Consider the following 60948-nt stretch of genomic DNA (forward strand, 5'->3'; position numbering starts at 1 on the left):
TTACAAACAAAAAAACACTTTCGTACCCTACAAAAATAAATGTAACTGTATTTTAAGACAATTAAATACTCTACTAACAAAAAAGCTGTTAGAATTGTAAGTGTATGCATGTCCCTTAAGGTCTTTGTGTAATGTGATATTGTACCCCCTAGGTCAATTGTCCATTAATCTATATATACCTGTGTTCGCTCATGTACTCTCTGTATTGATTTGTTGTTAATAATTTAAAAAAATAAATACAAAAAAAAGGAGATGGAAAGTAAATTTGTGAAGTGTCAACCAACCAACCAATATTTATTGGTGGCTATATTATCGTAAAAAAAATCATGAAAACTAACATTTGCTGTTTTGGTCTTAATATAAGGTTTAGGTTAGGCATAAGATTAGCAGTTTGTTAAGGTTAGTTTTAAAATCACATAAAAAACAACAACATTGAAATAGGTGGGGTTTATGTCTGTGGTTACTAGTACTAACTGTATTTATTCAAAATAACCATAGTTATTCCCAGTTTAGTTTGATAAAATGTTTGTCACCATATTCGTTTGTTACTTTAGATCCACCTCATTTTAACAGACCGTGGACTGGACAGAGATGTGTTAGTGGATGATAAATTCCCAACAAAAATGTATAATTTATAGAGGTGTTTTTAATTGCTTATTATACATTCACATAATAATAACAGACTTAAAAACCAACGCAAACTCAAGCTTTCCTCCAGACCATACTCCATCTGTGCACCATTTCCCCTGTCAGGTTGACAGATTATTTGGTTGGCAATTTCAAATCATATCAAACTGTCACATGCGCCGAATATAACGTGTAGACCTTACTTTAAATGCTTTCTTACAAGCTCTGAACCAACAGTGCAGTTCAAGAAAGAACTACATTCAATGCATTAAAGAAAATCATTTCATACTTAATTCAATGCATTTTATTTATTTACATTATACAGTGTGCACATTTGTGTTGTATATAGATGGAGTTGTGCTTTTTTTAAAGGCTCAGTGCAGTCCAAATGTATATATTGAACAACAGCTGATGAACCAAACACTGTAAAGGAGTGAAACAATTTATCAGTGTTATTTCCTGATAGCTGCTGGTTGAAAATACAATCTACACAGGACCTTCTAAACAGCAGGTTTGCATGTGTGGGAGTTTCGGATTTCCATGGTGACATCACCATGCGGTAAATGAATAGACCAATAAAGAGCTTCAAACCTCTCTGACAATGACAGCTAGTTCTCCATTCTCGCCTTTGCAAAATCCTTACTTGATGTCGTTTTTTGCTAAAAAGCTATTTTGCCCATTTGAATGGAAATCTTTTACAGTAAGGTACTTAATTGTTACCCAGAAATGAGGTGATAATCATATACAAACGGCTGCATTGGGCCTGTAATAACCAATACTTACTGAGTTATACGGTGTGACAATACTAGAAACTGTAATAAATGAATCGTCAGACAAGCTGAAATCCTTCACCTTAGAAGCCTTTCAAAGCAAGCAGCAGGACAAAGACAGTACATCTTACCCACTGAAACACATAGCCAGAATGACTTAACAGCTGACAATCTCTGAGAATTGCTATGAAGTTCAATGAGAAATCTCTCCAAATAACCCTGCAGTTCTTCTTTTACCACTGCTGTGCTTTAGACAGGACTCTACGATGCTCATTAATCCACTATAGGATGGAGTCAGGAGTGGGTGCTGGAGGGGAGAGGGTAAGAAGAATGTCTGTAGAGTCAGTCGATTCCATTGGACTCAGCCTTGGACAACTTCCTCTTGCTCATCCTTCACCTGGGAAAGAACATGAAATGTTAGGTTAGTCTTGTGAAAATAACATGAAATGTTAGGTTAGTCTTGTGGAAAGAACATGAAATGTTAGGTTAGTCTTGTGAAAAGAACATGAAATGTTAGGTTAGTCTTGTGAAAAGAACATGGAATGTTAGGTTAGTCTTGTGAAAAGAACATGGAATGTTAGGTTAGTCTTGTGAAAAGAACATGGAATGTTAGGTTAGTCTTGTGAAAAGAACATGGAATGTTAGGTTAGTCTTGTGAAAAGAACATGGAATGTTAGGTTAGTCTTGTGAAAAGAACATGAAATGTTAGGTTAGTCTTGTGAAAAGAACATGAAATGTTAGGTTAGTCTTGTGAAAAGAACATGAAATGTTAGGTTAGTCTTGTGAAAAGAACATGGAATGTTAGGTTAGTCTTGTGAAAAGAACATGGAATGTTAGGTTAGTCTTGTGAAAAGAACATGAAATGTTAGGTTAGTCTTGTGAAAAGAACATGAAATGTTAGGTTAGTCTTGTGAAAAGAACATGGAATGTTAGGTTAGTCTTGTGAAAAGAACATGGAATGTTAGGTTAGTCTTGTGAAAAGAACATGAAATGTTAGGTTAGTCTTGTGAAAAGAACATGAAATGTTAGGTTAGTCTTGTGGAAAGAACATGAAATGTTAGGTTAGTCTTGTGAAAAGAACATGAAATGTTAGGTTAGTCTTGTGAAAAGAACATGAAATGTTAGGTTAGTCTTGTGAAAAGAACATGGAATGTTAGGTTAGACTTGTGAAATCGAGAACTGGACCGACAGGCAAGTTATTTTGTACAGGCTACAAACCTGCTCTACCCCTTCCACTTCAGGGACATAGAACTGCAACATATTCTGGATGCCACTCTTCAGTGTAACCATGGAGCTGGGGCAACTGGTGCAGGAGCCCTGCAGCTTCAGCTTCACAATGCCATCCTCAAAGCCGCAATACAGGACATCTCCACCATCCTCCTGCACTGTGGGCCTGGGGGAAGCCACATGAGTTAAGACTGATACATACCGATACTGCAATGAGCAAAGAGACACTTCTGAGAACAAGGAGATGTCAGAAAAAGGCAAAATAGAACAACTAATAATACCTGATTCGGGTATCCAGAAGCTCTTTGATCATAGTAATCACCTCATGATCATCATCTGAGGGTGCTGTGAAGACAAAGGGAACAGTTCATGCAAACATATACTTACAGAACAGACAGTGCCTTCGGAAAGTATTCTGCCCACTTCAAATTCTCCACGTTTTGTTACAGCCTTATTCTAAAATGAATTTGTTTTTTTGACCTCATCTATCTACACACAATACCCGATAATGACAAACTAAAAACAGGTTAAGAAATGTTATCGAATTTATAAAATATACATCACATTTACATTAGTAATCAGACCCTTTACTCAGTTTTTTGTTGAAGCACCTTAGGCAGTGATTACAGCCTAGAGTCTTCTTGGGTATGACACTACAAGCTTGGCACACCTGTATTTGGGGACTTCCTCACATTCTTCTCTGCAGATCTTCTCAAGCTCTGTCAGGTTGGATGGGAAGCGTCACTGTGCAGCCATTTTCAGGTATCTCCAGAGATGTTCGATCAGGTTCAAATCCAGGCTCTGGCTGGGCCACTCAAGGACATTCAGAGACTGGTCCCGAAGCCACTCCCGCATTGTATTTGCTGTATCCTTAGGGTTGTTGTCCTGTTGGAAGATGAACCATCGCCCCAGGCTTAGGTCCTGAGTGCCCTGGAGCAAGGTTTCATCAAGGATCTCTGTACTTTGCTCCACTGATCTTTGCCTCAATCCTGACTAGTCTCCCAGTCCCTGCCACTGAAAAAACATACCTACAGCATGATTCTGCCACCTCCATGTTTCACCGTAGGGATGGTGCCAGGATTCCTCCAGACGTGAGGCTTCGCATTCAGGCCAAAGAGTTGAATCATGGTTTCATCAGACCAGAGAATCCTGTTTCTCATGGTCTGAGTGTTTGGGTGCCTTTAGGCAAACTGCAAGCAGGCAGTCATGTGCCTTTACTGAGGAGTGGCTTCCATCTAGCCACACCCATAAAGGCCTGATTGGTGGAGTGCTGCAGAGAAGGTTGTCCTTCAGGAAGGTTCCTTGGTTTTTGCTCTGACATGCACCAACTGTGGGACCATCTATAGACAGGTGTGCACCTTTCCAAATCAATGGAAACAGGATGTACTTGGGCTCAATTTGGAGTCTCATAGCAAAGGGTCTGAATACTTACAGTACAAGTCAGAAGTTGACACACTTTTTTCTTTATTATTACTATTTTCTACATTGTAGAATAATAGTGAAGATATCAAAACAATGAAATAACACCTATGGAATCATGTAGTAACCAACATTTTATGAGATTCTTCAAAGGAGCCACCCTTTGCCTTGACAGATTTGCACTCTTGGCATTCTCTCAACCAGCTTCACCTGGAATGCTTTTCAAACAGTCTTGAAGGAGTCACATACAGTATGCCAAGCACTTGTTGACTGCTTTTCCTTCACTCTGCGGTCCAACTCATTCCACACCATCTCAATTGGGTTGTTGTCGGGTGATTGTGGAGGCCAGGTCATCCGATGCAGCACGGCCTCCCCTTGTCAAATAGCCCTTACACAGCCTGGAGGTGTGTTGGGTCATTGTCCTGTTGAAAAACAAATGATAGTCCCACTAAGCCCAAAGCAGATGGGATGGCATACTGCTGCAGAATGCTGTGGTTGCCATGCTCGTTAAGTGTGTCATTGAATTCTAAATAAATCACAATGTCACCAGCAAAGCACCTCCACACCATCACATCTCCTCCATGCTTCACGGTGGGAACCACACATACATTTACCCACTCTGCGTCTCAAAGACACAGAACCAAAAATATAAAATTTGGACACATCAGACCAAAACACAGATTTCCACCCGTCTATTGTCCATTGCTCGTGTTTCTTGTCCCAAGCAAGTCTCTTCTTCTTATTGGTGTCCTTTAGTAGTGGTTTGTTTGCAGCAATTTGACCACAAAGGCCTAATTCACACAGTCTCCTCTGAACAGTTGATGTTGAGATGTGTCTGTTACTTGAACTCTGTGAAGCATTTATTTGGGCTGCAATTTCTGAGCTTGGTAACTCTAATAAACGTATCCCCTGCAGCAGAGGTAACTCTGGGTCTTCCTTTCCGCTTGCAGTCTTCATGGGAGCTAGTTTCGTCATAGCGCTTGATGGTTTTTGCGACTGATTACATCAGTGCCTCGATCGGGTCGCTTTTCCGCCGACAACCCTAAGCCTTTTCACAAAATCAGTGAAGGTATTTACTGTCACCAAAAGGGTCAAATGATTGCGGACTGCCCGGTTTTGAAAAATACACCAAAACAGTACCTGTCACCATCCCCTAAATTGAAAAGCGTGGGTTTAGTCCAGTCTTTGGCTCGTCCGTTAGACCGAGTTATTGATTCAGCATTTAGGAAACCGGATCCCATCTATGCTCCGTTTATCTCTGCCGATTGTGTTTCCTTAACTGGAGAACAAGCAGATCAAAAGCACATACAAATCTTACGAGACACCGGGCAGTGCAGTCAGTAATCGTTACTGATGCTTTACCCTGGTCTCCTGAAACGTATTGTGGCTCGCATGTCATATTATAGGGTATAGAGACAAAAACCGTACTTGTACCATTACACTGGGTCCACAGTGTCAGACTTGGTATCAGGACATTTCCATGTTGGTGTAGTGTCTACACTGCCAGTAAAAGGAGTCACATTGCTACTAGTAAACGATATCGCTGGTGGTAACATCACTCCTGTGTTAGAGGTAGTAGACAACCCAGAAATCACAACTACAGATGATAAATTGGTTCAAGCATTTACCCATGTTTTTCCTGCTTGTGTTTTTACAAGGGCACAATCTCGCAAGCTAGGAGATGTGGTGGTTGTTCCTACACCATTCTGACAGCAGGTGCTGTCACTCGCCCATGAGCAGGCGTGGTCCGAACATTTGGGGATCACAAAGACTTATAACCGAGTCCTTTGACATTTTTTCAGGCTGGGTTTCAAGTCTGACGTTGTCCACTTTTGCAAAACATGTCATGTATGTCAACTCACTGGGAAAGCAAATCAAACAGTTCCTCATGCGCCGCTCTGCCCGATTCCTGTGGTGGGGGAACCGTTTGAACGAGTGATAATCGATTTTGTAGGTCTGTTGCCGAAAACCAGGTCAGGTAACCAGTTCTTACTAACAATGTTCAGTGCTACTCGATACCCAGAGGCTATGACTCTCCGTACTATAACGGCTAAGCCTATGGTGAAGGCAATAGTGAAGTTCTTCTCTACATTTGGACCCCCTAAATTAATCCAAATTGATCAGGGAACCAACTTTGTCAAAACTGTTCTCAAATGTGTTAAAGACACTGTATTTCCCATCAGGTCTCCAGTCCGTATCATCTAGTCAACGGGCCCTCGAACGCTGGCATCAGACGCTAAAGGTGATGCTACGCAAGTATTGCATGGATACCAGTACCGATTGGGATAAGGGGGTGCCCTTTGTCCTATTTGCTATCAGGGAAACAATACAGGAGTCCTTAGGGTTCAGCCCTGCTGACCTTGTGTTTGGACACACCCCACAGGGTCCGCTAAGAGTTTTGAAGGAGCATATACTATCTCCTACACCCAGTAGCACCCCTAAAAATGTGTTGGATTATGTCAGTAAGATGCGAGAGACTGCACACCGCATGTGCGTAAGCCCAAACGTCTCTCCTCGTCTCAAAAACGCATGAAGTTACATTATGACAAAGATGCTGTTGGCCGTTCTTTTGCACCAGGGGATCAAGTTGTAGTTTTGTTGCCAATCCCTGGCTCATCTCTGTCGGCACGTTTTTCTGGGCCATATCTTGTGGAAAAGAAACTCAGTGACACCAATTATGTGATAAAGACCCCAGATCGTAGGCGTTCTTCCCGTGTGTGTCATGTTAACATGCTGAAAGCATATTATATACGTGACTCTCCAGACAGCTCCTCAGGTAAGCAGGTCCAGCCCTCCGTCTCCAGTGTGGCTGCGGTAGTGCTGAATCCTGGCTGGGACCTAGAAGAGGATAAGGAGGACGGGTTGGAGTTTCGCCATACATTACAGCAGTGTAATGCTTATATAATTTGGCGATGCTGAAAAAGTTAACCTCTCAAATTCAACATTTGGGTAACAATCAAACTAATGATCTTATCCTATTGATAAATAGTTCTCAATGTGTTTCAGGGCGTTCCAAGTCGCACGTCCATCTTGGAACATGACGTGGATGTGGGGAATGCTGCTCCTATATGTCAGCATCCGTACCGGATTAATGCTAAGAAGAGGGAGGTAATGAAAAGTGAGCTTATTTATTACAGAATGACATGGCAAAACCAGTAACAGCTCCTGGAGTTCCCTGTGTATTCTCGTTCCTAAGGCTGACGGTATGTCCCACTTATGTATGGACTATCGCCACATAAATGCCGTTACGAAGTCTGATTATTTTCCTCTACCACGCTTAGATGACTGCATTGATAGAATTGGCTCTGCTGCATAAGTTAGATTTGCTAAAAGGTTACTGGCAGGTGCCTCTTCTGACATCTCGGCTTTCGTTACACCTGATAACGTCGTACAATACAATGTGATGCCATTTGGAATGTGTAATGCACCTGCTACTTTTCAGTGCCCAGTTAACATTGTGTTCGCAGATGTTCCATATTGTACTGCTTACCTTGACGATGTGGTGATTCATTCGTCTGCTTGGTCTGATCATCACACCACCTTGAAAAGTGTGTTTCAGTGGTTGGAGAATGCTTTTTTAACCCTCAATTTGGCCAAGTGTGAGTTTGGGAAGGCTACTGTGAGACTTAGGGAAGCAGGTGGGACGTGGTCAAGTGCGCCCAGTAACTGGCAAAGTGGAAGCAATTGTTGCTTTTCCTGCTCCCACGACTCGCCGCCAGTTGCGCAGATTCCTGGGGATGGTAGGGTACTAGATACATTCTTTAAGAATTCTTCGACGGTAGTAGCTCCCCTTACATCCATGCTTAGTCCCAAAGTACCATTTACAGTGCCTTGCGAAAGTATTCGGCCCCCTTGAACTTTGCGACCTTTTGCCACATTTCAGGCTTCAAACAAAGATATAAAACTGTATTTTTTTGTGAAGAATCAACAACAAGTGGGACACAATCATGAAGTGGAACGACATTTATTGGATATTTCAAACTTTTTTAACAAATCAAAAACTGAAAAATTGGGCGTGCAAAATTATTCAGCCCCCTTAAGTTAATACTTTGTAGCGCCACCTTTTGCTGCGACTACAGCTGTAAGTCGCTTGGGGTATGTCTCTATCAGTTTTGCACATCGAGAGACTGACATTTTTCCCCATTCTTCCTTGCAAAACAGCTCGAGCTCAGTGAGGTTGGATGGAGAGCATTTGTGAACAGCAGTTTTCAGTTCTTTCCACAGATTCTCGATTGGATTCAGGTCTGGACTTTGACTTGGCCATTCTAACACCTGGATATGTTTATTATTGAACCATTCCATTGTAGATTTTGCTTTAAGTTTTGGATCATTGTCTTGTTGGAAGACAAATCTCCATCCCAGTCTCAGGTCTTTTGCAGACTCCATCAGGTTTTCTTCCAGAATGGTCCTGTATTTGGCTCCATCCATCTTCCCATCAATTTTAACCATCTTCCCTGTCCCTGCTGAAGAAAAGCAGGCCCAAACCATGATGCTGCCACCACCATGTTTGACAGTGGGGATGGTGTGTTCAGTGTGATGAGCTGTGTTGCTTTTACGCCAAACATAACGTTTTGCATTGTTGCCAAAAAGTTCAATTTTGGTTTCATCTGACCAGAACACCTTCTTCCACATGTTTGGTGTGTCTCCCAGGTGGCTTGTGGCAAACTTTAAACAACACTTTTTATGGATATCTTTAAGAAATGGCTTTCTTCTTGCCACTCTTCCATAAAGGCCAGATTTGTGCAATATACGACTGATTGTTGTCCTATGGACAGAGTCTCCCACCTCAGCTGTAGATCTCTGCAGTTCATCCAGAGTGATCATGGGCCTCTTGGCTGCATCTCTGATCAGTCTTCTCCTTGTATGAGCTGAAAGTTTAGAGGGATGGCCAGGTCTTGGTAGATTTGCAGTGGTCTGATACTCCTTCCATTTCAATATTATCGCTTGCACAGTGCTCCTTGGGATGTTTAAAGCTTGGGAAATCTTTTTGTATCCAAATCCGGCTTTAAACATCTTCACAACAGTATCTCGGACCTGCCTGGTGTGTTCCTTGTTCTTCATGATGCTCTCTGCGCTTTTGACGGACCTCTGAGACTATCACAGTGCAGGTGCATTTATACGGAGACTTGATTACACACAGGTGGATTGTATTTATCATCATTAGTCATTTAGGTCAACATTGGATCACTCAGAGATCCTCACTGAACTTCTGGAGAGAGTTTGCTGCACTGAAAGTAAAGGGGCTGAATAATTTTGCACGCCCAATTTTTCAGTTTTTGATTTGTTAAAAAAGTTTGAAATATTCAATAAATGTCATTCCACTTCATGATTGTGTCCCACTTGTTGATTCTTCACAAAAAAATACAGTTTTATATCTTTATGTTTGAAGCCTGAAATGTGGCAAAAGGTCGCAAAGTTCAAGGGGGCTGAATACTTTCGCAAGGCACTGTAAGTGGTACCAGGACTGTAACTATGCTTTTGAGTTTGCCAAAGTGCTACTTTGTAGTGTCCCAGTGCTTGCCGCCCCAACTTTGATAAGCCTTTTAAGTTGGAGGTAGACGCTAGTATAGTGGGGGTGGGTGCAGTTCTTTTGCAGGAAGATGAAGAGGGAGTGGATCGGTCCGTCAGTTTCTTCTCCCGTAAGTTCAACTCGTGTCAGTCAAGGTACTCCACCATTGAACAAGAGAAACTGGCTTCATTGCTTATCCTTACAGTTTTTTGAAGTATATGTGGGCTCCAGTGCCTTGCCTATACTGGTCTTCCTTTAGCGTTTTTGAAGCAAACGTACAAATCAGAACCACCTCCTTATGCGGTGGGTTATGAAACTGATAAGAGCTCCTATAGCTAGCTAACGTTAGCTAGCGGCTTACTTACTAATTAGTTGAGGAACACGAAGTGATAGAAATAACGCGAAAACATGCATTCCTACAGCTTAATAGATATCTTCAGTACTCAACGAATCCACAGAGAGGAAAACTTAGACTTGAAATTCTTAGAGAAATACCCAACAACCTCCTGACCTGCCTGTAAGTCACCATGTTTGTGATGTTTCTAAACAGTGACTCAATTTCCGTAAACTCCGATGAGGGCGGAAACCGTCCTTGTATTTTTATGTAAGCAAATTGTGTATTGCCTTCCTATGATGATACACAACCACAAGGTAGATGAAAGGTGCATCTTATAACATTCATTACATATGGGTGTGTCTCATGATGATAAACAAATGCAACATAAATTAAAACTATTAAAATGACTTGCTTTGCATTCATTTATTTATCTTTACATAAGGACATACAACAAATTCGTGTTCATCAAATGCAAGCTTTGCATGACAAGTATTTTGATATGGGTAATTTTAGGTTTCAGCAGGTGAGGCTTCCTGTATAAATCAGCCACTGTTCTTTCCTATACAAGTCAGTCATGAATCAAAGAGAGTCAAAGACTTGATATTATGTTCAGGAATTGACATACAAAAGAACGATTTTAACAACTAAACTTCACACAATAGCAATTAGCTGGCAAACAAATGTTAGTTAGCCGGAAGACAGAAGTGAAATAAAATTCAATTTCAACTTACTCTGTCGATTGTCTGTAGGCATAGTCTTTATGCAGGGGGAATTATAGAACATGAATTTAACGTATAATTAAAAAGCATTTCCAAACGTGGGTCTTTGTAGACCCGTGCAGTTCCTTGGAGGTCAGTTCCTCTCTGCTTACCTCATGTCAAAATAAAAAGTTGCCCACAAGTTTATGCTATTTTTGTGTGAAAGTGTGGTGGTGCACTTGCAGGAATTATATTTTGACACGAGGTAAGCGGGTCTACTACAACATACCCACGTTTGGAAAGTCTTTAAATGTATGTTCTATTAGATGTATGTTCTATTTGTTTTTTGTTGTTGCACAATGACCAACCCTATGGACAATTGGCAGAGTAAATTACAATATCTAACTTCTGGCACACTATTCATTTTTTTGCAAGCTAATTCCTATCAACGCTACTGTGTAAATACTATAGTTGCTAAAACAAACTATTGTCGAGTAAATTATTACTGCTGATGCAGTGTGCATTCTTCATTTGCACTGCAGATTAACAAACATACAAAGTACACAGTAATAAAACAAATAATTAATAACTCATTTTAAGACAGCGGTTCTTACTTTGGATCAAGTAGTTTAAAACCTCTCTTGGTCCCCACCATGACCAGGTAATATGCAGAGTCGTGGATAGCAAACATTGAAAAGTGCTTCAAGATTATTGAATAGTCAGCAGAAGACCATATCAGCATTTCATATGGCTATGGAGAAAACAAAAACAGAAGGAATGCAAAATCTGGTGTAGAAGAGCAAAAAGGTAACCCTTACGGGTTTATGATGAAACCATGTGTTGACCATTTACTTGGAAGTGTATTTTGAGCATGTGTAGGTAGGTGTCTGACGCCACAAGTGAAAGTTACGGTTCAACTGTGTTTCACTTGAGGTGCTTGACAAGGGTTGTAGTTATTCTGGTATGTTCTGCTAGGGGGTGCTGATTCTAAAAGGTAGAAATAGTGTGACGTGCCATTGGTCTAAACTAAAGCCTTGTTCACACTGGTAGTTTGAAATGACTCAAATCCTATTTTTCGGCATATCCAATTCTAATCTTTTATTTTTCCTGCAGTCTGAACAGCCAAAAAGCACATGGAATCATATTTCAAGCCACATTTGAAAACACCTTCGTAGGTGGTTTGAAATCAGATACAAATCTGATTCCTGTCCATGCGAATTAAGTCTGAACGGTCAAATCTAAATTTGCCATCAAGTGGTTTTTACTGTTATATCTTGTTACTTGCTAGCTACTCTTGACATGACAAGAATGTGGTAGCTAACTAGCTTGTTGTTTACAAACAAATGAGTGAACGTACTAGAACGCTAAACAGCTACCTAGCTGACTGCTGTGGCTAGCCAAAAAGGACTTTTTTGAAAGTTGGTTCATCTTATATCCTTTGCAGCTCTAAAAGTATTCCTACATTATGATTAACAGTCAAAGCAACGGGAACTGTTAATGGCAGGTTTACATGCAGTAAATGAGGTGATTCTACTTGTGTGTAACTGACATGTGTGTAACTGATACACTACATGTTAATGTTTTTAAATGTATGTACATTAATGGCTTTTTCGTTGTGTGTCGGACCCCAGTAAGACTAGGTGTTGCCATTTGCGTCGGCTAAGGGGGATCCAAATAAATCAAATAAAGTGTGGGATCTTTCCCCCACGGCATCCCCCCTACGCGTTTTCCATTGTTTTAGTTGAATTCTATTGATCTCTTTACTGCATCTATTGTTGTCACCTTAGCTTGCTACATAACTTCTGAGTGATAGGAAGCACGAGCACCACCAATCACCCTATAACACTGTGCACACACACACACTTGCATAGCCATGTCAGGAAATGACTTATCTGAACACATGGTCACTTGTAACTTGCTGTTTGGACAGTCCGTATTCCAAAACAGATTTGAAAAACGAAAACGATTTGAGCATTAAGTCCTGCAGTGTGAACAAGGCTTAACTACATCACATTTACAAATCTTGAATCGGTGACTAAAGTGCAGGGATAATGTAGAAGTGCGGATTGAGAACATGATTGTGAATGTATAGAGTTCCAGTGAACATAGCATTAGATGCTGATTGGGAGTGAAGCAGAGGTGCTGATTGGGAGTGATTTTGCCGATAGTGCTGATTGTGAGAGTGGAGGACTTAAGGCTTCACTTCTACAGCATTAGCAACCTGCTCAGTCCAAAATTAAAGTAAACCAACAAACAAATACAGCAGAGGCACCCACTTGAAAGGACAAGCGTAAGGAGAAACTCTGACCTTTCACCTAAGGTATGTTCTGTACTGTATGCCCTGCATGTAGATACATTAGGCTGACTTTTGTAGCACTGACAGTCACGTGACCATGTAAAACAACTAATAGTGATTAAGATAGCAATCAGTGAAGGATCAAAAAAAGGCTAAAACTCAAACAATCCAGCATCTGATTAACATTATAATACATGATGAAATATGACCGCACTGCTAGAGGTACATTTAACCTACCTAGTAAAAAAAGTGTACACCACTCAATGGGCTAAAATGAGAATATATCAGAAGTATCAGAAGTATAAGACACAGAGGAACCACTAAAGGAGGTCTTCCTCTCATCACCCTGAGACCAGAGCTGTCATGGGAATTCTTACTGGCATCTCAGAGCAATGGGGAATGGACTAAGTATAAGAGCAGAGGGTCAAATTTGAGTGGTTGAGCCCAGAACGGGATATGCAGTGTACAGTTGAAGTCGGAAGTTTACACACACTTAGGTAGGAGTCATTAAAACTTGTTTTTCAACCACTCCACACATTTCTTATAGTTTTGGCAAATCGGTTAGGACATCTACTTTGTACATGACACAAGGAATTTTTCCAACAATTGTCTACAGACAGATTATTTCACTATCACAATTCCAGTGGGTTAGAAATGTACATACACCAAGTTGACTGCGCCTTTAAACAGCTTTGAAAATGACAGAAAATTATGTCATGGCTTTAGAAGCTTCTGACATCATTTGAGTCAATTGGAGGTGTACCTGTGGCTGTATTTCAAGGCCTACCTTCAAAAGCAGTGCCTCTTTGCACTGAGACATCAGAAAGACAGAAAAAAAAGACTTCCACAAGTCTGATTCATCCTTGGGTGCATTTTCCGAATGCCTGAAGGTACCACGTTCATCTGTACAAACAATAGTACACAAGTATAAACACAATGGGACCACGCATCGGTCATACCGCTCACGAAAGAGACATGGTCTGTCTCCTAGAGATGGACGTACATTGATGCGAAAAGTGCAAATCAATCCCAGAACAGCAGCAAAGGACCTTGTGAAGATGCTGGTGAAAACGGGTACAAAAAAGTATCTATATCCACAGTAAAACAAGTTCTATATCGACATAACCTGAAAGGCCGCTCAGCTTGGAAGCAGCCACTGCTCCAAAACAACCATAAAAAAGCCAGACTACGGTTTGCAACTGCACATAGGGACAAACCTTGTACTTTTTGGACAAATGTCCTTTGGTCTGAAGAAACAAAAATATAACTGTTTGGCAATAATGACCATCGTTATGTTTGGAGGGAAAAGGGGGAGGCTTGCAAGCCGAAGAACAACGTCCCAATTGTGAAGCAGTGGGGGTGGCAGCATCATGTTGTGGGGGTGCTTTGAAGCAGGAGGGACTGGTGCATTTCACAAAATAGATGGCATCATGAGGGAGGAAAATTATGTGGATACATCGAAGCAACATCTCAAGACATCAGTCAGGAATTTAAAGCTTGGTCGCAAGTGGGTCTTCCAAATGGACAATGACCACAAGCAGACTTCCAAAGTTGTGGCAAAATGGCTTAAGGACAGCAAAGTCAAGGTATTGGAGTGGCCATCACAAAGCCCTGACCTCAATCCTATAGAAAATGTGTGGGCCGAACTGAAAAAGCGTGTGCGAGCAAGGCCTACAAACCTGACTCAGCTCTGTCAGGAGGAATGGGCCAAAATTCATCCAATTTATTGTGGGAAGCTTGTGGAAGGCTACCCAAAACGTTTGACCCAAGTTAAACAATTTAAAGGGAATGCTACCAAATACTAATTGAGTTTAGGTAAACGTCTGACCCACTGGGAATATGATGAAAGAAATAAAAGCTGAAATAAATAATTCTCTACTATTCTGACATTTCACATTTTTTAAATAAAAGTGGTGATTCTAACTGACCTAAAACAGGGATTTTTTACTAGGATTAAATGTCCGGAATTGTGTAAAACTGCGTTTAAATGCATTTATTGTATGGTTGTGTCAGAAATATGAACTCAACTTGGACAGAAAAGGTAAGGAATGTATTCCGCAATGGTTATGATAAGCCTATACACCGAGTGTACAAAACATTAAGAACACCTGCTCTTTCCATGACAGACTGACCAGGTGAATTTCAGGTAAAAGCTATGATCCCTTATTGATGTCACATTTACTTCAATCAGTGTAGCTGAAGGGGAGGAGACACGTTAAAGATGGATTTGAGACATGATTTGTATGTGTGCCATTCAGAGGGTGAATGGGCAAGACAAAAGAGTTAAATGCCTCTTAACGGGGTATGGTAGTAGGTGCCAGCCCAGGCGCACCAATGTGTCAAGAACTGCAACGCTTCTGGGTTTCACACTCAAGTTTCCCGTGTGTATCAAGAATGGTCCACCACCCAAATGACATCCAGCCAACTTGACAACTGTGGGAAGCATTCTTGTGGAATGCTTTCGACACCTTGTAGAGACCATGCCCCGACGAAATGAGGCTGTTCTGAGGGCAAAAAGTGGTGCAACTCAATATTAGGAAGGTGTTCTTAATGTTTTGTGTACTCGGTGTATGCATGTTTATAAATGAAATATTGTCTACCCGAGAAATTTGACAGCACAGTATTCAGAGGTAGCCTACAAACGTTAATGGAAAAGGAACCGTCTCTTCCACCGTTAAACTGAGCTTCACGTCAGATTGCATAGAGCAAAATACTTGAAATAGCCCATCTATTTACTATTGTAAAGTGGGTTTAATCAATTGAGAAATTGGATCAATTGTAGCCTATAATAACTTGCTTCAGGCCTATAGGCAATTTTGTGAATATGAAGCCATTAGTCAGAAAAGGTGAGGAATTAATTATGAAATGATCATGGAAATTTAAAATTACTTTTCTAATTATTTTAGAATGCAAAGAAAATAGATTTTTGCTCATCTCACTAATGACAAATTACTGTATCTTGTTATATTTAGCTACCTGTTTTTGTTATGAATTCGAGTATTATTATATACAGTGGCTTCAGAATTCAGTATTCAGAACCCTTGAATTTTTCCACATTTGGCTATTTTATTTTACAGCCTGAATTTAAAATGAATTAAATTGAGATTGTCTCACTGGGCTACACACAATACCCCATAATGTGAAAGTTGAAATGTTAACAAATTAATAAAAAAATGAAAAGCTTGAGTCATCTTTTATGGCAACCTAAATAAAAATAGTCTTAAGTCACAAGTTCCATGGACTCACACTGTGCAATAGTTTAACAGAATTTTTTTTAGTGACCATCTCATCACTGTACACTACACATACAGATAAGTGTAAAGTCCCTCAGTTGAGCAGTGAATTTCAAACACATATTCAACCACAAAGACCAGGGAGGTTTTAAAATCCCTCGCAAAGCAAGGCACCTATTGGTAGATGGGTAAAAATAAACAAGCATTGAATATCCCTTTGAGCTTGGTGGATCAACATTGTAGCTACTCCACAAGAGTAACCTAAATGACAAAAGCCTGTACAGAATAAAAAATATTCCAAAACATGCATCCTGTTTGCAAGAAACTGCCAAAAATGTGGCAAAGAAATGTACTTTATATCCTGAATACAAAGCGTTATATTTGAGGAAAATCCAACACAACACATCTGAGTATCACTATATTTTCAAGCATGGTGGTGGCTGCATCATGATGGGTATGCTCGTCAATGGCAAGGACTAGGGAGTTTTTGGGGAATAAAAATATACTGGAGGTAAGCGCAGGCAAAATCCTAGAGGAAAACCTGACTCAGTCTGCTTTCCAACAGACAAATTCACCTTTCAGAAGGCCAAGACAACATTGAATGTTCCCGAGTGGCCTAGTTGCAGTTTTGACTTAAATCAGCGTGAAAATCTATGGCAAGACTTAAAATGTCTGTCTAGCAAAGATCACCAAACAATATCATTTTAAAAGAATGTGCAAATACTGTACATTTACGGTGCGCAAAGCTCTTAGACTTACCAATAAAGACTCACAGCTGTAATCACTGCCAAAGGTATGTATTGACTCAGGGGTGTGAATACTTATGTAAATGAGATTTCTGTATTTAATTTTCAATAAATAAGCAACATTTCTATAAACATGTTTTCACTGTCATAGGTTATTGTGTGTAGATGGGTAAAGATCCATTTAGAATTCAGGCTTCACATAATTCACTAAATGTGGAATACTTTCTGAAGGCCACTGTATTCATGCACAAGGCTACTACGCTACTTTTCCCTTAATTGCAATGCAAAAATTCAACCACTTGAAACTGCATACGCATGGAGGCAGGATAATCACATTCTCACGTCAAGTTCAGTTTTTATAAATGACAACTTTTGCTTAAACTGCTGCATGCATGTTTTGGGGCATATTTTGTGTGTACACAGCATTTATAAATGAGGACCCACCTCAATTCCACTGCAGCAAAAAAACACATCGATGACCTTGCTCAATATCTAGAATGTTTGAAGTTTGTAAGTCCAGCCCCGGTGCAGGTGACAGCATACAGTGTGTATGCCTTACTGTAGTGTGCACAGGTGTGGGCTCCGCTTCCCTGTAGGGAAGGATGGGATCTTTCAGGGCTTTTCTTGTGGGGCCTTGATGTGAAAGGGCGCAGAGACAAAGGGGTCTACTGAGTTCACCTCTGAAGTCCAGGAGTGTAAGGGGCCCACAGCAGCTTGCCTGCTCACATTGGACACCACCCTCTGAGCTGTCACAGGTTGGTGAGGCAAGGGGCCCTCAAAGTGTCGGGAGTACTTGGCCAGGGCCTGTGGGCGGAAAGGCTGTGTGGCCACCTGGCTCAAGAGGGCTGGTTCAGGGGCCACAGGGTGAACCACAGCTGGGTGAGGGTGCTGGGTCTTGGGCTTCACAAAGGGGGCCTGCAGGAAGACGTCTGGATGCTGTTGAGCCACAACAGGGGGACGTTGGAAGGGGGCATTTGCGAACACGTCGCCTGCCTCTTGTTCAAGCCTGAAGGGGGATTTGAAGAAGACATCAGGGACAACCTCAACCACCCTGGCTTGCTGTGGCATCTGGTGGGAATGATTCAGGGATGGGGCACAGAGGGATGGGGTAGTTTGGTGGGAGGAATTGGAGAGTTGTGGGTGTGATAGGGATGGCTGGGAGGATGTGAGGAGTAATTCAGACCCCTGCTCCTCCTCTTCATCTGAATCCAGCAGCAAAGGTCTGGAGCCACTGCAGTCATGAACCACATCACTCTCACTGGCCCTCCTGCCCTGCTCCTCCTTCACTCTGTCGTCTTCCTCCTCATCATCGCTGGAGTGGATACAGCCTTCGTTTGCTCTGTGACCTTCTCCAGGCAGCTCAATTTCAGAACCCCCCTCGTCCAGCACAGCGTAACCATTACTCACCCCTTTCAGCTCTGCAGAGGAGAGAAGGCACAGAGTAATGGATAAGACTTGAGATGTGTAAATGGAGACAAGATGATACAGCAATTAAGTTGACATTGAGAAACCTCTCGCAGCTCTGAACACTACGGTCTGTGGTCCTTTGGTCTAACGGACCATCAATTAGGTCAATCCCAAAAATGACAAGTACTACAGCTCTACTGCAAACAAGTAAACACCATGGAAACAGCAATAACAGCACAATGGTCCAACAGCAGCAAGCCAGCACGACTACATCAAAAACACAACATGTTCTACTCTGTACAACACAATGTGACAGACAAGACTATTCAGCACTATCACCACAACAAAATACATTGTTTCCATGAATTGATTTCAGCAGACCTGCAACATTCCCTAAGCATATACACTCAATACCTCATCAAAACAATTCCATGTACCATTACAGAGCAAGTAAAGATGTCAGATTTAGGGTTGTAATTAGTAAGTTATATAAATATATAGGGACTTGATAAGAAGGAAGTGGACCTATGGGAAGAAGGAGTGAGAGGACTCACGGGAGCAGACACAGAAACAAAGAGAGAGGGGGGCAGAAACAGGGGCAGTCTTACCTTGGTAGTGCAGGTAGCAGGAGCAGCTCCAGAGGTATAGGGTTAGTGGCAGCCATTGTAGGGCACAGTTCAAAGTCATTCAGAAGGCAAAGAGCTGGGCAGGGTGTGAGTAAGAGAAGAGGTAGAACTGTAGCTCTAAGCTTCTCAACCTCCCACTGGATTGAAAGGCAAGAAGCTAGGTGTGTGAGTTCTAGTCAGTGAGAGCCCTCAACCCCATGTAAGAGTGCAGTGTGTTAATTAAGTGTGTTAGTTGCTTAACTAAGTGAGCACCAAGGCGTAATAGGATGATTGGGCACTTCCATACTGTAGCGTCAATGAGAACTGTGTTTCGATCAATAGGGCAACATTATTTATGTTTGTTTCAAAACGCGGAGGCCTCTGAAAGCCATTCGCGCATTTATGAGCTGCCTTACTGACAGCATTCGCTGTCTGAAGTGTGAGCCTTGACATTGTTAGGGAAGTGAATTATGTGGGTGTGTGACTAAGCAACAGACTGTGTTAACCAGCCAAAGGATGCATACTGTGCCTATAGCTACTTGCTCGTCCAATCATCTCATAACACTAGCATATATTGAACTACATTTCCTACTGGTGAACTGAAAGACACCAAGAAGACTAGTGATGTCCACATTTACATGTTTATTTAAGGTCCCTTTGTTTTCTTTTTTTCTTATTTCATAAAAATAGAAGGTACACACTAGATAACTCTTAGCTTTCACATATTAACATTTGCTGTTCATGTCAACAGTTTACATCTAATCAAATTATATACTTGTCACCGTTTCCCCTAGCAAACACACTAGGTACAGCCGTTTCACAGCAACACAATTGAAACTCTACTGGCAAGGCTAGACCTCTACTGAATACAACACTGTGGTGTCTTAGAACAATATGAGCACTACTGTAGAATTGCATAGGTTAGCTACACTAAAACCTGCAGAAGACTGAACTGTACAACAAGTAGATCAGAGAGAAAAATGAATAAAAAAAGAAACAAGAGTAGCTTTACTGATTATCTGTCCATACACTTCAGATTCCACAGGCCAATTTCTGTACAATATATGGGTTTGGTGAGGAGGGGTAAAACAATGTTTTATCTCAAAGATACTAGCAGTAACATCAACGGAAATGTATCATTTTGCTTTGTATACTTTCCAAGTATGGAAACAACTTTTTGACATGCATTATACGGGTTGCATTTCAGTTTCTGAAATATTGTATCATTTTGATATGCCTCAGAAGATCAATCAAGGGTGGGTACAATGTAGTGCATCACATCCACTGATTATGCTTGCTGGGAGGAGGAGAAAGACGAGTCAAGACAAATTTTTGGTTCCGTTTCCAACAAATTATACTAATTGCAATGTAACTTGTAAGTAGGTAGACTAGATAGCTTTTGTGATACATTTAGGGGTTAACAGTAAAGGAGGAGGACAATAAGGGACAGAGATATCAGGAAGACCCTTCCGTCATAAACCCTGTTTTCAGAGGGAGGGCTCTAAGAGTTGGAAGAAATATATTCCCTTCAAGCTATTAAATAAACTACAGCTCAGATAAAGAAAATCAAACTAGAAAAAAAGTCTAAACCAGGAATGAGGTGTGATGACAATACCTCAATAAGGTACAGTAAGTAACAAGCACAGAGCTATCCTCAGAAACACAACCAAATTAAGATAGTTAAAACCATGGGGCTAGTTGCTTCCCTATGCTAAAATAGTCTTCCACAAGACCAAGGAGACAAAAATACTGTGAACAAAATGGAGGGACAGGATGGTAGTACTCTTAAATACAGCTTCATAAATAATACACAGAAATACATTTTTTTCATTCAAGTATATGTACTTGTTAACTTTATATATTTCATATTGACTCACTTCATACATTCATTCTATAGTACTATCAATAGTCACATTTATTCATAACATATATTTTTTTAAATATTAAAACACTTTCAAAGTAGTAGCTACAGTACATTTTTAAAGGGAGAATGAGGACATTGAAACAGTGGTTTTATATACATAAGAGTTGGTGGGGAATGGAGATGTCCAGATTTAAGTTGGACATTACATCATAGGCAAGCAACATCAAGGTGTGTGTGTTTGTGTGGTATGGATGGATGGGTAGATCGGACAAAAGGGAGGTGGATATGAATGATTATGAACATGTGCAACAGAGGCACATGGAACAAATAGAGAAACGGATTGCCTGTACTGTATGGCTACACCAGCCCAACACAAGCAGACAGACAAAACCCAAGCTGCAGCTAGTTCTCGCTCTGCTGGCTCACTGGTGAATATCAACCGACTCTCATTAAATAATCATTGCACATTTCTGTTGTACCTGCGAGTCTTATTCTCATGCTTATTCCCATGCTCATTATGGCACCCCTTTTCTATCGCAGCTGCTAACCTTGCCAATGTGCCGAGGATAGAAACAAACAAACCCAAATATACCCAATAAAGCTCTTATTGGAATACACATGATCAAAAGACAAGTGCATTCAAATGAATCACACACATTTAGAATAATACCACGATTGCATCAACCTTGCCAGACAATTCTTAGACTTAAGGGCATAGTGGGAGGGAAAAAAATGCACCAGCTCAATATAAATCTTAAAGGAGGACTACAGGAAATTCACAGCACAGGAACAATAATCCCAGGAAACCTTCAGATAAACAGATTGTAGCTCTTACGTAAAGCACAGCCAAGATAAACATGGTTGCACAGTAAAGGAGATGGTTGTTGTACCAGACCTGAATATCAGCGCCAGTTTGGGGGCAGCTGGCGACGCCTGAAGAGATCAGATGTCTACTGTAACGGTGCACGTTGCACAAGCGCTTATGAGCTTACAATGGCAGACATCTTACAACAGACTGCCAAACATTCCCAGGGGGCAGCAGTGGATCACAGCAGTTTGATAACAGTTAAACACACCGCAGAATACCAAGGACTGACAGCTTATCGTCATTATTAGTCCCCCCTGTATGTCCAATGCAAGCAGCTCTAGATAGTTCAGTCAGCATCTGCTTTTCTTAAGGGCAACTGCTTTGCTCTATAGACTATACATGGTCATAGCTGCTACAGGAAGAGTGCATACAGATAACCAGGAGAGATAGAAGCACTGTACAGTTGTGTTACATGGTCAGACCTGTGACAAATAGGTATGCCAGGGATGGATTGTATAAGTGATCAAACATTGTAGAACCCAGCAAAGACAAATCGGGTTATGGGCAAGCCAGGCAGTATGTGCATGAGGTGGGGTTGAATCTGCATGGAAGGACAATTAGGAATGTTGACAGATTGATGAAAGCGTGATAATGACCCTAGTGCAGCCAAGACAGAAGCAGACAATGTGTCAGGGTGGGGGGTTAATGCAAAGTTGTTACATCAACATGGGAATGCCAACGGCCACCATTGTATCAGGCAAGCAAGAGATGGTGGGGGGGGGGCAAGGAGGCACACCGGAGAAAGTTCACTAGTCCATTTCACCTCACAAGGTGCTACAGAAGTGCCTCTGCTGCCCCCTCTCCATCCCCTACGTGTTACGATTGCACGCTGCCCCTTCGACCTCTCTCTCCCAACCCCCCTAGAGGTCGATGAGCTGATCCACCAGCAGAAGGGAGCGGGCCATGTTGGGGATGCTGGACTCTGAACTGCCACTGTTGCTGCGCGAGTGACCACCTGAAACGTGCCAGAAAGAGAGAGAGAGCGGGAGACAAGGACATGGGGGGAGCAAGGAAGAGAGAAGAGGGAGAAAGGCAAACGAGCGGGAGTGAGAGTAATATTTAGAGAAAGAATTTAACAGAGAACAGAGGCCAGAACGTATAATGGCAAATAATTGAGAATCGGTGAAAGAGAGCAGAGAAGAAAGCAGAATGACAGGAGCAGACAGGGGTGAATGAGGGACAGGGAAGAGAAGAAAAGAAAGATACAGAAAGTAAGCTGAGGTTATCTATATGCAGCCGCAGCATTTCAGGGAAAGCGTGCTGGGAGGACATATTGTAAGTCGTCCTACTAGAAGAACTACTCCTTCAACCTCTGCCTTTGGTGCTTCTGTTCTGACAGACTGTACAAAACAACTGCAGAACGGTGCCTCCCTTTGATCGGAACTGCCAATTCTTATTGACAACGTTCAACCAATGAAAAGTGAATGAGAGAAAGCTAAGAGAAACCCACCGATGTGAGAGCATGCTAGGATGAGGGCTAGCTAAGGTTACAGCACAATCCAGCTATAGTCGCTCTCATCAGGTGTAAGTGATGAACTAAGTTGTTAGCTAGGGTCTTCTCAGCGATGGCTGTGCTCATTCATGGTCACCTTGGGTTATATGGGTTGAGGGAGACAGCTCATACAGAACAGTACTCTGGTCTTCAGAAGATGTGTGTGGATCAACGAGACACGTGGATCCATACCCTATCTACATTCTGCTGGTCTACCTTACATACCTTGGTTGTTGGAGTTTTTGGAGATGAGCACAGGGATGGGGTCAAACTCGTCCTCAGTGCCCTTCTCCCCAGCCTCGGGTGGCTGGAAGCCCGACATGAGGTAAGCAGAGTCTGCAGGTGGAGGAGAGGAGGTGAAGGGGTGATGGAGGGGGAAGGTTAGCGCAGCCCAGAAGAGTGCGAGTGGGGGGAGGGTGCAGGGAGTACAGAGACAGATGCGGCCAGAGCAGTCACAACGTTAGTACTAAGCCATGCATCTGATGTGGCTTTTGTAAATGAGTCAAGGGTCTGCAGAAGATCCCACAATGCTGTGGCTGCTGTATAGCGCTACAAATTAATACCTCACTGTTTGAACTATGAAGGGCTGTTGATACAGGCTGCCGACAGGTCAGTTGGCTTATCTTGATATTACTAATATGATAGATACATTCAAAGATTACTTTCCTTTGAACATGTATTTTAGTGTTTTGACTGGGCGTTAAAGCTGAGAGATATTGCAGGCGTGAGGTTTAGTTTTGGCTGAACATAAGTCGGAGGTCAGACTTGCTGAGGGGTGTTTACACACAGGTAACACACTGAGTGTACAAAACATGACAGACTGACCAGGTGAATCCAGGTGATGTCACTTGTTAAATCCACTTCAAATCAGTGTAGATGAAGGGGGGAAGAAAGGTCAAAGAAGGATTTTTAAGCCTTGAGACAATTGAGACATGGATTGTTTATGTGTGCCATTCAGAGGGTGAATGGGCAAGATCAGGATTCATATAGACAGTAGAAGTCAAATTCAAGTACTTTTTCAAGCACTAATATTTACTTTCAAGGATCATCAATTTGTTATAGTTCCTATTATGCAATTGTTTCTAGTCGCAGTTATCACTACCTTACAGGTACAACTCAATAATACGGGTTTCACTTTATTTACTATATGAGTGGTAAGTCATTACTGATGATGTTGACTGATTTCCTTACATGAACTCTAACTCAGTAAAATCTTTGAAATTGTTGCACTTATATTTTTGTTCAGTATACATATTATTAAAATGTCTTTATATTTCACTAAATGACAGGAAAGTGAATTTTGACGGTGTAAAAAGCCATTCGTAGACTCAAATATTGTATTCTATACCCATTAGAGAAGAAAATTAAATTGTGCGTTTGATAAGATCAACATTAGCTTCTAACTTCATCCTTCTAGCCAGCTAGCTACCTGGCTAATAGCCAGAGCCTTTGAACTACCTAGCTAGCTAGACACCTGACTGAAATATAAGCGACTATTTCCCAGTTGTACACTGGGGAGGGAGATGACTCCTGCCGTGTCAACAGACAAGGGATGTTAAAAGAATTTCCACTATCAGCGGCGTCCCTCTGCTACTTGCCACTATGTCTGGGCTGAGGTAGTTCGTTTCACCTCTCGGCATCATACATCATAGGCGGAGTTTCCCGTTGGACAGAGAAGTGAGTGAATGCGCTGCTAACAAGGCAAATCCGGGAGATTAAACGCCATTTCCCAAATATAAAGGTAAGTAAACGGTGTTTACCCTCACCCTCCACTACATCCTTGGTTGAGTCTGGCAAAACTCATTCATAAACATCAATATCCTGCCAGGCAGGAGGAATCTACTGTACATTTGACAAGCATTTTAGCTATTGATGTGACGTTTGGTGGCACCTAATCAGTCAGTTCTGTACCTGCCTGGCTGAGTGGCAGTGTAGGTAGAATGAGCGAGCTCTCCTGGCAACTAGAGTGCAAAACTTGAGGAAATAAAACTCAGTAGACTGCCTGGAAATTAATTTGCACGACCAATACATTTTCTAATATTTTTAATATTAACATAATTGATCATTTTATGTTTTCATCTCATTTTAATTAAAGTACTTTGTAAGTGCCAACTTGAGGAAATGTTTGATTTTCAAGGTATTCCAGTAGTTGAATTTCAGAGTGCCAAATTCATGTATTAAGCACCTTGTGCAAACGCTGCAAAATATTTTTTGTAAGTGCCTTTGAATGGGGTATGGTAGTATTATGGTAGCTAGGCGCACAGGTTTTAGTGTCAAGAACTGCAACACTGCTGGGATTTTCACGCTCAACAGTTTCTGTGTGTATCAAGAACAGTCCACCACCCAAAGGACATCCAGCCAACTTGACAACTGTGGGAAGCATTGGAGTTAACATGGGCCAGCATCCCTGTGGAACGCTTTTGACACGTTGTAGAGTCCATGCCCTGACATATTGAGGCTGTTTGTTCTGAGGGCAAAAGGGGGTGCAACTCAATATTATGAAGGTGTCCCTAATGTTTTGTACACTCAGTGTACAGTATATGACAGCTGGTGAGAGGGTCTTACCAGCAGGTGCTTGGGCAGTGCCAAATGAGACAGAAGCCAGCTCATCCAGACAGGAGGCAGAGGAGCAGGAGGATGGAGGTACACAGACAGTTTGAACCCCAGGGGTGGAGGTGTGAGACAGCAGAGAGCAGCCCAGCAGAGAGTCCTCCCCAGCTAGAGGGTCTGAGGGAGGAGAGGCCAGGGCACAGAATGTAGGGAGGAAGAAGGAAAGAAAGTAAACAGGCCATTAGCCCAAACAGGGAAAAAAGCATTGGGTTAATAAGCTTGCTCACCCTCTTCCCACAGAAAAAAGTTCAGACGTAAAGTAAATTTGAGCTTCCTCTTATAATCTGAGTATACAAAACATTAAGAACACCTGATCTTTCCGTGGCAGACTGACCAGGTGAATGCTATGATCCCTTATTGATGAAACTTGTTAAATCCACTTCAAAATTGGATCAGTGTATATGAAGGGGAGGAGACATGTTAAAGAAGGATTTTTAAGCCTTGAGACATGGATTATGTATGTGTGCCATTCAAAGGGTGATGGGCAAGACAAAATATTTAAGTGCCTTGGCACCTACTATCATACAATGTTCCAGGTACACCGGTTTGTGTCAAGAACTGCAACACTGCTGGGTTTTTCACAATCAAAAGTTTCCTGTGTATCAAGCATGATCCACCACCCAGAGGACATCCAGCCAACTTGACACAACTGTGGAAAGCATTGGCAGCAACATGGGCCAGCATCCCTGTAGAACGCTTTCGACACATTGTAGAGTCCATGCCCCGACAAATTGAGGCAGTTCTGAGGTGTTCCTAATATAAATTTATCCTCCAAGTACTACCCTGCTCAAACCCCAGACTAGTAATGGTACTGTATGTAGTAGTTGGACCAATGACAGGACCATGGTCCATTAGTGTCCTCTAGTGGAGCAGATTTCCACTACAACCAAAAGCTGAGCAAAAATAAACTGCCCACTGAATGACCTGGAGAGGTCAAATCCAGGGGCAGCAGACATGCTCGATTGCTCAGCAGTAGCTTCCTTGTCCCCAGCTCCAGCCTATTTTCACTGGCTGTCGGAAATGTCCGCCATTACACAAACATTCACACTTTGCTCATGTTCATCTGGAGCAGAACATCACTGCTAATCAACAGTGCACTGCAAATGTTTTCCTGTTCACCCTTAAGAGTACGTCATAGTAACGGTTCATTGCGATAAACCGAGACGCTCGCTGTCACAACCATTCCAGACAGTCTCGTTAATTAACAGCAATAAAAAAAAATGGTGACAGGGAATAATATTCTGCTGCAAGCAAACCTGTCAGCACAGCCTGGCAGGGCATGTTTGAGCAGGCTACTGATAAATGACCCGATCCTTTCAACACCAAGCAATAGTTAAAACAAAGGAAACCACAACTAAGCTCCTGAATTAAGACTGATATGCCTGTATGACATTGATGGCAGAAATAACACTCACTCAATCTTAGTGAAGGCAAATCCCTCTGTGTTATCCCAATGCATTGTGGCCTCACACACAGAGCACACCCACAGACCTCACACACAGAGTGTTCATTCATGCACACCAACTGATGTAAGGAAATAATGTAATAACACTACCTATAATTCAAGGCTGATACAGAGGAGTGGTAAAAACTAACCTGGCAGGCTGGCTGAGGCTGTGTCCAGACCCAGGATCAGAGAGTCCACATACGTATCAGCCTTAGCTGCAGCTGAAAATGGAACAGGAGAGATGGTCGGATAAAGAAATGAACGAGAAGGACAGAAGGAATAAAAAAAGCTCCAGGTAATAAAGTATAGGAGACTGATATGAGTTCATAAACAACCAGAAGCATCTCTCATATCTGGAGAGGATACAGGAAGGGGAGAGACAGGCATGCAGACTGGATAGCCTGATACCATTGCTGTTGCCCTCTCCACAGCTGCTGAAGGGGTCAGCCAGGGGCAAAAGGTCAGGGAGCAGCAGACAAGTCTCAGGGGACTTCAGTCCCTCAATCAGCTTATCTGTGAGCCATCCAAACAGAGGGACAGGAAGAGGAGAGGGAGGACCAGGAGTGAGAAAGGCATAGAAAGAGGGAGAATTTGCATAAGCAAAGTAGGAGTAGAGGGAGAAAAGAGATGAAGGCTCATTTAGGTACCACTTAGAACATGGTAATTAATTATGCTATCAAAATTAGCATTAGTTGGTAAAGGGTAACGCTCACAAGGGGTAGTAACGGTTAGTTCTTGGATTTGTCATTATTCTACTGGCTGCGTCATGTTTTGCCATGAGGCAACCCTGTCCCTCTTGCTTTCCTATTCAGCAGAGGGGCATAAAAAAAGATTAGGAAAAAATTAAATCAACCCTAGTGTGATATTAGAGATCACAGACCATGCTTGAGTAGAGGACAGGTTTATTTCAGCTGGGCCCACTGTATTAATACCATTCATGTCAAACTGGTAGTGAAGCGAAACAACATGCCTTCAAAAGGGAGTGTGTACCCTGATCGTCTTAACCATCAAAACACAAATCCATCCAATCAAACAGACAAAGATAAACAACTAGCAGCTAGTGTCATTATCTCATCTGTATTTGGTCATTAGTTGACAGATTCATTTCAATATGGCAGACAAGCATTGCCAAACAGTCTCAAAGAGCAAAATGTCAGCCTATACAAAAAAACATACCAGGGGTTAGCTATCACAGCGCCGTTCCAGACTAGGCCGACATCACTGACTGTCCTTACATGACTCTTCACTTTCATCACTGAAAAAGTGTTGGATCACCCAGCACTATCGGACTGATGGCATCCTTATTAGGTCAGCTTTGCTGGGTGTGCCAGGTGTGTCACAGACAAAGCAGGAGAACTGTCTTCAGGATATGTGCCTCTCCAGCAGGTTAGTACATCCAAACAGCCTGAGTGCAAACCAGGTGCATGCGTGTGGGAGTATCTTCTGGGTCAAAACCTCTCCATACATACTTACAGGTGACTGGCTGCTATGGGGGGGACAGAGGACCTTGGGCAGGGGGTGTGGGCTCAGAACATGACACAGCACAGCTGCCCATTTGCCCCCTTCACTAAGGGATAAAGGTCATAGGTCAATGCTAACAAACTGCTATGACACAACAGCTGTGCATTCCAGAGCCATATTTAGATGTATGCCTCTGGTGTACTCCTCGTTTGGCACCACAAGACAGCAGCATGCACTGATCTGTGAGGAAACAGATTCTCTTTCTAATCCCCTTTAAGAATGACATATTAGGAAAATTGAATAACTAGACAATAGGACCATCCCTTCTGAAATATGCTGTGGCGCAACAGGCTTGGAGGTCCTTACATCTGGCCTGTGGTTATGTGAACTTCTGCAGACACTGTGCAGTGCTCTCCCAACAGAGACATTTGGGCTTTCGAGTGGCGCAGGGGTCTAAGGCACTGCATCTCAGTGGTAGAGGCGTCACTACAGACACCCTGGTTTGAATCCAGGCTGTATTATTGGGAGTCCCATAGCGCGGCGCACAATTGGCCCAGCGTCGTCCGGGTTTGGCCGATGTAGGCCGTCATTGTAAATTTGAATTTGTTCTTAAATGAATTGTCTAGTCAAATAAATAAAGGTTACAAAAGCAGTGATGCAGTTCCTGTTGTTGACTCTTCCTTAGGGCACTGATGGATAGAGAACACTGTGTAGAAGAATGTGTGAGTGGGGAGAGGACTAGTGGGGAGAAGATTAACCACACCCTGCAGCTGCCTTTTATCCCCTCAGCCCCCACTGACTGACTGTCACTGGAGCCACTCTGTGGGCCTTTGCACAGACCAGACTGAGCTAAGACAGTGTATTGCTCCTGTGCCATTTGGAAAAGCAGTCAACTACCAACTGAAGGAAGAGCTCAGATGTGATGGTAAACTTTCCCACTTTTCTCAGTGACAAGGGCATTCTGAAGCAGGCACCTCCAGAGGTAGGCTACAGTACAGCAATCCAATTAACAAAGTAGAATGTGTCCTTCTGGTAAGCAGGCAACAGTGCAGTTAGAGGCACGGGTCCACAAGTGTGAGGCGATCCAGTCTCTATTCATAGGAGCTGAAAGGGAATCAATGAGTGCGTTTACTGAGCTAACAGGACAGGAACAATAGCATGACAGAGCAAAGCCATGTAATCTCAGAGTCATTATATAAACAATGGCTTTAAAAGGACATAAGCTATAGGACATACACTACATGGTCAAAAGTATGTGGATATCCCTTGAAAATAGGGATTCGGCTATTTCAGTTGCTGACAGGTGTACAAAATCAAGCACACAGCCATGCAATCTCCACAGACAAACATACTGTCAATGGTCTTTTTTATTTTACCTTTATTTAACTAGGCAAGTCAGTTAAGAAAAAAATCTTATTTTCAATGACAGCCTAGGAATAGTGGGTTAACTGCCTTGTTCAGGGACAGAACAACATTTTTGACCTTGTCAGCTCGGGGATTCGATCTTGCAACCTTTCGGTTACTAGTCCAATGCTCTAACTGCCGCCCCAACTGAAGAAGACCTGTGACTTTCAATGATGGCACCTTCCCTACAAGTCAGTTCATCAAATTTCTGCCTTGCTAGAGGTGCCCCGATCAACTGTAAGTGTTGTTATTGTGAAGTGGAAACGTCTAGAAGTAACAATAGCTCAGCCACGAAGTGGAAGGCCACAACAGCCCATAGAAAGGGACTGCAGAGTGCCGAAGCACGTAGCGCAAAAATCGGTTGCAACACTCACTAACGAGTTCCAAAGTGCCTCTGGAAGTGACGTCAGCACAATAACTGTTCGCCGGGAGCTTCATGAAATGGTTTTCCATTGGCCGAGCAGCCGCACACAAGTCTAAGATCACCATGCTCAATGCCAAGCGTCGGCTGGAGTGGTGTAACGCTTGCCGCCATTGGACCCTGGAGCAGTGGAAATGCGTTATCTGGAGTGATGAATCAAGCTTCACCACCAGGCAATCCGACAGACGAATCTGGGTTTGGCGGATGCCAGGAGAACACTACATGACTGACTGCATAGTGCCAACTGTAAAGTTCGGTGGAGGAGGAATAATGGTCTGGGGCCGTTTTTCATGGTTTGGTCTAGGCCCCTTAGTTCCAGTGAAGGGAAACCTTAATGCTACAGCATACAATGACATTCTAGACAATTGTGCTTCCAACTTTGTGGCAATAGTTCGGGGAAGGCCTTTTCCCGTTTCAGCATGACAAATGTCCCCATGCACAAAGCGAGGTCTATAAACGGTTTGTCGACTGGCCTGCATAGAGCCCTGACCTCAACTCCAGCGAACACCTTTGGGATGAATTAGAAAACTGACTGCGAGCCAGGCATAATTGCCTAACATCAGTGCCTGACCTCACTTATGCTCGTGGCTGAATGGAAGCAAGTCCCCGCAAAAATGTTCCAACATCTAATGGAAAGCCTTCCCAGAAGAGTGGAGGATGTTATAGCAGCAAAGAGGGGGAACAAATTCATATTATTTTGTATTGAGATGTTCGACGAGCAGGTTTCCATACTTTAGGCCATGTAGTGTATACAATCCACCAACATGAGCATCTCAGGAACGTCTATGTGCAAGAATTGAAAAAGACAGACAACTGGAACCTGCCACTTCATTCCACAACAATGTTGCATGCTGGGAAAGGGCTTTACCTGGGGTGTCAGAGAGGGGGTGTGTGTTAAAGGGGTCCGGGCCACTCAACATCTCTGAGCCTGCATCCAAACTCAGGATGTCAGCAGATCTCTCAGCTTAACATCACACAGGGAGAAAGAGAGAAGGAATGAGAGCTATCAGGAGAATAGGGGGAGGATGTTTTTTTTTATTTTTACAGTTATTGATCTAATTGAAGTCAACAAGATGTCAGAGGACAACAGAGCTGAGGATAACACAATAAACAACATTATTGAACACTAGTTTCTGATTGTCTAGAAGGGCTTTCTAGAACACAGGACAGTTGGATGTCTCTAGGACCGATATCTTTATTTTTATTTAACCTTTATTTAACCAGGTAGGCTAGTTGAGAAGTAGTTCTCATTTGCAACTGCAACGCAGACCTGGCCACGATAAAGCATAGCAGTGTGAACAGACAACAGAGTTACACAATAAACAGGTCAATAACATAGTAGAATAAATAAAATAATCTATATACATTGTGTGCAAAAGGCATGAGGAGGTATGCAATAAATAGGCCATAGGAGTGGATAATTACAATTTAGCAGTTTAACACTAGAGTGATAAATGATCAGATGAACATGTGCAGGTGCATACTGGTGTACAAAAGAGCAGAACATTTAATTAAATAAAAACAGTATGGGGATGAGGTAGGTAAATTGGGTGGGCTATATACCGATTGACTATGTACAGCTGCAGTGATCGGTTAGCTGCTCAGATAGCAGATGTTTAAAGTTGGTGAGGGAAATAAAAAAAAGTCTCCAACTTCAGCGATTTTTGCAATTCGTTCCAGTCACAGGCAGCAGTGAACTGTAAGGAAAGTTTGGCCAAATTAGGTTTTGGCTTTAGGGATGATCAGTGAGATACACCTGCTGGAGCGCGTGCTACGGGTGGGTGTTGCCATTGTGACCAGTGAACTGAGATAAGGCGGAGCTTTACCTAGCATGGACTTGTAGATGACCTGGAGCCAGTGGGTCTGGCGACGAATATGTAGCGAGGGCCAGCCGACTAGAGCATACAGGTCGCAGTGGTGGGTGGTATAAGGTGCTTTAGTAACAAAACGGATGGCACTGTGATAAACTGCATCCAGTTTGCTGAGTAGAGTATTGGAAGCTATTTTGTAGAGGACATCGCCGAAGTCGAGGATCGGTAGGATAGTCAGTTTTACTAGGGTAAGTTTGGCGGCGTGAGTGAAGGAGGCTTTGTTGCGAAATAGAAAGCCGACTCTCGATTTGATTTTGGATTGGAGATGTTTGATTTGAGTCTGGAAGGAGAGTTTGCAGTCTAGCCAGACACCTAGGTACTTATAGATGTCCACATATTCCAGGTCGGAACCATCCAGGGTGGTGATGCTAGTTGGGCGTGCGGGTGCAGGCAGCGAACGGTTGAAAAGCATGCATTTAGTTTTACTAGCGTTTAAGAGCAGTTGGAGGCCACGGAAGGAGTGTTGTATGGCATTGAAGCTCGTTTGGAGGTTAGATAGCACAGTGACCAAGGAAGGGCCAGAAGTATACAGAATGGTGTCGTCTGCGTAGAGGTGGATCAGGGAATCGCCCGCAGCAAGAGCGACATCATTGATATATACAGAGAAAAGAGTCGGCCCGAGAATTGAACCCTGTGGTACCCCCATAGAGACTGCCAGAGGACCGGACAGCATGCCCTCCGATTTGACACACTGAACTCTGTCTGCAAAGTAGTTGGTGAACCAGGCAAGGCAGTTATTAGAAAAACCGAGGCTACTGAGTCTGCCGATAAGAATATGGTGATTGACAGAGTCGAAAGCCTTGGCCAGGTCGATGAAGATGGCTGCACAGAACTGTCTTTTCTCGATGGCGGTTATGATATCGTTTAGTACCTTGAGCATGGTTGAGGTGCACCCGTGACCGGCTCGGAGGTGCACAGTGGAGAAGGTACGGTGGGATTCGAGATGGTCAGTAATCTGTTTGTTGACTTGGCTTTCAAAGACCTTAGATAGGCAGGGCAGGATGGATATCGGTCTGTATCAGCTTTCCAATCCTTGGGGATCTCAGATGATACGAAGGAGAGGTTGAACAGGCTGGTAATAGGGGTTGCGACAATGGCGGCGGACAGTTTCAGAAATAGAGGGTCCAGATTGTCAAGCCCAGCTGATTTGTATATATACGGACACCTAATCATGACGCAACATAAAGCACACCGTACTTGCTACAAAGTTACAGAAGCTAGACCAACAACTACACAAACCAATATTAATACATTGTAAATGAGGAAAAATGGAGAAAACATTTGTCTTAAAGATTTAGAGACGAAGCCAACACCTAAAAACACATGAGGACACCTCATGGGAAATATGTAGAGATGAAGGAGGGATAATAACGTAGGTATGACACAGAGAGGGAGGAAAGCTGTTGAAAACATGGACAGCCTTACCTGGGAAAGCCTTGCCTGTAGCACCAGCAGCAGAGACAGGCTGCAGACCTGGAATGAGGTTCTCTGTGGAGAGGCTGGCCCTCTCCCCTGTTGTAGCTGTCATAAAGACATAGACAATTAGGTAAATGAACAGAAGTGATGCTTTTTTTCTATCTACCACCTATCTATCCATTGCACTTGCAGATGTGTATACGCAGATTGGGCATTGTGGTCTTACTCTCGACCAGCTTGGTAAAATCCTTGTTGAGTAGCTCCTCAGCAGTGAGCTTGGAGAAGTTGTCGTCACCAAACGGGTTCCAGCTGCCAGACGGTGCAATGGGAGCGGTCTGGGCACCGCCCTCACCTGGCTGGTTCACACTCTGCTGGGAGGAGCAGGGGGAGCCAGAGGGGGTGGTGCTGGCTGACCTACAACACACATACGGAAAGACAAAGGTTACAGAGGAAATCATCCATCTCATTTATCTTATGTACAAATGAGTCTGTGCAAATATAGAGCATGTAAGCAAATATGGGTGAATTAAAAGTCTATTGAGTTAATTGTAGATTAACAGGAATAAACTGTCTATTCAAACTGGGCTATAAAGGGGATGTTTATACAGTTGCCTGTTGTATATTCATTGGCCTGAATCTCACTCTGTGTCAGTAGAATAATTGGACAGTTGATTGTTAGCTCATTGAGATGAGTTAATTCAGCTTACTTGGACTTGTTGAGGCTGGCCTCGGCTGCAGCCGCCTGCAGTAGCTGGGTGGACCTGCTGACTGGGACCCCAAACACAGTACTGTGGGTGACATCGCTCAGTATGCGCCTGTGGCCACCCCGGGGGCCCATCTTTGGGGAGGAGGGGGGCGTCAGGGAGCCAACCTTGTGGAGCCCACGGCCAGATGCCAGAGGCTGGGGAGGAAAGACAGTCATGAAGATTAGGAAAAATATCACACGGAATATGAAAATCAGGGAGAGAAGGAAGAAAATTACAGGTGATATACAGGTTGATTAGCCATTCTCTAGGAGAGGATATTATTTCATTGCATCCCAAAATACAGAACCATTGCAAAACCACATTGAAACAAATTCTACTGGTTAGTGAAAAGACATGGTTGATTAGTGGCAAAGCGCCAATGTAGGGTCTTGAGGATAATCAGTTATTGATTACATTTGTTGTTGTTGAGAGATTGGATTTAGAAGATTCAGAACAATAAATGGCAAAACACAGGAATCAAGAGACAGAACTGAGTGGTGACAGGTTCCAGGGACAGAGATGTTTCATGACAACCTTAGACATGAACCATAGTGAAAGGAAAAGCAGCCAGACAGCTTCTAAAACTCATCGTTTTGGTTGGATATCTTTGAACACGATGCAAAGCATGAAATATCTGTCTTTGATGTTAGAAAAAACGACTAAAAAGATTAAAAGATGACAGTCTTTACATTGTTTGTTTGCACCTTATTGCAGCCCTGATGTTTACAGGATACAGGACAAATCCAAGAGCAAGTATTTCTAAAATGTTTGACATGGATCATTAAAACATGCAGTTATTTTAAAGGGAACTAATCCAATTCAAATGTAGAATGTATACAAAGTCCGTGTTAGGTGATTAGCTAGATTTGAAGGCCCCAGACAGAAGGACAGGGCCCGTTAGCCCCCCTGTCCCAAAGAGCAGCAGGCTGCCAGAGGGGAGGGAGGTTACCGTGGGCTCAGAGTCACAGTCAGAGTCGGAATCAGGTGCAGCAGGTCCTGTGGCTGCAGGCTGAGGGGGAGCTGCTGTTTGGGGGGAAGGGGGCACAGGGCCGGCTGGTGGCTGCAGAGGAGCAACAGGACTAGCTTTGGGCTGCACAGCCACAGAGCTCTGGGGGGCCGGCATGGGAGGCTGCTGCCGTTTGTAGAGGGTCTGCACCAGCTGATGCTGCTTAGGGATAGGATAGTGGGAAAAACACAACCAGTGCTCAGGAAAACCTCTCCCTACTGTCTCATTTGGCCAAGTTTGGGATGAGTTATTGCTCTGAGAAGTGCAAACCAGTTCGCCACATGTAAATATCCTTCTTAGCCCTGTGTTTTTCATGAAACTTGTCATGTACAGTATTTACATGTGGTGAACTGGTTTAACAGATCAGAGGAAAGTTTCTGCAAAGTCAAAGTTATTCCGTTTGATTCAATTTAATTCAAAACCACAAGGTTATTCAGAGGTCCTGATAAAAGTGCACTCTGTATAGAAACAAGTTGGAAGACAATAAATGGATACAAAACAATGGCGTCCTTACATACACAGCATGAGCATACAGGGGACCATGTTTATGACCAAGGAGTCTCCAACTAATACTATTTAGAGAAAGTGAATGGAATATTGTGAAATGACTTCATATTATTGGCAAATGGCAACAAGATTGTCAACACAATGTAATATATAGTGCCTTCAGCAGACTGATATGAGATATACCCACCTGGTTGACTTGCTGATGTGGGCTGAAAAAGGCTGCTGCCTGCTGCTTCATGAAGAGACCCTGCTGGTGCTGGGGCGTGGCCATGGGTTGCGAAGAGGTGGTCTGAGCCAGTGGGGATGTGGCCTGTGCAGCAGGTGCCTGCTGAACTGATTGGACAGCAGCAGCAGGCTGGGCGGCGGATAAAACACCTGTAATACAGTGAAGATGGTCGTCTTGTAACAGCCCTGCTAAACTACAGCCATTGGGCAGCTGGCATTGCCATCAGCCATTGAGGGAATGCTTCTTTTGAAATCAATGAAAGCTGCTATACTGCCGATGTCGCGCTCGCGTTGCATCACATCCAATGGCAGCGTCCAAGCTCAAGAATCGCTGCGGTTCAATTCTCTGATGCACGTGTTCATTCTATCGTGTGAATTGAAATAAAGTTGATTGTGGTTGTATATGGCCTTGACTATACACCACTGCTTATTTGACATTTTAGTCATTTAGCAGAGGCTTTTATCCAGATTTATGACATCAAGAAGATACTAGCTAGTAGAAACTCTAACTAGCTAGAATGACTATGTTCAGTGTAAACAAAAGCAACTTGTAAAATTAAAGGATCATTCAGTACAACCCCACTAGCAACAATTGAATGAGTATTTGCAAAAAAAACTGGACCAAAGATATTATACTTATGCATAATCAATGAACATGGTACAGTAGGGGAAAATAGAATAAGATGCCCTTCCCCTCTGCTCCTCTCCGCTCTCAAAGCATGGCCCTGTGTAGTAGGTAATACGTCACATTGAACCGACGCTGATGGCAAAGCAATACGTAGTGGAGCTCAAGTGTAAAGATGACTTCATAACAATGGGACTGAAACAGACAAGCTTGAAGCTCCTATCTGTCTCCATACAAGCATATGGACAGAGACTATGAATGTCACCAAGGGCTCATTAATTCAAACCTTGTCCTGCTGGACAAATAAATTGAACCACTGGGATTACAAGGCCATGTTATGTCAGCCAAAGATGTGGGACATTTCAATGCAGGATGCCCATCTTGGTGAGTGCTTTGTTACAGGATAAGAGACTTTCACTGCTAGCAGGCCTCAGCTCACACATCATCAGATCCTTACGGTTCAAGCTTTGAGAAGCAGAGGTGGTATAGAGGGTAGTGTACTGTATGCGTACCTATGGGCTGGGGCCCTCCTGCAGCCACGTTGGGTCTCTTGCGTGGGGTGAGGGCTGGCTGGATGGGCAGGATGCCTATGGGCTGGGTCCCGCCAGCTTTGGGGCGTGAACGGGGTGCAATGGAGGTCTCCATTGTGGGGACAGGGTCTGTGAGCCTTGGAGGGGGAAAGGAAAGGCAGGTTATCATTGCTGGAGCTTGACATATTTAACTATAAAAAAAAGCCCAGATACTCATGCTCTTCACTCACCTGGCTTTGGATTGACTTTTTTTGGCCACAGCTTCGCTGGCTCTGATTGGTTCGGGGAGTTTTGTAAGAATAGGGGAGTTCTGAGAAGGTGAAAAGAGTTAGAGTACTATGCTGAGATATACTACCCAACTAAAATCAATAAGCTTCACTCACATTTCTAGTTTAAAAGTTTTCCTTCGGTCACAGAGCAGGAACAAGGACCCTTTATCATTATAAACTTCTGCATGACACATGATTGCAGCAATGCAATGATCAGTAACAGATTTCATGAATCAGCTTTGAATGTCCACTTTGATGCCTCTCTGGGAATGTGGTCTGAAATGTGCTGTGTCAGATGATTGAGTGCTGACATTGCACCATCAATGCATAGCAAAGGGGCCTAGGGGATGGAGGGCAGCCAACTGGCAACAATCACAAAGCTCCCTGCTCCCCCTTCGTCTGGCATTTTACACTACACTTATGTTGCTTTCCAAAACGATAAGACATTAATAAAACATCTTAATAAAATGCGAAAGCTTCTTACGTTTAAAAATAAATAACTTCTAGTACAGTGCCTTACATACCTCTTACTTTAAATTATATATTTACACCTGACATTAGGAACGGGCAAGATAACAATTCAGATAATGTAGAGGACCTTTTAACTTTATGAACCTTTGAAGTATTTGGTTGTAACCTTTGTCTCCAGGGAGATTTTCTAGTACAGTTGTCATTACTAATGGTGAGGTGACTTACATGTACGTTCCGGATGGGGCATTCTATCCCGGCCAGCCTGAAGGAGAAGTGGGACACTTGGTAGATATCTGGTCTCTTCTCAGGGTCAGGCTCCAGCATGTATCCTGATGAATGGAAGAAAACATATGGTTGGTAATGATGATACGAATACATGTCACTCACTGGACTAAAATACTTGGGACTGTGTAAGAGAGAAATGGCACAGCGAAAAAAAGAGACAGAAAACAAAGGCAGAGCCTAGACTCGCTCACACACACATGGTGAGTATAAGGTGAGTATAAGGTGATGGGGAGGATGGCTACTCACTGATGAGGCAGTGCATGTCCGGGGAGTAGCGGGAGTTGTCTGGAATAGTGAAGCTGCCATCACAGATGGCCACCTGGCTCTCCCCAAACGGCAGGGTGAAGTAGCACAGCTTATACAGCAGGCATCCCATAGCCTGCAGAACCACAGCACAGTGAGCATCAACATACCTTGTATTAACTTGGCATCAAGCCAACTGTGTAGTGTAGGGTGTTCAACCATAAAAATATTAATTAATTGAAGATTTATACAAATATGTCCATTCAATAGAGAATTGCATCTGAAAAACAAAATTGTCCAAACCCCATGTCTCTTGTCATTTGGACACACCTACTCATTCAAGTTATTTATTTCACTATTTTCTACATTGTAGAATCTTAGTGAAGACATCAAAACTATGAAATAACACATAGGGAAAAAAAGTGATAAACAAATCAAAATATATTTTATATTTGAGCTTCTTCAAAGCAGCCACCCTTTGCCTTGATGACAGCTTTGCACACTCTTGGCATTCTCTCAACCAGCTTCATGAGGTAGTCACCTGGAATGCATTTTAATTAACAGGTGTGCCTTGTTAAAATGTTCATTTTTTGACTTTATTTCCTTCTTAATGTGTTTGAGACAATCATTTGTGTTGTGACAAGGTAGGGGTGGTATACAGAAGATACCAAATAGGTCTAAAAGACCAAGTCCATATTACGTCAAGAACAGCTCAAATAAGCAGAGAAACAACAATTCATCATTACTTTAAAGACATGAAGGTCAGTCAATCCAGAACATTTCAAGTACTTTGAAAGTTTCTTCAAGTCCAGTAGCAAAAACTATCAAGAGCTATGATGAAACTGGCTCTCATGAGGACGGCCACAGGAAAGGAAGACCCAGCGTTACCTTTGCTGCAGAGGATAAGTTCATTAGAGTTAACTGCACCTCAGATTGCAGCCCAAATAAATGTTTCACAGAGTTCAAGTAGCAGACATCAACATCAACTGTTCAGAGGAGACTGTGTGAATTAGGCCTTGATGGTCAAATTGCTGCCAACAAACTACTACTAAAGGACACCAATAAGAAGAGACTTGCTTGGGCCAAGAAACACGAGCAATGAACATTAGAGCGGTGGAAATCCGTCCTTTAGTCTGATGAGTCCAAATTTGAGATTTTTGGATCCAACCGCCGTGTTTTTGTGATGCAGAGTAGGTGAACGGATTATATCCGCATGTGTGGTTCCCACCGTGAAGCGAGGAGGTGGTGTGATGGTGCTTTGCTGGTGACACCGTCTGTGATTTATTTAGAATTCAAGGCATACAACCAGCATGGCTACCACAGCATTCTTCAGCGATACGCCATCCCATCTGGTTTGCGCTTAGTGGGACTATCATTTGTTTTTCAAAAACACAATGACACAACACACCTCCAGGCTGTGTAAGGGCTATTTGGCCAAGAAGGAGAGTGAGAGTGCTGCATCAGATGACCTGGCCACCACAATTACCTGGCCTTCACAATCACTTGTCCTCAACCCAATTGAGATGGTTTGGGATAAGTTTGACCGCAGAGTAAAGGAAAAGCAACCAACAAATGCTTAGCATATGTGGGAAATCGTTCAAGACTGTTGGAAAAGCATTCCAGGTGAAGCTGGTTGCGAGAACGCCAAGAGTGATTGGTCCAACCCGTGGAAAGTGCTCCAAAATGGTACCACCACATAATGCTAAATACTGTATGGAAGAGATACAACCAAGAGCGGCGAGGTCTAAACTGGCAACGGTCACAGCAAATTCATGTTCTTATTTCATCAACACTGTCAAGTGAAAGTATATTAAGGTTATCCTTTTTTTAGAGAACAATCTAATGATTAATTATGTGATTTATGATGACATAGGGAAAAGAAAACTGTACTTTTACATGCATTTTGCAGTACCCTCTTGAATTGCCCCATTCTCCACACATTCTAGAGCAGTGAGTGAACGCCCTACCAGTAATCATCTCTCATGGTGATATAGCAGCATGCCAACTCACCCAGATGTCTGCCTTTGTAGTGATGACCGTGCCATTATAGAGGTTGATCATCTCTGGGGCTCGGTATGACAGAGTAGTGTACCTTACAAAGGAAAGGAGCACACCAATTTTGGAAGGACTTCAATCACAGATAAATGTCCTCAACAGGGCTCACTTGGCACAGTTAAACTCACAACATCCCAACCTGTTGTACTTGTTGGTTCACTAGACTAAAACTATCAAATCACTCATGAGTTCAGTATTCCAGTTGAGGTGAAGCTCTTCAGAATCACTCACTTCTTGATTTCCTCCTCCACCAGTGGAACACCCTCTGTCTGAGGGTTCTGGAAGCGGTTGGTGGCACTGCCAAAGTCACACAACACATAGTGTCCCCGGTCATGGAGCAGGATATTCTCCACCTGCAGAGAAAATAGACACACAGATGACTCCTGAGACAATCTTCAAATAGCGTTTAACATATTTATACACGTCATGTCTCACTTCTCATGCTGACACACATATGCAGCTCGGACATGTATTAAAGAAAAACAGCTTAAAAATGCCATGATAATGCCAATGAGGCCATTAAAGTGTAAGTAAAGTGCAGACTGAGGGTGTGTGTGTGAAGACAAGTGGTCGTGCCTTTAGGTCTCGATGGATGATTGGCGTCTTGCACTGGTGGAGTCGGGCCACGGCCTCGCAGGTGTCACAGAAGATCTGCAGCACCTCTGGCTCAGTGAAGCCTGTCTGCAGACGCTGGTTCATCAGGTTCACCACCTGACCACCTGTAACAAACCAGGAAGGACTTACAATGGGTTTGGAAAAAAATAACTATGAGGTTTGTGCACTAATGAAACCACTAAAGCGCTTGAGAAGGAAAGAGGAGCAGAATCACCACGACAGAAGTCCATGAGGATGAGGACCTCCCAGACATCTCCTGCTCCCACTGCAGTTATACTGGAGTCCAGGAAACCCACAATGTTCCTGTGGCCCACGAGGTCCCTCTGAACACACACAATTGGTTAATATTTTAGAGAATATAAAGAACCTCATACATCTCTGGTTGGCTTTCAAGTTCAAACAGGCTGCCATAACAATGGTGATCTTTGTTTGTTTTTTGGACTGACTGAGTGTACTGTTCTGCTCTAGATTACTGCCTATGAGGATCTGCCAAAAGGCTGGAAGTAATAATGATAGCCATCCTGTACCAATTATGCCCCCCAGGGTGTGGCTGCAGGGGCTAGTTATCTTACAGCATGGCCTCCAGTTAGGCAATGGAGGCCCAAGGGGTCGGGTGGGAGTTTAGCTGCATGAATGCCAATTCAACATATTCAGCAGCAGGCTCCAACTGGACTAAGAATGAAACTATTACTACCCACCCTCTTGCACCTTCCCTCCATCTCCTCTCTGTATATGTTTAAGTTAGTCTTGTCAACCCTCCCATTCCATAGTCAGCAATTGACACACTCCCATATCACCTCTTCCAGAATAAAAACAACCCTCTTCTTTGATTTGTGTAATGTTGCTCTATGGTTCTACATCCGCCTCACTATAGCAGAAGCACAGTGATCCTGTGGTTTCCAACAAGTCAGTGACCTCACACAATCCTTAGCCCCCTTTGTCTAAGAGCCTCACCATATAGCTATGACCTAGGTGTGCATTCTACGTTGGACTGAGTGACAGACTAAGCAGGGCTCCAGCCCAGAGCCTGTTCTCACCATGATCTGGATCTCCAGCTCGCAGACCTGCAGGTCGTGCTCGTTGTTGACGTACATCCTCTTCAGAGCACAGCGCACCCCCTGGTTGGTCCGCACCAGGAACACAATGGCAAAGCCTCCTGTGGAGGGAGAGAGTGAGAAAGAATGTAGAGGATGCTTACATTTCTGCATTGACCTGTGAGCACAGGTCACCAATGAAATCAGCTGCAATGTCAGCCAATTTAACAAGAAAGGAATACAATAAACATGAAAATGGCTAAATACGTTGCGACAAATGTTCGCTTCGTGACACTGGTTCCCCCTTAAGCCAAATGAGCTTTGACCTTCACAAATGTCAGCGACAGTGAATGAATCAGCCCAGTCATAGACAGTCAGCCTCCTCCAGTCTCTCTGCTCAGCCTCAATGAATGAATCTTAGCTGCCGAGAGGCTGACTGTGAGCAGAATCACACACACAAACACACTCAAACACACTCCATGACCCTGGAAAAACAGTGGGGGTGGCAAAGTTAGCTGGGAAGACAAGTTGTGAAATGTGTGTTCAGTCAGAGGGAGCTGTGATAAAGGACGGCTCAAAATAGCATTGGGTGAGTCAGCAGTAGAGCCGAGACAGACTGGAGGTATTGGAGCAGCAGCACTGACTGGAAACAGTGAAGAATGTGAGATTCCATCATCCGGCTATTAGAAGAACATTGTACTGACACAGGACAACTGGCAAGGCTCCAAAAGGGCCCTTATGTTGGTCTCTCCATCTCGCTCACCTGCTAATTCAGACGCACAAAACCACTAGTGATTGTGTATGTGGCTGGCTGTGCCCACTATTTGTTTCTGTTGAACAAGGAGGCAGTGCTGGCTTGCTTTGTTCCATGTGTGGTACAACACTGGGCTCTTTCATCTACACACCTTTCACACACAGCAAGGGGGCTGGCCTTTACCTCCATAAAGAATAATTCCATCAGATGGGCAGGGTTCAGTAGAAGCACTGTCTGGAACTTAACATACTGTGCATGTATCTCAGCTAGACTTTTATCTCACATTGTTCAAAGAGAGGTAATAGTAGTGCATTTATGTCAGTGATGCAGAGCTGGTGTTTTGAATGATTGGTGGTTCTGCAGTGTTGTAGCAGCACAATGCTGTAAGGTGTGAGTAGTATGTGTGTCTGTGATTAAGAATTATAGGCTAGTAGTAGCTGAGCTAATGCTCGGAAGGGTTGGTTGAGAGCTCTGCTGTGCTGCTGCATTAACATGCACTACGCTAAATAAGCACCTCCAGGTTCTGATCAGAGCAGAAACAGATATGGGCCAGGACCAAGTTTCACTAATCTGAATAAGAGATTGACTTCGTATTGGTTCTTATCTCTGCTGCACGCACAGACAAACACCATAAACACAGACACTTTCCAGTGCAGGTGGCTTGGTACTGCAGTGGCATTTCAGCACCTCACCCTAAACCACAGAAACAAGGCTCGTCTGTCCTCCTGAATCTTGTAGATTATTGTTTAGAGGGGCCTGCATGCCCTGGGAAGAATCAATACAAACTGGGAGGTGGCTGTACATTTGAATGCAGAAGATAAGGCACTACAGAGCACCTGCAGCCTGTACAACAAGTGAGGTCTAAATCAAGCCTTTGAGAGCATTAGGCTACTGGACAACTGCTTCCTTGTCTATTTTCACTGCTGACACAGCTAGGCCTAAAGCATTTCAACCCTGCAGTGAACTCACTAGGACAAACACAGTCAGGCCTATTAGAGGAGCCTGCTTCTGCTGCTCAGAGAGGCCTGTTGGTAGCCAGCCTTGTGCTCTCCCAGCATGCTGTCTGTAGCTGCCTGCGCTGAGCCATGCTCTGGGCGGAGTCATCCAGCCTGCCTCACATCACTAAGCCAAGGACAGCTCCCCTCCACGTGATCTGTCTGTTTGGGGCTTCGGACCACAGCCCTCAGTTCCATTGGAGCTACTGCTGTACAATGAGACTCAGTTCAAATAATCAGCGTGGCCTATACACTCAGTAGAATGGTAAATGTACGACCAGTGGAGGGCCAAGCTAAATCTGTTATCAACTCAAATATATGAAAAAAAGAGTGGATCCAGCAAAGCATATCTTGTCCCCGTTTCAAAGTTAATATCAGAATACCTTGTGGGAGCAAGCACAAACATGTAGACCTACACACAACATGGTGTGTGTGTGTGGGTGGTTCCGTCTGAGCTGACGTAGGGTTTGTCCTGCCAAACCCCTGCTAGTTTGCACCGTCTAATCTCAGGCACCTACGTGAAATTAGAGGGATTAACCACCTTAAGTAACATGCTGAAAGCAGCACATTTACTTTCACCAGACTGGACAGGCCAACAACAACTACAATATAAACATTCCCCCTTAACACTGATGACAGCCAGTATAATACCCCGCTGTCCACTCAACCAAACACAAATAAAAAATGTAAGTATCCTTAAGTGTTTTGGTATACAGTTCAGGAAACAATGAGACAAGCTCCATTGCAGTGACGACAAACAGCAAACTATAAATAAACACGACTACTACATGGTTAATTATCATGCTCACTGAGGCGTCTGCATTATGCTGCATCCTGCATGGAGAAGACAATTCTACTGGCACTATCGAGTCTCCAGAAGGCATTAATATTAAACCAGCTTGCGCCAGCTGATACTCGTTGATGATTCAAAAAATGAAAGACAGTTGGTTTTCCCAGCATGCCCCAGTGGTTTGTGTGTGCGCTCTCTGACAGTGGAGTGAGAGGGACAGGCAGGCTTCCGCCATGACAATGTCAGTAGTAGAGGGCTAGTGTTACCATACCAGCAGTAACGTTACACGCCTATAAACTAGAGTAAATGACCCACCTTGTTGATACTGTAAAGAGAAAGTGTTGCAGCTAAATGCTTCTGGTTTTGGGATTGCTGAGAGAACAGGGGCAAAACTGCTTTGACATATCCTGCAAATGTGACCCTGCAATACCTCAAAACCAGCTGAACAAAAATAGCCTAAAGGAAAGCAAATCTACAGCCAGAAAAATGTATCGATGGAAAAACATTAACTAACATTTGTCAAAATGTGTGATTTCTAATGGAGGGCAAGAGTGGTTTGAGGGAGAGGGTCATCTCAGCTGGTTCTCCCACTGGTCCCAGACTAGTGAACCACATAAGCAGCCTCTTCATGCATAGTTTGAGAATATTCAGAAAGTTAACCAGTTAGTTATACTGAGTGATTTTACTGTGCTTTGACTATATCATCCAACCCCCATGTGTCACTGTCTCCTCTGAATGACACACTCACTTTCATAGAGGAGTAGTCCTAAGCCTGCTGAGAACTGAAAGTGAAGATATCCAGGCATTCAACCAGGGGTGGTACGGACCCGACACATGGTGTCCATCTATTATTCAGCAACAGGCCCTCAGTTGACAGAATGGCACATTCACTTTGACCATGGTCGTGTGGATCAGCGTAGCATTGTCTCTAAAGCAGAGCATTAGTGTTTGGGGGACACAGCGTCAGGCTCAGCAGACTAGACTGTGGGTGTAGATGGCTCATTGACAGGACAGTACTGTGTAGAGCATAGGGATATGGTGTGGAGAGCAAAGCAGCCTAATGGGTTAATGGTGTAGAAAACAATGCAGACAGCAGCACACTGAGCCAATAGCATCAATCAAGAAGAATGGTATACGGGCCGAAACGGCCTCCATTCTCATTGACGGGGCTGTAGTGGAGCGGGTTGAGAGTTTCAAGTTCCTTGGGTGTCCACATCGCCAACGAACTATCATGGTCCAAACACCAAGACAGTCATGAAGAGGGCACGACAAAACCTATTCCCCCTCAGGAGACCGAAAAGATTTGGCATGGTTCCCCAGATCTTTAATAAGTTCTACAGCTGCACCATCCTGACCTGTTACGTCACCGCCTGGTACGGCAACTGCTCAGTATCTGACCGTAAGGCGCTACAAAGGGTCATGTGTACGGCACAGTACATCACTGGGGCCAAGCTTCCTGCCATCCAGGACCTATATAATAGGCGGTGTCAGAGGACAGCCCATAAAATTGTCAGAGACTCCAGTCACCCAAGTCATAGACTGTTCTCTCTGCTACCGCACGGCAAGCTGTACCGGAGCGCCAAGTCTAGGACCAAAAGGCTCCTCAACAGCTTCTACCCCCAAGCCATAAGTCTGCTGAACAATTAATAAAATAGCCACCGGACTATTTACATTGACTGAGCCCCCCCTCCCTTTTGTACACTGCCGCTACTCACTGTTTATTATCTATGCAGTCACTTTACCCCTACTTACATGTACAAATGACCTCATCTAACCTGTACCCCAGCACACTGACTCGGTACCAGTACCCCTTGTATATAGCCTCGTTATTGTTATTCTTATTGTGTTACTTTTTACTTCAGTCTATTTGGTAAATATTTTCTTAACTCTTCTTGAACTGCACTGTTGGCTTTTCTTAGGGATTGGGGGCAGTATTTTCACGTCCGGATGAAAAGCGTGCCCAGAGTAAACTGCATGTTACTCAGGCCCAGAAGCTAGTATATGCATATAATTGGTAGATTGATAGAAAACTCTAAAAACTTTAAAAAAAAACATTAATAAGAGTCGATTCGGGAAATAGAGACTAAACATTTTTTCTGTGGTGTCTCAACTTTCTAGTTAAAGTTTACATAATAAATGTAATAACAGAGAATTGACTTGACTAAATTAATCTTCACATTTAATGATAGTCACAGACACGACAAAGGTAATATATTTCTTAAACACTGTTGAATATTCCGATAATACGGGGTGCTACGCTAGCTAGATGTGGCTGGGGGTGGTAGCCTTTCTTTCACAGATTTCATATGATACAGTGCGTTTAACAGACACGGTAATGTGAACAACAACATGACCAGCACCAAAGTCAGATTAGGATACAGGCCAAGGACTAGATTGTATATTTTTTAAATGGAGTTCACACTTATTGTAGACTACTACTTTTACAATTTTTAGCCTTGATATCTTTGATTGTTTTATACACTACTCACTCGGTTTAGTACATGGCCTCACATGTGAATCCTTAAAGAGATGTGTGGGGCTAAGGCTTAAGAGGGTGTGAACAATGCTGAATGGGTGTAGACAACATGCTCTCCAGTAGGTGTAACAAAATATTTAAGGACAATTTTCTCAAAAGTGGGGTTACAAGTTTATCAACTCCAAATGTTGCTACATAGGACCAAATCCAGATTAGCCCATGGCAAAATGTGTAGAATTGCTCGAGTTGAACTCTAAAACTTACAAAAAAGTATCTCCGCTGTAAAGGGGGGGAGGGGGGGGGGGGGGCACTAAAATGTACGCATTCCTGCGAGCAACTGTGGCCCCTCATGATGACTTCAAATTCTGGTCTACCAAACATATTAAGAAATGACAACGCCAGATGATCATCAACATCATGTGAAGGAGAACATAGCTCAAGAGGTAAGGTGTGTCAATGTTCCAACCAACCCTGTGAAGCAAATGCACACACCCATAAAAGTCAGTGATCAAAGACAAGCCGCGAGGCCAAATCAACACAACTCTCCCAATCTAATCTGAAATATAATGTATTGTGTGGAACATGTGCTGATTTATTGCCTTAAGTGATAGACCTCCCCACTGTGTGCTGCAATTCCAGTCACTCCCAGTAGGCCTTGGAGCATCTATGCCTTTTAAGTGTATTCTCCATCCTCCATTGACTGGAGATTAATGGTGAACACACATACAACAGAAATTAATTGGAAACAATATGACCTGTTTGGCTCCTACAGTCCTCATGTAGCAAATTGTACTGATACCCTCATCTAAAATCCCACTTTTTTTATCCCCTCCATTTGTCATGAAGAGTTGTGACTCAGTCAGAAGGTAATAATGTCTGAGCAGACTTAAATTAATACCTTGTTCCGCCATTCTTGAGGAATGGGGGGGGGGGGGGGGGGGTAAAAATGTTAGCCTATAATGTATGTCAGTTATGATGAGGTGAGATTCCAATTCCAGGACCATGTTCCTCCAGTGAAAGACCAACCAGGTGGACAATCCTGAATGATAGAAATTCTTGATACAACCTTGCCCATGCCCTAGATGCCTCATCTGCTTCAGGATGGAGACTGTCCAGTTTTTAGATTCCTATCACCATCCGTCTGGTGGTCACATTCCAAATTAATCCTGACACTACCAGTGACACCACAGCTGTTTTAGGGTGCTCACAGCTGTTACAGCAGTTGCATACCATACCAGAGTTTCCAAGGCCCCCAGGCATAGGCTAGCCTAAGTCCTTATTATTGACCATGATCACAGAATTCTTGATATCGCCAATAATTAAAATCAAAGCCAATCTGTTATTCCACTATTTGCAAACAAAAGCAGCTAATGTTAGTTTATGTTAGATTGCGATCATAGGATCACAGCTTGGTCTTATAGACATTTTAAATCTGGGACAGTGAAATTCGTATATGTTACATTGTGTATGGTTACATAAGACAGAAGGTTACTTAAGACTGTTTGATTGGGGTGGATAGGTGGGCGTATAACGCCGAACGTCTCACATCCCAAGGGTTGGGTGTTCGAATCTCATTACAGACAACTTTAGCAGTGGAGCAACTTTTATACTACTACTTATTATTTTTTAGCTACTTTGCAACTACTTAGGATGTTAGCTAACCCTTCCCCTAACCTTAACCCAGAAAGTGGAATTCGTAACATATATACGTTGTGCACATTCACAACATATTGTAAGTTTTGAAAATTCGTAATATATCATGCGAAATGGATGGACATCTGTAAATTAATACATACCATACGAAACGCTACATATCGTAAATGAGGTGTCTCGATTTACGTACAGATTATTATTTTTTTTAATGCATTGAAACCAGGTTGCACGTTATCAGGGTAAGCTTGCTTCTAACCCAAACTTGCTTCCAACTTGGCACTAGTGATATCGGGCAATGTTTGAATAGCTGATCAATTACTCTAACGTTTACTCACCTTCAGCAACAGTTTCATCAACGGTCACTTGATACCGTCCAATGGTGAAAACCCGTCCAATAAAACTGCCACCACTGCTGCTCGACCCAATGCCACCTCCACCTGCTCCAGAACCAGGCCCGGAACTCGCAAGTTCACGGCGTGAATCGAAGAACTTCTTCATTTTCCGGTGGTGAAAGCCAAGTGCCGATTGGTTTGCAATCAATACCTATCCACAAGAACGCCTAGCTAGCTATTCGATTTGGATAATTGAATGACCGTAGCCAATTTAGGTTAGTTAACAAGCTAGCTATCTTATTGAAGAGCCCCCTCGTTCGATTTCCAGGCGCTAGCTAGCTAGCTACCAAGGTGTCGACTGTCATAATAGCTAGCTAGCTAAATAGCCAACTAGCTAACTCACTATCAGCATATGCGTTGACACGGGCTAGCTATTAACTAAGGTTATTGCTATAACATTAGCAATGGACAATCAGTTAGCTAGTGGTAGCAAATAAATCCCTATCTAGCTGGCTTTGACAGTTGTGTTGGCAAACTGCTAAGCTAGCTAGCTACTCTGGCCAGGTTGTTCTAGTTATTTACAAACGTCATCACCCATTTTCAGCGTAAAGGCATTTAGTTAGCTATTTCACCCGTTTCTCCAGAGCTCTTGGTGTAGACTCCTGAATACCCCCTGCTTTCTCTTCGAGCATTGGCTAATTAGCTGACCAACGTTAGCTACGTTGGTGTCCAGTAGCTACTAATTCATATCCAGCTTTACTCCCGTGGACAACAACTGATCTGCCATGGGCGCAACAACGATGACAAAATGTGCAGATCGGCGCTACTGTCAGTTAGATTCGGTAGGGCTTTAGATCAGGCAAGTGACACCGTAGATCATATTTGCACCTTCGAAATATCTGAGAAAATCTTTCTAGCTTTACTTGGTTCTTCGTCGCGAATGACCGTGTACTATGCTAAATTTTGAAAATAAAAATAAATACACTAATCTGAGTGACGTTGACCTAAATGAGACCAGGGAATTGTAGTCCGTACAAGGAATGTTGTGGAATCGGCGGGTCGCATTCAAAATAAAGGCTCCCCCTTTGAAACTGATGCAAACAGTTAAACATTGTGGAATCATGACCCAATTTGACTAGATAATGCTAAACAATTTTGGAATGGTGTTATATAAATTCAACAAAAGACAATTAGTTAATTTGACCAACAACAACAAAAATATTTTTAAATCGTACTGTGGATGCCCTTATGAAAAAGATTGCAGTCATTGTGTAGTATAACTGCAGTATGCTGCAAATACTGCATCCAAAATAACACCGTTTTTTTACTGCAGTAATTTTGCAGTACACTAGTGCAGTACGCTGCAGTTATTCTGCAATTACTGCATCCAAAATACCACAGTCAACTGCAGTTACTGCACTTTTACTGCAGTTTTAAACTGCAATCTTTTTTGTAAGGGCGTATTAGACTTTAGAATTGCATTGGGGGCATACTAACATTGCAATGTACCTATGGATATTGGGTTCATTAATAGGAAATTAAGTTACAATTGAATATATTGTGCATATTGGACATTCATATTGCAATGTATGGCCTTACCTATAGATTTTGGGTCCATGAAATGGGGTATCAGCCTACTCAGTGACACTCACAGAACACAACTGTGAAGAGTTTTCACAAATGGGGTATTGTTTGTAGATGTAACACAACAAAATGCGGAATAAGTCACGGTGTATGAATACTTTCTGAAGGCACTGTATAAGTCCGACTTAAGCTGGAGACAGAAACGCTAGAATGGGTGAGGTCTGGGAGCATAGTGCTGATAACATTGGACCTATCACGGAAAGTAACTCTGGACCTGCTAGGAAAACTGACTCTAGACCTGCCAGGAAAACCGGTAGAGCTCTGGGCCTACTAGAGGAACAGGTAACTCTGAGCCTAGTCGGGTAAAAGCCTGATGGCCTACCTGGGCTAGGGACTGAGGGCCCGAATAGTGCCGGAGACAGCAGACCCAGTATAACTAGAGACTGAGGACCTAGTGCTAGGGACTGAGGGCTGAAGAGGGCGGAGGACTGAGAACCTAGGGAGCTATGGGCTGACTGTGTCTGGAGACAGCAAGCCTAATGTAGCCAACTTTGGGCCTAGTAATGCTCTCCATCCAACCTCACTGAGCTTGAGCTCAGTGAGGAGGAATGGGAAAAAATGTCAGTCTCTCGATGTGCAAAACTGATAGAGACATACTCCAAGCGACTTACAGCTGTAATCGCAGCAAAAGGTGGCGCTACAAAGTATTAACTTAAGGGGGCTGAATAACTTTGCACGCCCAATTTTTCAGTTTTTGATATGTTAAAAAAGTTTGAAATATCCAATAAATATCGTTCCACTTCATGATTGTGTCCCACTTGTTGGTGATTCTTCACAAAAAAATACAGTTTTATATCTTTATGTTTGAAGCCTGAAATGTGGCAAAAGGTCGCAAAGTTCAAGGGGGCCGAATACTTTCGCAAGGCACTGTACTTGTTCCACCACACTTTCTCCCTCACCTCAAACTTTCCAAATACCAGTAGATTTTTTCATGAAGTACGCTTCTATCACCTTCTCACCCCGGTCAGGCTTCTCACCTGCTGTAGTTCATTATCATTTAGGGGACGCGTTGCTGTAACTGGCAAGCTGACTTTCCAGAGGGCGTGCTGATACTGTATCTAGAAAAATTGGTTGTCTCTTCTTTCTTCAGTCGCGTGCTGCGTTGCATTCTGTTGTTATGTATAAACAATTGGCTGAGCGTTTGCTTACAGCCAGTAGTGATCCATCCAACCTGCTGTAGTTGAGATGTTGGGGTGCCCCGAAGAGATACCAGCCCACACCACCACACAAAGCTGTCATGCACCTGAGGAAGATGAGCTGCAAGGCGCTACACACCTCTCTCATCTAAGAGACTCCAGGTCCTGTCTGTGGTCACTGAGTAACCACACCCTCTCCAGTTGGGAGCTGCAGAGGGAATACAAGGACCTGCATCATGAGCAGGAAGAGGTCAGGAAGGCGTATTCTCTCAGCCCGCCTGAATTCGGGGAGCCACGAAAGCGCTGTGTCCTCTTCTGCTCCCCAAAGCAGCCAAGCTCCTCAGCATATTGACACAACTCCAGAGTGCACAGTCCACCTCACCAAGGTCTGGACCCACCTCAGCCAGCTCCTCAGCCAGCTGAGCCAGCTGATGTGGATTCTTTGCCCGCTCCTAGGATGAAGTTACAGCCTGCTGCTCCTGCAGATGTCAAGTACAGCCCAGACGTTGGTTCCCCTCCAGTCACAGCCTGGTGTGATCAGCCCCTTCCTGATCTTTCAAGTTCAACCTGCAGCCACAAGCATTCAGCCCACTCCTGCTGGCTGGCCCCGTTAGCCTGGTGAGAGCTGACGGTCCCAGGCCTGGGGTCCCTGCTGGCCCTGCCTGCTAGCACCCTGCTAGCTCCAATACCTCCAGACCTCGACTTAGGGGACCCTCCAGTCCTCTCCATGCGGGACCCGCCCGACATCACCCCGCGTGACCCACCAGAAGTCACCCCTGGTGTCCCCCATGACCTAGATGTCCACTTCCTCTCCTTGGTAGGGTCAGGTTTAGAGTTATCTGCCTTACCAGTAGGCCAAGTATGTCCTGACCCTGAAGAATGTCTAGTGTATCCTGCCCTCATGTTATGTCTAGAGTTCCTTGCCTTCCCGATAGGTCCAGTCTATTCTGCCCCCTTTGTAGGCTTTCAGTTTACAGCAGTACAAGGCCTTCAGTCTATGGCCCTCGTTGCAGGTTCACACTGTTCTGACTTAGGTTCCCAGATGCCTGTCATAGTGCTAGGCCCCCAGTCCTCTGCCGCTCTAGGTTCATAGTTACAGTGCCTTGCGAAAGTATTCGGCCCCCTTGAACTTTGCGACCTTTTGCCACATTTCAGGCTTCAAACATAAAGATATAAAACTGTATTTTTTTGTGGAGAATCAACAACAAGTGGGACACAATCATGAAGTGGAACGATATTTCAAACTTTTTTAACAAATCAAAAACGGAAAAATTGGGCGTGCAAAATTATTCAGCCCCCTTAAGTTAATACTTTGTAGCGCCACCTTTTGCTGCGATTACAGCTGTAAGTCGCTTGGGGTATGTCTCTATCAGTTTTGCACATCGAGAGACTGACATTTTTTCCCATTCCTCCTTGCAAAACAGCTCGAGCTCAGTGAGGTTGGATGGAGAGCATTTGTGAACAGCAGTTTTCAGTTCTTTCCACAGATTCTCGATTGGATTCATGTCTGGACTTTGACTTGGCCATTCTAACACCTGGATATGTTTATTTTTGAACCATTCTATTGTAGATTTTGCTTTATGTTTTGGATCATTGTCTTGTTGGAAGACAAATCTCCGTCCCAGCCTCAGGTCTTTTGCAGACTCCATCAGGTTTTCTTCCAGAATGGTCCTGTATTTGGCTCCATCCATCTTCCCATCAATTTTAACCATCTTCCCTGTCCCTGCTGAAGAAAAGCAGGCCCAAACCATGATGGTGCCACCACCATGTTTGACAGTGGGGATGGTGTGTTCAGCTGTGTTGCTTTTACACCAAACATAACGTTTTGCATTGTTGCCAAAAAGTTCAATTTTGGTTTCATCTGACCAGAGCACCTTCTTCCACATGTTTGGTGTGTCTCCCAGGTGGCTTGTGGCAAACTTTAAACGACACTTTTTATGCATATCTTTAAGAAATGGCTTTCTTCTTGCCACTCTTCCATAAAGGCCAGATTTGTGCAATATACGACTGATTGTTGTCCTATGGACAGAGTCTCCCACCTCAGCTGTAGATCTCTGCAGTTCATCCAGAGTGATCATGGGCCTTTTGGCTGCATCTCTGATCAGTCTTCTCCTTGTATGAGCTGAAAGTTTAGAGAGACGGCCAGGTCTTGGTAGATTTGCAGTGGTCTGATACTCCTTCCATTTCAATATTATCGCTTGCACAGTGCTCCTTGGGATGTTTAAAGCTTGGGAAATCTTTTTGTATCCAAATCCGGCTTTAAACTTCTTCACAACAGTATCTCGGACCTGCCTGGTGTGTTCCTTGTTCTTCATGATGCTCTCTGCGCTTTTAACGGACCTCTGAGACTATCACAGTGCAGGTGCATTTATACGGAGACTTGATTACACACAGGTGGATTGTATTTATCATCATTAGTCATTTAGGTCAACATTGGATCATTCAGAGATCCTCACTGAACTTCTGGAGAGAGTTTGCTGCACTGAAAGTAAAGGGGCTGAATAATTTTGCACGCCCAATATTTCAGTTTTTGATTTGTTAAAAAAGTTTGAAATATCCAATAAATGTCGTTCCACTTCATGATTGTGTCCCACTTGTTGGTGATTCTTCACAAAAAAATACAGTTTTATATCTTTATGTTTGAAGCCTGAAATGTGGCAAAAGGTCGCAAAGTTCAAGGGGGCCGAATACTTTCGCAAGGCACTGTATTAGCATTAACTATCTTGCTAGCTGGATCGAATTCTCCATTAGCTAGCCAGAGAAATGTTGAGCAACATTGGCCAACTTACTGGACCCTTGCAATCTGTGTGAAATGTTAACTAGCTAACGAACTAACCACTATCTGTTAACTAATGTTTTTCCTCTACAGTATGTGGTTCATTTTCAGAATGTGGATTCGGGGATCAAGTGTAGCTGGAGCTGGGCCTGTCTTAAGCTAGATGCCACTATAGAAGTGAAAGGAACACCACACACTTCCCCCTTTCTCACTTTTGCTGGCACATTGTAGAACAGATGTCCACAGGCAGAAAGTGTACAACGTAATAATGTGCAGTGCAGCCCAAATATATTGTTTTTGTTGTGTTGAATTTGACAGTAACAGTTGTGTGTGAGTGAGGAGGGATTATACTTTTTTTTACTCAGTGAATGTAATTTTTGCACACAGTTAGCCTTCTGAAGTCTTGACTGTCATTTGCAGTAAAGTCTAGGCAACAAATGACATTGCATTCTTTACATTTTTAGCTGATGAGTTAGGGTCACATTAACTACTTTTTATTTTACACACAGAGATTGTTCATGAAGATCATGTTCTTTGTTGTTTAATTACTTAAAGCCTGCATTTCCCCCTAGCAGGGATTTGGCCGTTTGCATCCCTGAACTTAACCGACTTTAGCTTTAATATAACACACTCTTTTTCAGTAGCTGAAACATGCACTTTGTGATATTAGCTACAAGCAGTAGTTAGCGGCTGGAAATTCTGTAATTGGACGACATGCATGAGCTAAACAGGTTAACAATGCTACCAGTTGACGACAGAACAAATGTACATATGTAACAAGATAACCGACACTAGCAAGGTTTCAGGAGCATGTATTAATCATCTTAAACAATCCCCAACAATATAAGGTCCCAACTTACGCACAAACACTTCTAGAAAACAGACTGAAAACTTGGTCCCCTGCCACATTTTGCATCCTAATTGGCTAAAGACAAAAACAACTCTAAGCTGGGATCCAGGAAAATTAAAGCAGTTATATACAATTAAAAACATTACATGACATTTCACAACAGATTTCATAACACATTGTGTTCCCTCAGGCCACTACCTACTACAGTTCCACATACTGTATCTACAACACAAAATCCATGTGCAAGTTGAGGAGACTTGCACATTAAGTTGTGTGTATGCGTCTTTCTGTGCGTGCGTCACAGTCCTCGTTGTTTCTTAAGGTGTAGTTATATCTTATCTAGTTTTTTCTGATGTTAATGCTTGCATGAGTTAATTTATGTGGAATAGAGTTCATGTAGTCATAACTCCATGTAGTACTGTGCGCCTTCGTCAGTGTGTTCTGGACTTGGGGAATGTGACGAGACCTCTGATGGCATGTCTTGTGGGGTATGCATGGGTGTCTGAGATGTGTGCTAGTAGTTTAAACAGACAGCTCTGTGCATTCAACATGTCAATACTTCTCACAAATACAAGTAGTGATGAAGTCAATTTCTCCTCTACTTTGAACGAGGAGAGATTGACATGCATATTATTAATGTTAGCTCTCTTTGTTGATTTAAGGGCCGGCCGTGCTGCCCTGTTCTGGCCAATTGTAATTTTCTCAAGTCCTTCTTTGTGGCACCTGATCACACGACTGGACAATAGTCCAGGTGTGACAAAACTAGGGCCTGTAGGACCTACCTTTTTTTTGCGATCTTTAAAAAGCAGAGCTTTTTCCTGGTTTATTATAGACAGACCTCTCCCCATCTTAGGTACTGTTGCATCAATATGTTTTGACCGTGACAGTTTACAATCCAGTGTTACTCCAAACAGTTTAGTCTCCTCAACTTGCTCATTATTCATTACAAGATTTAGTTGAGGTTTAGGGTTTAGTTAATGATTTGTCCAAAATACAATGCATATAGTTTTTGAAATATTTAGGACTAACTTATTTCTTGCCACCCATTCTTATACAGACTGCAGCTTTTTGTTAAGTGTTGCAGTGATTTTGACGAGTATAGTGTTGATTCATCAGCATACAGTTGAACTCAGTTTTCCACAATTCCTGACATTTAATCCTAGTAAAAATTCCCTGTCTTAGGTCAGTTAGGATCACCACTTTATTTTAAGAATGTGAAATGTCAGAATAATAGTAAAGATAATGTCACGACTTCCGCCGAAGTCGGTCCCTCTTCTTGTTCGGGCGGCATTCGGCGGTCGACGTCAACGGTCTTTTTGGTATCGCCGATCCACTTTTCATTTTCCTTGTGTTTTGTCTTTTTCTACACACCTGGTTTCTATTCCCCAATTACATGTTCATTATTTAACCTTCTGTTTCCCACATGTTAGTGTGCGTGTTTATTGATTGTTCATGTCGGTTCTTGTCGGCTGGTTATGTTTGCTGGGTTATGTATTTACACCCGTTATTTTCGAGTGACCGGTATTTCTCCGCACCTTGAGTATTGTCTGTATACTGGTGCTATCATGGAATTAAATACCTTGTATCTCTGCTCTCCTGCGCCTGATTCACTGCACCAGTTACCCACCGCCTGACAGATAATTATTTATTTCAGATTTTAATTCTTTCATCACATTCCCAGTGGGTCAGACGTTTACATACACTCAATTAGTATTTGGTAGCATTGCCTTTAAATTGTTTAACTTGGGTCAAACGTTTTGGGTAGCCTTTCAAAAGCTTCCCACAATAAGTTGAGTGAATTTTGGCCCTTTCCTCCTGACAGAGCTGGTGTAACTGAGTCAGGTTTGTAGGCCTCCTTGCTCGCACACACGTTTTCAGTTCTGCCAACAAATCTTCTATAGGATTGAGGTCAGGGCTTTGTGATGGCCACTCCAATACCTTGACTTTGTTGTCCTTAAGCCATTTTGCCACAACTTTGGAAGTATGCTTGGGGTCATTGTTCATTTGGAAAACCCATTTTCAACCAAGTTTTAACTTCCTGACTGATGTCTTGAGATGTTGCTTCGATATATCCACATAATTTTTCTACGATGTCATCTATTTTGTGAAATGCACCAGTCCCTCCTGCAGCAAAGCACCCTCACAGCATGATGCTGCCACCACCGTGCTTCACGGTTGGGATGGGGTTCTTCGGCTTGCAAGCATCCCCCCTTTTCCTCCAAACATAACAATGGTCATTATGGCCAAACAGTTCTATTGTTGTTTAATCAGACCAGAGGACATTTCTCCAAAAAGTACGATATTTGTCCCTATGTGCAGTTGCAAACCGTAGTCTGCCTTTTTTATGGTGGTATTGGAGCAGTGGCTTCTTCCTTGCTGAGCGACCTTTCAGGTTATGTCGATATAGGACTCGTTTTACTGTGGATATAGATACATTTGTGCCTGTTTCCTTCAGCATCTTCACAAGGTCCTTTGCTGTTGTTCTGGGATTGGTTTGCACTTTCGCACCAAAGTGCGTTCATCTCTAGGAGATAGAACTAGTCTCCTTCCTGAGCGGTATGACGGCTGTGTGGTCCCATGGTGTTTATACTTGCGTACTATTGTTTGTACAGATGAACATGGTACCTTCGGGCGTTTGGAAATTGCTCCCAAGGATGAGCCAGGCTTGTGGAGGTCTACATTTTATTTTCTGAGGTCTTGGCTGATTTCTTTTGATTTTCCCATGATCTCAAGCAGAGGCACTGAGTTGGAAGGTAAGGCCTTGAAATACATTCACAGGTACATCTCCAATTGACTCAAATAATATCAATTAGCCTATCAGAAGCTTCTAAAGCCATGACATAATTTTCTGGAATTTTTCAAGCTGTTTAAAGGCACAGTCAACATAATGTATGTAAACCTCTGATCCACTGGAATTGTGATTATAAGTGAAATAATCTGTCTGTAAACAATTGTTAGAAAATTTACTTGTGTCATGCACAATGCAGATGTCCTAACCGACTTGCCAAAATTATAGTTTTTTAACAAGAATTTTGTGGAGTGGTTGAAACACTTCGGTTGGTGTCATTAAATCTTGTTTATGTAAACTTCCGACTTCAACTGTACATAGACACACAGGCTTTACTCAGAGCCTGTGACAGGTCATTAGTAAAGATTGAAAAAGTAAGTGCCCTAGACAGCTGCCCTGGGGAATGCCTGACTCTAGCTGGATTATGTTGGAGAGGCTTCCATTAAAGAACACCCTCTTTGTTCTGTTAGACAGGTGACTCTCAATCAAAAATATAGCAGAGAATGTAAAGCCATAACACATACGTTTTTCCAGCAACAGATTATGATCTGTAATGTCAAACAGGCCTGAGGGCACACACTTTCAAATAGGCTTAGATTGAAGTGATGGCAAATAGGAGTGGCAGTATTGTCCGCTATCATCCACAGTAATTTTTCATCCAAGTCGTCAGAACCAGGTGACTAGTCATTGTTGATAGACAGCAATAATGTTTTCACCTCTTCAACAATTACTTCAAAATTACAGTACTTGTCTTTCATTACAGTGCTTGTCTTTCATAATGTGGTCAGTTATGTATGTATAGGTTCAGAATTTGTTGTTGTCATGTTTGATTTTTCTAATCTTGCCCATACATAAAAAAAAGAAAGTAGTTTGCAATATCAGTGGGTTTTGTGAGGACTTGGACATCTGAGTCAATGAATGATGGAGCCGTGTTAGTCTTTTTGGCTAAAATGTCATTTAAGGTGCTCCAAAGATTTTACTATCATTCTTTATATCATTTATCTTTTTTTCATAGTACAAATGTATTCTTCTTTTTGTTCAGTTTAGTCACAAAATTTCTCAATTTTACAGTATGTTTGCCAATCATCTGTGCAGCCAGACTTATTTGCCATTCCTTTTGCCTCATCACTCTCAAACTTACAATTTTTCAATGAACAGTATTTACAGTCATTTTCTTAATGGGTGCATGCTTATTAGTAACTACAATAAGCCATTTCATAAATGCGTCAATGCATTGTCTGGTTGCTTCTACACACCACAGACCATCAAATATTATTTACATCTTCAACACAGGAATCACTACGAAACATCTTGTACATCTTATACCTCTTATGACCTCTTATACACTTTGGAACTTTGGTGTTCCTTGATATGGCTACTATATTATGATCACTACATCTGATGGATTTGGATACTGATTTAGAGCAGATTTCTGCATCGTTAGGAAAGATATGATCAACACATGTGGATGATTTCATTCCTGTGCTGTTTGTAAATACCCAGACTGAACCATGTTGCAGGCACTGGTTACAGTTTGAAGCTTTTTCTTGAGTGGGCAGCTAGATGAAAGCCAGTCAATATTTATATCACCCAGAAAATATATATTTCTGTTGATCACATACATTATCAAGCATTTCACAGTGTCATTTCACTTGTGACAGAAGTACGCAATGTTTGCAGTACCACACATTGATTTCTATGCAACCAGTTTCCCCAAGTGATGTCACAGAGCAATTGACAGAAATTAAACTGTTTTTTTTTTTTAGAAAGGAGTGGCTCTTAATCCATGATTGGAGATTTTATTTCTGAGGCTCCATATTGGTCATCACTAGTTACCACAGCCACAAAGTCATAAACCCTGCCTATTTCTACCTTTTCTCTTCTTAAAATCAGATGGTAAACCTAACCTTAACCACACTGCTAATCTTATGCTTAACTCTAACCTTAAATTAAGACCATACATTTTTACGATATAGCTTTGTGTCTGTGGTAACTAGTGAAAACCCTCTGTATGCGTGAGTGCACAAATTCTCATAGCATCTCCCAGGAATTTGGGATCTCATTTTCTCATCCTGAAACCAGATTAGATAGATACCAGTAGTTAAAGGTCAGGGCTGAGGAAGATGGCGGATGTTTTGTTAGAAACGGCTGGCATATCGAGTGGAGATGAGAGTGAGAAGGAATGGATTACAGTGGCAAACGAGAAGGGAAATAAGAGAAGTAAAGTGGTCGTGGAATCTAGTAAATCCAAGCCTTGTTCTGACAATTTTTATTGTTGGAGTGAGGGTTTTGGACTGATGGTGTTATCTGGGAGATCTGTTTGACATCTCAATGAAAATCATAGATCTGTTGTATGAGTTTGCGTCAGTGGGGATAGCAAGAAGTGGGTTTATTATTATTGTGTGTCCAAGGAGC

The 60948-nt window shown here is 42.9% G+C and overlaps 2 protein-coding genes across 18 annotated transcripts; both read right to left on the minus strand.

Annotated features, from left to right (window-relative positions):
- Positions 1-645: 645 nt before the first annotated feature.
- Positions 646-3272, minus strand: LOC118965072 (NFU1 iron-sulfur cluster scaffold homolog, mitochondrial-like). Its single transcript, XM_036981825.1, has 3 exons — positions 2906-3272; positions 2616-2790; positions 646-1794 (listed from the first exon to the last, which is right to left on the minus strand). Exons 1-3 carry the CDS (start codon positions 2935-2937, stop codon positions 1759-1761), a joined length of 243 nt encoding a protein of 80 aa, XP_036837720.1. The 5' UTR covers positions 2938-3272; the 3' UTR covers positions 646-1758.
- Positions 3273-15321: 12049 nt separating this feature from the next.
- LOC110525655 (AP2-associated protein kinase 1) lies at positions 15322-50350 on the minus strand. 17 transcript variants are annotated; one of them, XM_021605979.2, is made up of 23 exons: positions 49343-50350; positions 42343-42461; positions 41520-41628; positions 41267-41409; positions 40922-41043; positions 40646-40727; positions 38639-38771; positions 38333-38436; positions 37598-37677; positions 37350-37504; positions 36175-36362; positions 35424-35639; positions 34436-34629; positions 33955-34142; positions 33738-33833; positions 31310-31405; positions 27564-27668; positions 27305-27376; positions 25664-25825; positions 23924-23958; positions 23324-23434; positions 22370-22561; positions 18138-18280 (listed from the first exon to the last, which is right to left on the minus strand). In XM_021605979.2, exons 1-23 carry the CDS (start codon positions 49503-49505, stop codon positions 18275-18277), a joined length of 2871 nt encoding a protein of 956 aa, XP_021461654.2. In that variant the 5' UTR covers positions 49506-50350; the 3' UTR covers positions 18138-18274. The 17 variants fall into 17 exon arrangements, 16 of the variants coding, with proteins under 16 accessions (XP_021461651.2, XP_036835657.1, XP_036835654.1 ...); XM_021605981.2 differs by lacking the exon at positions 22370-22561 and having other exon boundaries at positions 17845-18280; XR_002473803.2 differs by lacking the exon at positions 23924-23958 and having other exon boundaries at positions 18144-18280; positions 49343-50349.
- Between the last annotated feature and the right edge of the window lie 10598 nt (positions 50351-60948).

The sequence above is a fragment of the Oncorhynchus mykiss genome, chromosome 6, assembly GCF_013265735.2.
Source record: "Oncorhynchus mykiss isolate Arlee chromosome 6, USDA_OmykA_1.1, whole genome shotgun sequence".
Lineage (NCBI taxonomy): Eukaryota > Metazoa > Chordata > Actinopteri > Salmoniformes > Salmonidae > Oncorhynchus > Oncorhynchus mykiss.

What these genes read in the sequence shown, in the direction of transcription:
- LOC118965072 (XM_036981825.1), bottom strand. Translation starts at nt 2,937, where the DNA reads ATGATCAAAGAGCTTCTGGATACCCGAATCAG. An exon ending in CTTCTGGATACCCGAATCAG is followed by an intron (nt 2,791 to 2,905) that starts GTATTATTAGTT and finishes GGCTTCCCCCAG; the next exon opens with GCCCACAGTGCAGGAGGATG. An exon ending in AAGTGGAAGGGGTAGAGCAG is followed by an intron (nt 1,795 to 2,615) that starts GTTTGTAGCCTG and finishes GTTCTTTCCCAG; the next exon opens with GTGAAGGATGAGCAAGAGGA.
- LOC110525655 (XM_021605976.2), bottom strand. Translation starts at nt 49,505, where the DNA reads ATGAAGAAGTTCTTCGATTCACGCCGTGAACTTGCGAGTTCCGGGCCT. An exon ending in CCTCATGGACTTCTGTCGTG is followed by an intron (nt 41,410 to 41,519) that starts GTGATTCTGCTC and finishes GGTTTGTTACAG; the next exon opens with GTGGTCAGGTGGTGAACCTG. An exon ending in CACTGCCCAAGCACCTGCTG is followed by an intron (nt 23,435 to 25,663) that starts GTAAGACCCTCT and finishes CTCCACCTGCAG; the next exon opens with ACTCTGCTTACCTCATGTCG.